This window comes from Lygodium microphyllum, chromosome 1, assembly GCF_053477565.2.
Source record: "Lygodium microphyllum isolate KBCC chromosome 1, Lygodium_microphyllum_v1.1.10, whole genome shotgun sequence".
Classification (NCBI taxonomy): domain Eukaryota; kingdom Viridiplantae; phylum Streptophyta; class Polypodiopsida; order Schizaeales; family Lygodiaceae; genus Lygodium; species Lygodium microphyllum.
In genome coordinates, this window is record NC_141135.1 from 175,678,489 (window position 1) to 175,750,577 (window position 72,089).

A 72,089-nucleotide genomic window follows, 5' to 3' on the forward strand; every position below is an offset into this window, starting at 1 on the left:
GAAATTTCAGGATGGGAGATACTTCAACATCCATTTCAGCCTCTTTTACAATTCCAGCTGCGTCCTCTACTTCAGCTCCATCAATAACTGCTGCATCAAGTACTTCAACAGATGATCTAAAGCAGATTTTACAGAATATGTCCATGTATATGCAGCTTCAAAATCAGCAGACACAATTGTATATGCAGCAGCAGCATCAATTGCATCAACAACAGTTGTCTCAGCAAAGGCAACTATATTCAGAGCAGGAGAATGCAATCAGTGCGACTAAGGCGATTGAAGCAGTTGAGAATGAGAAGAAGCTATTTGATGGCCGTAATGTTTCCGCATATTTGAAGACATATGAGAGCAAGATGGGGTTTTTTGGAGTTCCAGCTGGACTTATGAGTAAGTATTTCCTTCGTCTTGTCACACCCGCCTTGAGGGCAAAAGTGACTGATTTTTTTATTCAAAATTCGCATTGGCAAGATTTTAAGAAAGCCCTGAAAGAAGAGTATTTCCTTGAGGACTTTGGGATGGCTACATGGCCGTCATTCCGGGAGTGGGTCTACATGCCAAACAAAGGTTTAGCTGCTTCAGAGTTGATTCGAGAATTTGAAGAAAGGTATAGTCAGCTTGATGCCATTGAACAAAGAGCATTGCATGTTGAGAAAGTTGAGCTTTTCTTGCAAGATGCAGATCCTGCTCTTCAGGAAGAATTGGGAGAGCTTCTTGAGGATCGCACGAAGCCTATGGGACTTAAAACGGATTGGCAAGATGCCTAGGATGCAGTCTCGACTTTGACCAAGAGGAGGATATGGAAGACCCGCCTACAGAATGGCTCTATGACACCGACACCATCTTCTGCTCCTATGCCTGCTTCTATCCCTATTATTTCTTCTCCTCCTCAGCCAGTTTCTTGGCCTATGCCAGTGCCTAATGTTTCCACTCCTCCTATTCCTCCTGTTCCACGACCGATGCTTGCACCTTCTGCTCCAAAACCATCCAATCCGTCGGTGCCTACCTCTCTTGATGACATAATCAAAGGCATAACGGATTTGACACTGGAGTCAGTTAAAGCGGAGTTGGTGGGAAAATTGAAAGAGTAGTTTGCTTCGACTGCGCCTACTATTTCTTCTAGTGCTCCTACTACACCTAGGAGTGCTCCTAGTGCACCTAGGAGAGATCAGAGATGTATTTGGTGTGATAGTACAGACCATCAGCATTGCAGGGATTGTGAATCTTTTCAGGATGCAAGGAGGAAGAATTTGGTATTTTGGGGACAAGATGGTAAGATTTGGTTGACAGAAACAGGAGCTCCGCTTGCTACCAACTTTGGGAAAGGCGGAATGAAGAAGTTAGTGGATGACATGGCTGCGCGTACTTCTTATGTGACAGCTAGAGGAGATGCTTCTGCATATGGAGTCCAGATTGAGAAAGGATCAAAGAATCAGTCAGCATTATGGACTTATGCTATGGAGACGGCAAACAAGGGAAAAATTCAGCAAACTGTTTTGACTAGTGCAGGCTCTAGCATCAGATCTGAGACAGGTTGGGATTCGCCTGTTGACAGGTACTCTATTTATGCCTACTTGGCTAAGTCTCAGGGAGCAGATGTACTTGTTGAGGAGAAGCGTAAGAGGGATGAAGAAAATCCAAGTGCAGCTAAAAAGACTAGAGGGAGTGAGTTTGTTACTCCACCTACTGCAGGACCGTCTTTGAGACCAGGGTCAGAACGATAGATGGAAGATGCTCAAAAGAGAGAAAAGAGACAAGAGCTTAGAGAGAGAAAGCAGCCAAGGTTTAGATTGATGTCCGATATTGAGACATCTACAGACATGAAGAATATCTTTAATGATAAGATACTTTGCAGTGAGGTGACTTTTACTATTTCTGAGGTTTTGGGCATCTCGAAAAGAGAGTTTCAAGATCAGTTTCAAGAGGTCCTGAAGAGGAAAAGACATGCATTGCCTACTACTGATACACAGGGAGTTTTGATTGGGGAGTTGGATGAGGATGAGAATGAGGTTTTGGTTGAGAATGCTTCTGTTTTTCCACAGATAGAGAAGAGGGTTCAGCCTATGCATTATGCTGAAACTGATGAGCCTGTCTTGATACTGCGTAGTCACTTTTCACGGAGTCATTGTGCTAGGGCAACTACAGAGACGATGGTAAAAATTGGAGAGAAACAGGTGCCTTATGTTGCTTTGGTGGATCATGGTTCAGAGATTAATCTCATAGTCCGTGGAGTTTATGAAAGTAACAGATGGCCTATGGATGTAGAGCATGGGTGGCGTATGAGAGCCGCCAACAACACTACAGGTGATTTGTATGCTGCCTGTCCCAGTGTCAAGGTTTCTATTGGAGATGTAGAGGAGGATTTCCATTTCTTTGTGCAGGATTCATGCTCTTATCCCATAATTCTTGGACAGCCATTCATCACAGAGATGCATATGGAAACAAAGGTAATGGATGATGGATCTGCTTATGCACGGATTCGCAGTAAAGATTGCATGAGAGCAGTTCAGTTTATGACTGTGTGTGTGAATCATGTTAGAAACAGGGATACTCTCAGAGATGCACCTTTGCCCACTGTGACGGATTCGGGTTTTCATTAGGTACCGCCGTTTCACGAGACGACGGTGGTAGAGAAAAAAGGAGATTGGAGTTCTCGCCTCCTAGCAGCAGTGTTTTCTCCTCCAGTTTTGTTGGGATTTCAGCAAACAGTTCAATGAGTTATCAGAAGACTTCTAAGTTGCCTAGAGCTGCCAGGCAGTACATATGCAGGAAGGAGAAAATTTTGAAAAATGCAGGAATTTTAGAGGATGATGAGCATATAGATGGGATGTATGACAGTATGATTTGTGCATATACGATGATAGAGATGGAGAATATGCTGAAAACTGATATGCAGAGTTATCACAGTAATGTATTAGTGCAATCCCTAGACATGTTTCATGAAATTGCAGATTTTGTGTCACAGATAGAGTCAGAGGCTGAGGTGACTCAGCAAAAAGTGTTGAGTGCTGAAGAAATTCAGCAAACAGAGTTTCCGGCTGATTATGATCAGCTTACAGAGACACAGAGGGCTGAAAACTTTCAGCCAACAGAGTTTACTGCTGAAATATTTCAGCATCCAGAGTTTAGGGTTGTTCTTATGCAGTCCATAGAGCAGAGGGCTGAGGATATTTAGTCATTGGAGTACAGAATTGCTGATTTACAGCAAGATTTGAGTAATGCAGAGGATCATAATGAAGCCAGGGTTGACACGAAATACAAGACTGTTGATAAGAAGGTGGATGCTAAAGGCAAGATTATAGAGTATTGTTCTACCACTTCAGAGATACAGAGATTCATTGGAGCTTGTGTGTTTTACATGATTTGGATACCCCATTTTGCACACATAGCAGATTGTTTATATGAGCTGTTTCAAAAGGGGCAGAAATTATTTTGGGATGAGAGCCACACTAGAGCCATGCGGAAAATGAGGAAGTTATTGCAGATTTTTTGGAAGATGGTGAAAAGATAGTTTGGGCTGTATATAGTCAGACATGTCTTTGATAATGCAATATATGAGCTGACAGAATTGGATGGGACAGTGCTTAGAGTGCCTATTGCTAGGAAAAGAATCAAGATTTTCAAGAAAAGAGATGATGAAGATTATGCATTGGAATAATTTGCAAGAGAAGAGCAACGAGAAGAAACTCTAATGGAAAAGACAGATGATATGACAAATAATCTTGTTGATATACCGGAAATGTACAATGAAGAGATTGATCTGTTTGTGGATCTTGATGATAATGATCATGGGTAGTTGGCCCATCCGGAGGATGCGCAGGATTAGAGGGGGTGGATGTCGTACTGTTGCGCATCCGAGGTGTGGAATCCACCAAAATGTTGTGTGTGTGACATTTGTTACTTTGTACATACTTAGTCGTTGTGTTTACATTTTGTTTTCTCTGCGTGCGAGTATAGAGGAGAGAAGTTTGGAAGCATTGTGAAAGCAGAGATTGTGTTTGATGGCTTATCAAGACCGGATGTTGTCTCATGGACTACAATGCTCATCACTTATGTAGAGCTAAACCAGGGGAAGAAGACTCTTAAGTTTTACAGACAGATGCAAGAGGAAGGTGTCATCCCAGATCAATAGACATATGTGGTCGGGCTTCAAGCATGTGACATTCTAACACAAAAGGATTAAGCCATGGCTGAGACAAGACTATTGAACAAAGTGATAGCATTGAACATAGGGCAAGCATTGCATTCGGATGTACAAAGGGAAGGTTGAGCATAGAAGACCTCATACCATTGCTTGGGAGGGTGTGAAAGAGGTAGCATAATATCATCTTGGTGCTAATTTCATAGATATTCCAAAGTTCAAATGGGGGGAACTTGGAGGATGAAGATATCACAGAAAATGTTTTGCCTGGAGTTCAACTAGAAAAGCATGTGGAGAATTCCTTTGACAGCATGTTTGTCGGTAGTGAAGATTTTACAATACTTTTAGGAGGAGGTTATTATAGGCTGCGTGAAGAAAAAGCAGGGGAATGGGTAAAATAGAAAGAAAGCCGCTTTTCTGGTAAAAAAGGAGGAAGAGGAGCTTCTGTCCAGGAGGTGCCGTCCAATATCACATTGCAGAAAGTTGCGGCAGCCAAGCAGTACGTCGAAAACCATTATAAATCGCAGATGAAAAGCAGCTTATAGGAACGACGAGAAAGGCGGAATTTGCTAGAGCAGAAACTAACAGATGTTGATGTGCCTGTGGAGGAGCAAAACAATCTCTTAAAGGATTTGGAGCAGAAAGAGTCTGAGTACATCCGTTTGCAAAGGCATAAAATGGGTGTTGATGATTTTAACCTTCTAACTATCATTGGAAGATGAAGCATTAGTCACGAGGAAGCGACAATGACGAGAGGGAGAAAGTTCAAAAGACAAAGCGGAAGAAAGCAACGCAGATGCTCCTGCGACTGAAGGCCGAAGAAGAAAGTGATGAAGACCGCATTAAAGCTACTGTAAAGTCAAGAATTGGAGAAAGAAGCTACTGCTGAACGCAGGACAAAGGTGAAGGACATCTGGAGCTGCTGAAGGAGACGAAATTGACGAAGAGACGATCAACGAGCTCTTCAGAAGATGAAGAAGGAGGAGTGTTGTGAAAACAGTGGACGGAGCTGAAAAGGGACTTCGACGAGTGCGGGACAAGCCTTGAAGATGATCCTTAATAAGCTACAAAAATTCAACGATTGTTGTGGTGCAAAGGACCGACAAAATCAGAAGAAGGTGAAGGTGACGACTATACTGCAGATAACTCTCATCAGTGGTGTGTAGCGGAATGGAGTATGATACGGAGTTCGGATGAAGACAAAGATCTGCTGATCAAGAAGGAAGACCTAAGAACTGCAACGATGACGACGGCGTTACAGATATGCTCAGACGACGAGAAGACAACCAATGAGCTCTACATATGACTTATTTTCCATTGCCTCTTCATATTGGAGGACATCCCGGTGATTGACGTATCACCTTTTCCGATAGCACCTCCAGCATGTTTTCCTCTGATGTGTCTCGACTTGCACTCGATAAAAGGAAGGAGCTGCCTTTTACTTGCTTCCCACTATAGAGAAGCTATGAAATAAATTCTGAAAGATTGAGGATTCCCGAAAGATCTGGTGCTCATACCGAAACTCCACGTGATTGTAAGGTTAGCCTGCATAGTCGCTGTCGGTGTCATATTACGCTGCCTTGGACTTAATGTACTCTGTCATGAAGCTATGGAAGTTGAAAGATGTTGTTAATATCATGCTTTAACTTCATATGAGACAAAAATCATATCAATCAGCTTAATCATTCAGAAAATATCAACTATGGGAGTTGTCTACAATACAATACTTGATGAACTTTTACTGCTGAAAAAGGAAGAGCATTCGTAAAAAGAAGTCTTATTTCACATTCTTTGCAGAAGAAGCTTGGCAGATCTATTTTTGTTCACAAATCCACTCATTTTGTTTATTTGGATGATTGATCTTCTATCCTGAAATTAGTCAAGGTCCTCTGTGGTCGCGACTTTGCTTTCGAAAACCCTTCGACATCGTGTACACTGGAAGGTCTATACATAGGTCTCCACAGAATGAGAAGTCCACTTCATTCTTGAAAACTTCATGGCCTCCTGTCTCCTAGTCCACATTACCTGTGCATATCTCCTCTATACACCCCAAGCCCTTTTTACCCTCCACCACTTCCCACAACATCAACCCCTCTACCTGCATACTCTCCTCGTTCATGCTAGGGGAACATTGCTTTAATCATACACTCACACAATCCAAGGTGTTGTCACAGCACAACATATCACCATCAAGATTGTTAGGGATTTATATAGAAGATTACATGTTTAATATCACATATAAGTGTGTCCCAAAGAGTGAATCAATATTTGTGACTATTTCATATCGTGGAAAATTTAGCAAGAAAGATCATGCACTTGTTCACAGTGACCCAACAAGACAAACGTGTTGCAAAGATTGTTTCATACTTTCATTAAGAGAATTTAGCCTCATAGTGGTTATTTACAGTCATCAATGTGATGTGATCGCAGTGTTATGCAAAAACAATTCGGACTACTTTTTTCAAAATTAACCTCTCGAAATCCAGATGGACCTTGTTGAACGGTTGCCTCAGCTCCTTCCAATGCCACTTTAAACCAGTATACATATTATATGATCATGGAGAAGCTACATTAATCCATTGAGATAACACTTTGAAAGCTGCCAATATACTCCGTCTCATCTACTATAATATTTGAATCCGTTGCCCACTTTCGGCTCTCTTGCTCCAACTTTGTTATGACACTACATTGTGTTTTGAAGTGCATTTTTTCAATGAGCTCAACTAAAAAATGTCACCTGCATGACCAGGCCGCATTGTAGATTTTATATTGTACACCGAAACAATTAGGTTAGTTGTTGCACATAAAATCTAAATATGAAACCAAAGAAAGCATATAGTTACCTTCGGACTACATCCCCTCGAGAATGCCCACTCATCCGTAGAGACCTCTATCCCTTCATGCAAAGCTGCGATTAAAGTTTCATGCAACCACCCCATAGACATAAACCGCATCATCTCCTCCATGCCCTCAAGATATTGAACTAGTCGGTGGTGTATACTGCATCAAAATTTTGATCACGCTCTCCTCCCGCTCTCTTTTGGCCTACTTGTACCTATTGAGCCACTTCTCCATAGATTCATGATGCAACATAAAAAAACCATTCACTTTCTCCTCCATGGCACTATCCATCTTTTTTTCTATTCCATTTTCTACCATGACATCTCTGATCAGTCTATCATCGTCCTTTAGCATCTATAGCATACTTTCTTTGAAACCACCGTTGATAGCCACTCTAAAATATGCACTAATGCTTTTGAGACTAGCCAATCTTCATCCATGTTACCCTTTCTAGCCAAACTCATTATCACACAAATCCCTTCAGGGTTTTCATGAAGTGCTCTAAGAAGAATATCCATCACATATGGACAGGTCTCACAATATCCACTTCATCCCTGAGATCTACCGAGACGTGAGTTTGTATCATAAGCATGCTCGTTGTCGTGCTGCTACACACATACCATGTAAAAAAATCTAGAGTGTGTCTTTCTTATTGATTTAGAGAGCTAATGAGATTTTAGACATTAGTGTTAGTGTCCATGGTTCAAAAATATTAGATTTTTCGACAAGTTTTAGCCAATTTTTGATATTCTAGATATTATCTCTATTAAAAATCCATAAAACTATAGACAACTTCTAGATTAGGATGACATGTAAAAAAGAGCATGTAGCTTTCAGCCAATTTGAGAGGATTTTATGTAAAAAGAGAGATTGACAAAATTGTGCAATGTGCGATTGTTGTTCTTAGGCAGTGAATAACACTCCAAAGTGGGAGATGAATAAGAAGTGATGTGGCAGAATTCTGTCCAGACATCCTAGTATTTACCTCCCTCCCTTTTCGAGCCAATGGAAGAATCTGATTGGCGATCTGAGTAGCATAGAGAAAGTTGGAAGCTCTATCAACATCTTCAAGAACTTGTCTTGAAACCTTCAATCATTCTCTTATCTCTACCATCTCCGGAGTCTAAGCTCTTGAAACCCCATACATTCTTCTCTCTCAAACCCCTGCGATTGACCGTGAAGTACCTCTTAAACCCTTAAACATTCACTGTAATCTACTTATCTCTTGAAGACACATCTCTATCTATCTTGTCCAATTTTCTTGCCAAACCCTTGTAGTGACCTTCAACCCTACGCGCTGTGACATTGGTAAACCCAACGTGAAGGTCGGTGTAAGAGAACTCCAAGATGGGGGATTCTTCAGGAGATACTCTACAAAAATTGGTGCGCATACTGTAGTAGACTCAACAACAACAAATTCAAATGTTACAACAACAACAACAACAAAGACAAGACAAAGAGCAGATTGATTCCATAGCTATCACGGCCCTAGAGGAAGTTTGGCGGGAATTAAAACAATGTAATGGTCAAAATGTCTCTATTTTCATTCACTTGTATGTTGAGAAAATGCTCTTCTTTGGTGTACCACAACATGCATGGAATCTATACTTTGCGAGACTAGCCAAGCATGGTCTTCAAGAAAGAATCCATGGTCTTTTTCAGTAAGATGCGGATTGGGCTACATTCAAAAACCCCTACGCAAAGAATTCTTCTTAGAAGACTTTAGTCTAATGACGAATAAAAGTTTGACTGATTGGGTTGAGAAACCCAACAAAGATTCAGCTGCAATAGCTTTATACCATGATTTTGAAAGTAAATTTGGGCAACTTGATGCTGAAGACCAACAAAGTATGGAAGGTCAGAAGATTGAATTATTCCTTAAGGCTGCAGATCCCATTTTGCAAGAGAAGCTTGATGATCGCCTAGAAGATGCTATCTCCGAATCAGGAGTCAAAACTGCATGGACAGATGTTACTAATGCAGTTAACATGATTGCTCGAAGAGAACGGATGTGACTAAGATTGGGCTCTACTTCAACTTCAATAGCTCCATTGATGGAGCTTGTTCCACCTTCAAAATCCCCTATTCCTTTGACTAATCAACCAACTCTTTCTTCTTCTCTTCCTTCTAAAAATGATGTAATGGATGAAATCATTAAAAGCATGCGTGACCTTTATCTGAATCTTATAGAAATTAGTTCCAAGGTGGAGAAGCTAGATGTCAAAGTTGAAGAACGAGGGTGGTCATCAACTCAAAGACCCATGAGAGAAGGCTTTAAGAGGCGTTGTATTTGGTGTGACAGCCAACATGACAAGAGGGAGTGTTTTGCCTTCCGTGAGACTGAAGCACAAAACCTCATCTTTTGGAAAGACGGAAAATTCCATGCATCTGAAACTAGTCTTCCACTAGAGTCAAATTTTGGCAATGGTGGAATGAAGAAAAGATTAGAATATTTAGTTGTAAAGAATGCCTATGCAGCAATAGTTGATGCAGCTACCTATGGGCTCCAAATTGAGCTAACTAAATCAAGTTTGAAAGCATGTAAAGCTAATGTGCAATCTAAAGTATGGACACATACACTAGATCAAATGGAACGTGGTAAAGCAACTAAAGAAGATTTCGCTAACGCCAGTCAGTGCATTTGAGGAATAATTGGTTGGAAAGAACTTGTAGATTCTTTTTCCACATTTGCACATTTGACTGACATCAATCATAAAAAAGTCATGATTGAAAGAAAAGAGAAAAAGAGAAGATGAATCAGGGCCTTCCTCTTCTGGGCCCTCTGAAATAGGTAACTAGAAGAACGCTTGAACAACCAAAGCTTGCTAAAAATATAACCCCAGATCAAGAGTTGGAAGATGCACCACAAATAAAGAAGGCCAAAGGAAAGAAGAAAGGCAAGCAGCCAAGCTACAAATTGCAGTCTGACATAGAAACTGCAACCAATTTCAAACAAGTTCTAGAAGAACAAATTCTAGGAAGTAAAATTGAGTTCACCTTAGGTGAAATTCTTGGAATTGCCAAATGTAAATCCCATGATGTAATTATTAATGTAATAAAAAGAAAAAGACAAAATGTTGGTGACAATGATGAAGAAATAGTGCATGCTTTTTTGCAAGCTCTTCAAGTCTTTATGTAGGATGAAGAGAAGCTGATTGTACAAGGAATTCAACTTGAAGCAGCTAAAGAGTTAATTGCGGTAATTGAAGTTGAAGATAAAGAAAGTATGGATGCAAAAATTAATGAAGTGAAGGCTGAAAATGTAAGGGTCGACTGGTCCAAACTAGTTGGGCAAAGAAGGTCCTGTACAACATATGCATGAGGAGGAAGAGACTCGGTTCATTCCAAGTAGTCCTACTCATGTACGCATTGGGCAAGAGCAACAACGGAGACAATCGTCAAAATTAGAGAAAAAGAAATACCATGTATTGCACTCTTAGACCATGGCTCGGAGATAAACGTCATGACAAGGAATCTCTATGAAAGTGGCAAATGGCCCATAGATGTTGAGCCAGGTTGGCAAATGAGAGCTACAAACAACTCTTTTGGATAGTTATATGCTGCGTGTCCTAATGTGCAGGTAACTATTGAAGACATAAAAGACAATTTTCACTTTTTTGTTTAAGACTCTTGTAGTTACTCTATCATTCTTGGGCAACCTTACATTTCTGAAGCATGTTTGGAAACAAATGCTCTTGATGATGATTCTTCCTATGCTCGAATCTGAAGCAAGGATAATGAACGAGCTGTCCAATTTCTTACTATGTGTGTTAACCATCATCAAAATAGAGATCGACTGTGTGATTATCCTGTGCCTCTTAATCCCTAAGAATTCAAGGGTTTTTGAGATCCATTGCAGTAAAAGGAGACCACGGCAATGCGTCATGTAAAAAGATTGAACCTCCTTGTGCTACAAAAACTGTCTCTAGTAAATCTGTATGTATATACAACCAATAGTATGGGCTGTTATAAGTCTCTTCTAGCCATGACTAAAGCTGAAAGAAAATATTTATGTCATGTAAAAAGGGTGCCGAAAACTTATGACATGATGGCTGAAAAAGAAGATATTTTAGGTTTTTTTTTGGATTGATTGCTACTAACACATTGACTGAAATATATGCAGCTAATTATATAGAGAATCAGACTGAAAATCAGTCCATAGAAGTATGTACATTGGATTTTTATCAAACAATTCAAGAATTTGTTGAGCGGGAAGACATTGGTTCACTCAACAAGGCTGAAGCACAAGTGGAGTCAAAATACAAGACGGTGGATAAGAAAGTCAAGCCTGTGGCAATCCCACTACCTCCTGAAAGTGAAGGGCTCACTGATAGGGAAACAAATCAGCCAAGTCTTTGTGATCCTTCTAACATTGGTCACAAGTTTACATCTGAAAGTATAAAAGAGCTCAAAATAGGTGAAATTTCTTTCCTTTCGCAAACTGAAAAACACTTTTTTATGCAATTGCTAATGAAACATGGAAAAGCTTTTGCATTTTAGCCAAGTGAAATAGGCTATGTGGATCCAAATATTGTGGCTCCTATGGTCATTTTATGATCCCACATGTTCTTTGGAACCTCAAGCCTATTCCTCTTCCAAGGGAGAATTTGCCCAAATTACTGGAACTTCTAAATGAAAAGATCAGAATGAAGATTTTAAAACCTTCTTCAGCACCTTACTCAAATCAACGGTTTACCGTGCCCAAGAAAAATGGATCTTTACAATTCATTCAAGATCTACAGCCTGTTAACCGTGTCACAATCTGAAATGTTGGTTCGAGTCCAATTGTTGACGAGTTCGCTGAAGCTTTTGCAAGTAGGGCAATTTATTCTATGGGTGAACTATATTCAAGATATGACCAATTTCAACTTTCATTAGAAAGCGGAGACATTACCACAATGAAGACACCTCTTGGATTGGTCTGCATGTGCACTCTACCACAAGGTGCAACAAACTATGTAGCCCATATGATGAATGCCATGCACAAAGTCTTAAGGGACTTTATTCCACAACTTACTCTTCCATTTCTTGATGTTGTACCTATCAATGGATGTGAAGTCAATGAAAAGAATGAGGAGCTTGAGAAGATGGCTGCAGAACATTTGTAGTTAACCATATTCATGATTGTGATAGGATTTTGACAAGGCTAGAAGAGGTACATCTTACCCTTTCTAGAGCTAAGTTGATTTTTGAAGTAGAAGAAGTCCTAGTGGTCAGACATCTATGTGGCCCCTACAGACGTAAACCTTCACCAATCAAGATAAATGCCATCAGTAGAATGTAAGAAAAATGCTCAAATATCTCAGAGGTGGGAAGATTTCTTGGCGCATGTGTATTCTATCTCATATGGATACCACATTTTGCTCATGTCATTGTAAATCTTTATCAATTATTAAGAAAATGCCAAAGATTCTCTTGGGTGGAAGAGCATACTCTCACTATATGCAAACTAAAGAAGTTGTTAATTTCAGCCCCCACTCTCAAAATGGCTTATTATTCAAATGGTCAACCCATTATCCTTACTGTGAAATTGGCCAAGAAGACCTTGAAGGTAATAGGTATGCAATTAGTTTTGGAGCAAAGGTTCTCAATGAACATCAAAGAAGGGATGCACAAGTAAAAAGGAAATTGTGGGGAGTTATAACACTATTAAAGTGTGATCGTGAATACTTTATAGGTGCTTCCGTAGTGGTAGAAACTGATAGTCTTCCACTCTTGGGCATGATTGCCAACTGCTCTACACTCGACATTGCTATGCTAAGATGGATTGTATATATTAAATCTCTGAACCTCGAATTAAAGTTGTTGTACTAAAGGCGAATCCAGTTGCTAACATGTTTTCACATACCAGATATGACAATGAAGAAGAGCTTATGGAAGAAGATGAAGCTGAAGAATCTATACTTGCTGAATTTCATTCCGTGGTTGTTGAAAGTACCCTTTCACTTGCTGCATATACAAACCCAAAGCCGAATCTTGCAGGTGAAGGTGGTCTTTTTAATGGTATAGCATTAAGTACAGTAAGAACATGAAAAGGTACTATTATAAATCAGCATACATCAACAAAGATTAAATATTTATCTATGGAAGAAGGGTGGTCAACTAGAAACCCGCATGCTCATTGCATTGCTCAAGTTCTAGTTCATTTCCTTGAAGAAGATTATGAAGAAGAATGGTTGAAGATCTAGCCAATATTTGAGCACAATGAAGAAGAAATGGACTTGGACTAATGAAGAGTTCAAGCATATTAAGAGGAAAGCTTATGGCTTCTTTATTAAAAATGGGCATGCATCTATGGAAGCATGCAAAGAAGAAGAAAGGAGCGTTGTTCGAGTTTTAGGTAATAAAAGGTTGCAACTATAGGTAATGAAGGAATTTCATGAAAGCTTGTGGGCTGGTCATAGAGGTATATGGCGAATCTTTATTAAAGTCAAAGAGAAATACTGGTGGCAAAACATGTATCGAGATATAGAGCACTTTGTTGAAACCTATTATGTGTGTCAGATGTTTTCTATGGTCAAGCATCGAGATGGGTTACAATCGACTTATCCCTTGTCTATACATTATAGATGGTAACCATGCCTACAGGGATATGGAATATGCGGTATTTAGTGCTTGCAAGAGAAGATCTAACTAATCAAGTTAAAGGTAAAGCTTTAAAAACCAAGACCACTCAAGCTATTTGTCATTTTTTTCTTGAAGAAGTATTCTGCAGATATGGTTGTGTTGGCAAGGTAACTCCAAATAGAGGAGAGTTGGATGTTGATGAAGCACGCAACTTCTTTGCTCAATTGGGTAGTAAGTTGGCTTTAACATCGGCCTACAACCCTGAAGGCAATGGAAAAAGTGAGAGAGGGCACCAACCTATTGTCAAAGCTCTAGCAAAGTCTTGTAGAGGAAAGATCAAAGAATGGCCTAAAATGCTACCTTTTGCATTATGGGTTGACCAGACTACTCACAGTATAGTGACTGGCTATATGCCAGCTGAACTCATACATGGACAAAAACTAATTATGCCAATTGAAGGATCTATTCTCACATGGAGTTTTCTACCTTGGGAGGAAGGCATTAGTAGAGAATAGTTGTTGACTTTGCGCATATGGTAGCTAGAAAGAAGGCCTGAAGATGTTCAAGCAGCTATTAAGAAGTTAAAAACAGAAAGACTAAAAAACAAAAGAGGATTTGATAGGCAACATCGACTTCGGCCAAGAGCTATCCAAGAAAATGACTAGATGCTTGTCTATAACAGCAACCTAAATAATCAATACAGTGCTTCTAGGAAGATAGTAAAGCGTTGGTTTGGTCCGTATGTAGTAAAGGTCGTTCATGACAATGCCACATATTCATTGGTTGAATTGGATGGGACAAGCATGAAGATACTCATAACTGGAAAAAGAATCAAGCTCTTCAAATGAACAGAAAGTTCAATATATGAGTTAGAAGACTTTGATATAATTCAAGAGCATGAAGACATAGAGGAAGAAGAAGAGGCAGAAGATGAAGACATTGACATGGCAGAAGATACTTCTTCTAACACTGCAGATCCGTACGACTTTGGCACATGCCAGAGGATGTGCGGGCTAGGAGGTGATGGATGTTATGTCGCTACGCACACACCGTGTAAAAAAATCTAGAGTGTGGCTGTCTTATTGATTTAAAGAGCCAATGCGATTTTAGACATTAGTGATAGTGTCCATGGTTCAAAAATATTAGATTTTTGGACAAGTTTTAGCCAATTTTTGATATTCTAGATATTATCTCTTGTAAAAAAGACCACCTCCACTACTCCCCATGCCTTGCAAATTCAATAGAGGATATCTTGATCTCCTTCTCTGAGATCCATTGTAATAAATTCAATAACTTATGAATCACAAAAAGTATTTTTGGAGTGAGACACGTACAAATTGCCAAAATTTTAAAGCATTATGAATATCGAATTGACACAAAATAGCGAAATAATAAGGTTACAACTTTCTATTAAGGCCGGGACAAACATGGCATATCTTGTGCTAATCATGGATCTTCAATGCTAATAGTTGGTCATCTTTATAGAAAAAGAAAACTTGAGGGAACACATCATACCTGTTGGGGTATGGATAGACCTGATAATTTTCTTCGTCATGCACTCTTCTTTAGTGGACAAGACCTAATGAGAACAAGAGCTAGTTGCAAGTGACTGTCAGAGCTCGACTATGGCCAAAGTACCTCCATCTTCCTACCTCATTCAAATCCATTCGTGCCCCTACACTGTCTCTCTTTCTTGTGATATGGTCCCACAATAAGCTGCCCACATTCTTGAAAATATACATGGGATCCAGCAAATGATTAATCTGTAAGTGGGTCCAATATAGCACCTCATAGAAATGTAACAGCTCCATAGTAGAAATACGCATTCGCATAGGAAACCCTCTTAAGGGTAAGATAATTATGGTGATAATTCCTTTTAAAGAAAAAATGGAAAAAAAAAATTAATTCCCCTCCCCAGCCGACTATCGTGTTGGTAGAGGAGGGGAATAGAATGCATGATAAAGCTCCTTGGTGGAGCTCGATGCTTCTAGCTGCCATGGCGCATTGACACATTAGGAGAGGGAGGATCCCCCTCCCCTCCTCTATTTAAACCAAGGGGGGGCTGCTACCATGAGGACGGAAAAAAGAGGGAGGGAGTGCCGCCACAATGCCTTGCTGAACGCTAAGGGAGAGAGAGAAGGATAAAGCCAACGCCGCTGCCGCCCTGCAATATTGAAGGAGGGAGGGCCGCCTTCTCACCACTTTGCCCAGACGAGGCTGTGGAGCCGCTCGCTGCCGCCTTTAATCACCGTCGGATGGCTAGTTACCCCCCCTTGCCCACGTGTATGCAGAAGCTCTAAAGCTTCTAAGTGGCCCTAAGCCCCTTTCCCTTGGAACCACACCCCCCCCCCCCCCCCCATAAGTCCCCCTTTCTCTTGGGCCTTGGAACCCACCCCCTCCGTGTTTTATAAATCTTAAGCCCCTTTCAGCCCCTTCTTGTGCCCTTCCAAAACCCTTTCACACCCCCCCTCATGATTTAACCTTTAAGCCCCTTTCTTACGGACTTCCAAAACCTTTTCACCCCCCGTGTCTAAACCCCCCTTTTCCATGGGTGTTAGAACCCCCATGTTTTATCCATTAAGCCTTTCCCTCAGACTTTAAAAACCCTTTTTCTCCCCAGGTGTAACCCCCTATAAGCCCCTTTTCCTTGGGCTTCAAAACTACTCACCCCCCTGTGTTTAAAGCATTATATTCCCCTTCCCATAGTTGGAACCCAGCCCCCATGTTTTTAATTTTCCTTTAGCCCTTCCTCATTGGCCTCGGAATCATTTTCTTCCTCCGTGTGTAAACCCTCATAAGCCCCTTTTCTCCTAATTTGCCTAAGGGTCCTTAGACCCTTACTTATAACCATTACAGTTATTACTTTCCCTTGGAGCTCTCCCGCACCCTGTGTCTTTTCCACACCTTTCTATTCCCGTTCATACGAGTTTACAAAGGCCATTAAGCCTTCCCCATGGCTTCAATGGGTCTTAGTCGTAAGAAATTTTGAAGCACCCCCTTCCGAAATCCCTACTTCAAGGAGGGAGCCTTCTAAAACTACTTTCAACGGACAGTGCAAGGGAGCGACGGTGGAATTCCGAAGAGGAGTTGTAAAGCTACTTCCACGTTCGAAAGACTATAATTGCAATGCCTCTTAAAAACATCCAAGGCGCAGCCGTGGGAGGGTCAGCTCCTAGCATCCACGTGGATGTCTCACCCCAAGCCCAGGTTTTCATTCTTAATTTTTATTTGATATTGTTGTAATTCAAACATGCAAGATTAATTATTAGAAATAGGATATATTTTCGTCCTAGTTGTTCATGATGAAGGAACTTAGTCATCAATACTTTTAAATGAAACATGTAAATTAAGAAGGTATAAATGCATTTCTAGCAAATAGCTTATGCATTGAAATGAATTATAAGACTAGATTATTATCCATTAAAATAGTATACTTCGGTTAAGCTTAGAAGTATAAATTGCATCTCGCACTATTAACCCATATCGCAATGAATCATCATGGAAAGTGCAAAGCATGAAACGATTCTTACGATGCATAAACTCTATGAAATTATCGTTGTCAATTGCAAAAATTAGCAAGAAAAAGGTTGCTTATTTAGCATAAATTTTGTTCGTGAAGAAAAGGGAAGATTAGTTAAAATTAACCTAACCTATGCCTGACCTCAAACCGATAAGTTAGGGTTAAAAAAATCAATTTACGCATAGTCAACGAATCATGTGGAAGTAATCTCGAAATTATCTTCTAAGAGTTAACCAAATTGGCATAAACCTAAAACACCTAAGCCATGGAGTACTCGTTCAGAATAAGTTAAGTTCCAAGAAATGCCTATACCTTAAATACTTGCCCACATTCACTGAATGTAGGGACAGTGAAAATATAATTGGAAAGTAAGCTAGAATCTTACACGATGAAACTTGGAAACCCTAGGTCTAACGACGTCAGCCTAGTAACCTGAAAGAGATTGTTTCGTGACTCCGTTGTCTCATAGTTCGATGCGACTCTTGCGTAGCAAGTGCGGAGTCATATAATCTTGTGATTGGATCACAAGAGAATGGCCAAATTCTCGCAATGAGGCTGACAAATCCTTACGCAAGTTATCTTGCAAGAGGATGAATACTTTAGTATCCTTCTTGAGTAAGGAAGATTAATTGGACTAAAGACCTAAAGACCAGCCGATAAACTGAAATAAATGATGAACTTAAGGTTTGACCAAGTCGGGTTAATAGGGTATGCCCTAACCCAGGATATAGGGAATCTTGCCAAGTTGCAAGTCATCCCGGATCGAGTGCTAGATGCGTTCGAACGGAAGGATTCATTCCTTAGCAGTTTGCCAACAAAAAGGATTAATGGAAATATTTGTGCTTGCTATAGATTTTAGAGCACTATTTGGCTTTGTTTGATCAATGAACTAAAAGATAAATGAATATCTATACTTCAGGTTGAAGGCTTGAAGAGAGAGGCAGCTTCAATTACCCGCGCCGGGCAAGTGGATCGAACCCGCCGCGAGAGGTCTCTCCGTTGAGCGCTACTTGGAGTAGGAGGATGCTTGGGTGCCAGGCGGGCTCTGGCCGTAAATCCCTCACCTTCCGGGCCCTGCACAAGAGGCTAACGTGAGTCGGGATTGGATCTCGAGGCCCGTATACTAGTCTACGGGCGGAAACTTGGATTAGTGATCCTTGTGGATCCCTGGATAGCCTTCGGGTGGATTGTGGATAAGCCTATGGGCTCCACTCTTTGTATTTCAAAGATAAATATGATAATGTGTTAATAAGGAGCTTTTCGGATATTTTTTTTCTATGTCAAGTGATAAGATTACGTGAAAGAACCAGTGGCTAACGGGTTAATTAAAGAAGCTAGTTGTTACATATCGAACTAATGTGTTAGGTAATTAAATAACTAAAACAACCCGAGGAAAGTGCGGAGGATGGGCCATAGGTCCGTCCTACGGATGGGTGGTCCCGGTTGGCCGGGAACTTTTCTCAAATCAAAATGGACAGCAGGAAAATCGTCAAAGAAGACGAGCAACAAAAGCGTTGACCTAGAGTTATATTTGAACCCAATTTACGTTGTTTTAGGGGAACGGAATGGGACTATGCCTTATGGCAGAGAGGTTGAGCTTTATATCCCTCTTATTTTCCATTCTCCTTGAACCAAGTAGTTCGCTTCGGTCTGATGCTCGTTGCTGTTAGAAAATGACCAATCAGGAAAACCCTAATTCAGGTCGATCCTAAGTGGGAACAGCCGGAATACTTCCGCTACGTGGCAGATGCGGAAATCCCTAGATCGCAAACCTCGTAACATTCCATGGGAGTGCCACGCGGAGCTTTCTAGATATCCTTTCGGATGGACTGCTAAGACGTGTCCTGGATGATACTAGTGGACACGTTACAATTGGTATCAGAGCTGACCAACAACGGAATTGCTTCTATGAAATCTTAATAAGTTGAGGTAAAGCAAATGTTGTTGTTCCAAACATTTCCTTACCTTCAATGTTGTCTTGCAGAATTACGAAGCATGGAACAAGTTCTTGGTATTTCAAGTCATGTTCATGACCGCAATGCATTCTCCGCATTACCGACAAAGGGTTGAGATGATGAACATCCTAAAGCAAATCTATAATCCATCACCCTCGTACATGGAACGAAGATGGACGGGTGCTTCAAGAATCTACTATATAGCCGCCCACCGGTTTGCTTACCTACAAACCAACTTAAAAAGGATCAAGTGGTTGGAAGATCTGAAAGTGGTGAAGCTGTTCATTTTTGTAGAAGCTCACGTAAACTCAACTTTACATATTTGAGGTCGGAGGGTTGAAATGAACTCATATGTATATGAGGAAGTAACCCGTGTAATCCCCGCCGACAGGATTAAAGTGTTGGGCCGCCATGAGAAGAATGGATTCCAACAGAAAGGATATCCTGAACTTCCAATGATTTACCGATTCCTGAAGATCCATGACCCAAAACCATACTCTTATACAGTTTCTGTAGATAAATGTAATACAATGTTGTTCTCCCCAAACTAAATGTAACAATTGGCTTATCATCACAAGAAATGTTGTATTCGAAAGGGCTATGGCCATATAAATAAAAATAAAGACTTCTTTTTATCAATGTCTGATTGTGCATAAGAGTTGATAAAAAGTTAGGTAGCTACATTGCTTACGTGATAGCTGAATTAAAGATGTAATATGAGACAATCAACAGTCAAGAACAAGTACCCTATTCCTAGAATAGATGAGCTTCTTGATCATCTTCAAGGTGCAAAGATCTTCTCCAATATTGATCTCAGGTTAGGTTACTATGAGATAAGGATCAAGGAAGAAGATAACCCCAAGACGGCCTTCAATACAAAATATGGGCACTTTGAGTTCCTAGTTATGTCATTCGGACTTACGAATGCACTTGCCACCTTCAACAGGTTAATGCAGGATATCTTTAGGCCATATCTTGATGATTTTGTGCTTGTCTTCTTTGATGACACTTTAGTCTATTCCAAACAGCAAGAAGATCATGAACCCCAACTTCGGATTGCCCTTGAGACAATGAGGTCGCATAAGCTATATGCTAAGATGAAGAAGTGTGCATTCTTCAAACGTCAGATTGAATACCTGGGATTCATAGTATCAGCGGAAGGAATCTCAGTGGACCCAGCCAAGGTCAGAGATGTGCTTGAATGGCCAATACCAACATCTGTCAAAGAGATACGCAGCTTTCTTGGATTGACAGGATGGTATAGGGTCTTCATAAAAAACTATGCTTTGATTGCAGCACCTCCGACGGACTTACTAAAGAAGCAAATAGCCATTGCATGGTCAACTCGCGAACAAAATAGCTTCGACAGATTGAAGCAAAGTTTGGTATCAGCACCTATTCTAAAACTTCCAGACCTCAATAAAGAGTTTGAGGTAGTAACTGATGCTAGCATACTTGCCTTGGGGTGTGTACTCATGCATGAAGGTCATCCAATAGCATACTCCTCAAGGAAATTGAAGAGTCATGAAAAGAATTATGCTACGCATGATCTGGAATTGCTAGTTGTCATCCATGCTCTAAAGCTTTGGAGACACTACCTGTTGGGTAATAAGTTTACACTAGTAACTGACCATAAGAGTCTCAAATGGATCTTTACCCAGAACGAGCTCAACATGAGGCAACGTCGGTGGATTGAAGTACTGGAAGAGTATGACTTTGAAATCAAGTATCGACCAGGAAAAGAGAATGTAGTTGCCGATGCACTTAGTCGCAAGGCATTCCTTAATTCCCTAATCTTGCAGAATCCATCATCAGCCAGATCTCTAGCTACAAAAGTATCTATGCCAAACAACCCTATACTTGAGTTAGCTAGAGAGGATGCCTGCCATGATCCGGCCTATCAAAAGACGCTAAAGGAAATCTCCATCAAGGATCAGAATCAAATGTTGCATGCTAAGTATCATGAATTCTCCATTAATAATGGACTTGCCTACTACAGAATGAGGCTGTGTATACCAGCAAGCCAGCCACTTAAGCAGAAGATATTGTGGGAAGCTCATGATTCCCCTTTCACAGGACATTCTGGCTATTCCAAGACTCTTAATGTAGTTAGGAAGAGCTACCATTGGGAGAGGCTTAAAGGACATTCTCAAATATGTCACCGAGTGTTTGTCTTGTCAATGTATCAAAGCCAAACATGTCAAGATGCCAGGGAAACTGCAAGTGCTTGACATTCCCCAAATGAAATGGGAATTCATTAGTATTGATTTTGTTGTAGGCCTACCCCAAGTTGAGGGAGGATACAACTCCATCATGGTTGTGGTTGACATGCTTACTAAGGTTGCACACCTTATTCCAGTAAAGACAAATTGTAAAGCCTCAGACAGTGCAAGATTGTTTATCAAGGAGATATTCAAGATAGTTGGGTTACCCAGAAGAATCATTAGTGATCGTGATTGTCTCTTCACGTCACACTTCTGGAGAGCTATCTTTGAAGCTATTGGGACTCAACTCTATTTTAGCACCGCCTACCATCCCCAAACGGATGGCCAAATAGAGTGAGTAAATCAAGTCATCGAGGATATGCTAAGGGCATACTGCTGTTGAGAGCCGAAGAGGTGGATTCAATACTTACCTTTAGTTGAATTTGCCTACAATGCTTCTTACCAACAAAGCATTCAGATGACCCCTTTCCAGGCATTGTATGGTCATGACTGTCGAAGTCCCCTAAACTTCTCAGATCCAACCTTAAGGGTTGAAGCTTCAAGGCAGATGTTGGAAGAGATGGATGACCAAATAAAGTCAATAAGACAGGACATCCAAGCTGCCAAGGATAGACAGAATGCATACGCGGATCTGAAATGTCAACATAGAGTCTTCGAAGAAGGAGACATGGTCTTCATTCGTGTATGCTCTAAGAAGAGTTCCCTATCCTTAGGAGATTGCAAGAAGCTAAGTCCAAGGTATTGTGGACCATACAAGATCCTCAAATGCCTAGGACCTAATGCTTATAGATTGCAACTCCCTGAGAACCTAAAGGTTCACAATGTATTCCATATCAGCTTATTGAAAAAGTATGTACCTAATCCTAACCATGTACTTGATGGCCAATAAGTTGTAATGCCTAGTCAAGGAGTCCTTGAACTAAGGCCTGACAGGATCTTACATGTTAGGGAGAGACAACCGAGATCCAGAACCTTGAGAGAATGCCTCGTCCAGTGGAAAGATTATCCCGAAGAGGATGCCACTTGGATAGATGAAGGCACTCTCAACCATCAATATCCCCAGCTTATCTCGAGATGAGGACATCTCGATTCCTCCAAGGGGGAGAGAATGTAACAGCTCCATAGTAGAAATACGCATTTGCATAGGAAACCCTCTTAAGGGTAGGATAATTATGGGGATAATTCCTTTTAAAGAAATAATGGCAATTTTTTTTTAAATTCCCCTCCCCAGTCGACTGTCGTGCTGGTAGGGGAGGGGAATAGAACGCATGATAAAGCTCCTTGGTGGAGCTTGATGCTTCTAGCTGCCATGGCGCGTCAACATGTTAGGAGAGGGAGGATCCCCCTCCCCTCCCCTTTTTAAACGAAGGGGGGGACTGTTTCCGTGAGGATGGAAAAAAGAGGGAGGGAGTGCCGCCATAACGCCGTGCTGAACGCTGAGAGAGAGAGAGAAGGGTAAAGCCAACGCCGCTGCGGCCCTGCAAGATTGAAGGAGGGAGGGCCGCCTCATCACCACTCTGCCTGGGCAAGGCTGTCGAGCCGCCGCTGCCGCCTTTAGTCACCGTCGGATGGCTGGTTACCCCCCCTTGCCCATGTGTATACAGAAGCTGTAAAGCTTCTAAGTGGCCCTAAGCCCCTTTCCCTTGGAACCACACCCCCCCCCCATAAGTCTCGTTTCCCTAGGAACCACCCCCCCCCCCCCCATAAGCCCCCTTTCTCTTGGGCCTTGGAACCCACCCCCTCCGTGTTTTATAAATCTTAAGCCCCTTTCACCCCCTTCTTGTGCCCTTCCAAAACCCTTTCACACCCCCCCCGGCCCCCCCGTGATTTAACCTTTAAGCCCCTTTCTTATGGGCTTCAAAAACCTTTTCACCCCCCGTGTCTAAACCCCCCTTTCCCATGGGTGTTAGAACCCCCGTGTTTTATCCATTAAGCCTTTCCCTTAGGCTTTAAAAACCCTTTTTCTCCCCGGTTGTAACCCCCTATAAGCCCCTTTTCCTTCGGCTTCAAAACTACTCACCCCCCTGTGTTTAAAGCATTATATGCCCCTTCCCATAGTTGGAACCTAGCCCCCATGTTTTTAATTTTCCTTTAGCCCTTCCTCATTGGCCTCGGAATCATTTTCTTCCTCCGTGTGTAAACCCTCATAAGCCCCTTTTCTCCTAATTTGCCTAAGGGTCCTTAGACGCTTACTTATAACCATTACAGTTATTACTTTCCCTTGGAGCTCTCCCGCACCCTGTGTCTTTTCCACACCTTTCTATTCCCGTTCATACGAGTTTACAAAGGCCATTAAGCCTTCCCCATGGCTTCAATGGGTCTTAGTCGTGAGAAATTTTGAAGCACCCCCTTCCGAAATCCCTACTTCAAGGAGGGAGCCTTCTAAAACTACTTTCAACGGACAGTGCAAGGGAGCGACGATGGAATTCCGAAGAGGAGTTGTAAAGCTACTTCCACGTTCGAAAGACTATAACTGCAATGCCTCTTAAAAACATCCAAGGCGCAGCCGCGGGAGGGTCAGCTCCTAGCATCCACGTGGATGTCTCACCCCAAGCCTAGGTTTTCATTCTTAATTTTTATTTGATATTGTTGTAATTCAAACATGCAAGATTAATTCTTAGAAATAGGATATATTTTCGTCCTAGTTGTTCATGACGAAGGAACTTAGTCATCAATACTTTTAAATGAAACATGTAAATTAAGAAGGTATAAACGCATTTCTAGCAAATAGCTTATGCATTGAAATGAATTATAAGACTAGATTATTATCCATTAAAATAGTATACTTCGGTTAAGCTTAGAAGTATAAATTGCATCTCGCACTATTAACCCATATCGCAATGAATCATCATGGAAAGTGCAAAGCATGAAACGATTCTTACGATGCATAAACTCTATGAAATTATCGTTGTCAACTGCACAAATTAGCAAGAAAAAGGTTGCTTATTTAGCATAAATTTTGTTCGCGAAGAAAAGGGAAGATTAGTTGAAATTAACCTAACCTATGCCTGACCTCAAACCGATAAGTTAGGGTTAAAAAAATCAATTTACGCATAGTCAACGAATCATGTGGAAGTAATCTCGAAATTATCTTCTAAGAGTTAACCAAATTGGCATAAACCTAAAACACCTAAGCCATGGAGTACTCGTTCGGAATAAGTTAAGTTCCAAGAAATGCCTATACCTTAAATACTTGCCCACATTCACTGAATGTAGGGACAGTGAAAATATAATTGGAAAGTAAGCTAGAATCTTACACGATGAAACTTGGAAACCCTAGGTCTAACGACGTCAGCCTAGTAACCTGAAAGAGATTGTTTCGTGACTCCATTGTCTCATAGTTCGATGCGACTCTTGCGTAGCAAGTGCGGAGTCATATAATCTTGTGATTGGATCACAAGAGAATGGCCAAATTCTCGCAATGAGGTTGACAAATCCTTACGCAAGTTATCTTGCAAGAGGATGAATACTTTAGTATCCTTCTTGAGTAAGGAAGATTAATTGGACTAAAGACCTAAAGACCAGCCGATAAACTGAAATAACTGATGAACTTAAGGTTTGACCAAGTCAGGTTAATAAGGTACGCCCTAACCCAGGATATAGGAAATCTTGCCAAGTTGCAAGTCATCCCGGATCGAGTGCTAGATGCATTCGAAAGGAAGGATTTATTCCTTAGCAATTTGCCAACAAAAACCATCAATGGAAATGTTTGTGCTTGCTACATATTTTAGAGCACTGTTTAGCTTTGTTTGATCAATGAATTAAAAGATAAATGAATATCTATACTTCAAGTTGAAGGTCTGAAGGGAGAGGCAGGTTCAGTTACCCCCGACTGCCTGCCTAACCCTAACCAAGGGGGTTGTTAACCGCGCCAGGCAAGTGGACCGAACCCCTGCGAGAGATCTTTCCTTTGAGCGCTACTTGGAGCAAGAGGATGCTTGGGTGCCAGGGGGGGCTGTGGCCGTAAATCCCTCACCTTTTGGGCCCTGCACAAGAGGCTAATGTTACTCGGGATAGGATCTCGAGGCTCGCATACTAGTATACGGGCGAAAACTTGGATTAGTGATCCCTGTGGATCGCTAGATAGCCTTCGGGCGGATTGTGGATAAGCCTACGGGCTGGACTCTTTGTATTTCAAAGATAAATATGATAACTTGTTAATAAGGAACTTGTCTGATATTATTTTTCTATGTCAAGTGATAAGATTACGTGAAAGAACCAGTGCCTAACGGGTTAATTAAATAAGCTGGTTGTTACATGTCCAACTAATGTGTTAGGTAATTAAATAACTAAAACAACCCGAGGAAAGTGCGAAGGATGGGCCATAGGTCCATCCTACGGATGGGTGGTCCCAGTTGGTCGAGATCTTTTCTCAAATCACAATGGACAGCATGAAAATCGTCAAAGAAAACGAACAACAAAAGCGTTGACCTAGAGTTATATTTGAACCCGATTTACATTGTTTTAGGGGAACGGAATGGGACTATGCCTTATGGCAGAGAGGTTGAGCTTTGCATCCCTCTCGTTTCCCATTCTCCTTGAACCAAGTGCAGCGTGAATCAGCTTCGGACCTGGTGTTTCTGCGTAAAGTAGTTTGCTTGGGTCTGATGCTAGTTGCTGTTAGGAAATGACTAATCAGGAAAACCCTAATTCAGGTCAATCCTAAGTGGGAACGGCCGGAATACTTCCACTACGTGGCAGACGCGAAAAGCCCTAGATCGCAAACCCCGTAACATTCCATGGGAGTGCCGGGCGGAGCTTTCTAGACATCCTTTCCGATGGACTGCTAAGACGTGTCCTGGATGATACTAGTGGACACCTTACAAGAAAAGTAAGAACCGTTGTATTCCACTTGGATATGACTCCTCATGGACTATTTTCAACTCATACCAGCTTTGGGCATTCATTTGTGCTGGAGATTATCAAAGAAAATATTTCATCAGTTCATGACCCTCCGGTGACCTTCGAGTGTCTAAATATTTCCCACAAAATGGACATATATGATAACTTGAGGTAACAAAACCTGTCACAATATCCTTATCTAATCAACACAAACTTGAATGAGCCATATTAGATATCAACAATGAGAATGGAAGTCCACTTTCTTAAGCACTTCTCGAATCCTGAAAAGTCATACATGGTCCACATGAGAATTCTCTCCCCACCCTTCTTTCTCTCTCTCTTTCCATTTCTTTGTTTTCCTCCCTTTATCTCTTTGTTTCTCTCCCTCCCTCTCTCTCTCTCTCTCATTGTTTCTCTCTCTCCCCCATCTTTCTACTTCTCTCCATTTCTTTTCTCTCTCTTTCATTTTATCTTTATCTATTTTTATCTATTTCCCTCTCTATTTTTCTACCCACCCCTCTTTTCCTTCTTTGTTTGCCTCTCTCTATCTCTCTTTCTCCATTCCTTCTGTCTCCCCCTCTCTTTATCTTTATCTACCCCATCTCTATTTCTCTCCTCACCCCTCTTTCTCTTTCTCTTTCCCTTTCTTTCTTTCTTTCTCTATGCCTCTCTTTATCTTTATCTATACCCCTCTCTTGCTCTCTCCATTTTTCTACTTTTTATGAAGTCTCTCTCTCTCCCTTTTTGTTATTTCTCTTCCTCTCTCTTCCTCCCCCTCCCTTCTTCTCTCTACTTCTCTCTGTCCTTTCCTCCCCACTGTTGCTCAAACACATCTTGTTACAAAAAAAATCAAAGATAGAAAAGAAAAAACTTAAAAAACAAAGATATTGAAAGTAATCTCTCCCTACATCTCTTTATATCTCTCTCCCTTTACTTTTCTCTCTTTTTCGTCACTCTCATTATTTTCCTATTTCTCTTTCCCTCTCTCTTGCTCTCTATTTTTTTCTCTCTATCTCTCTTTTTCTCTCTATTTTCATCTCTCTTTCTCCCCTCTCTTTCTCTTCTTTTCACTGTGGTTGCCACTCCCATGATGATGGACCATTCATGCCTCCAATCGTGCCCTCGTTGCCTCACACTATTGTCTCCAACATCCTAGAGAATGTTTAGCCTCCTTCCCTAAGTCTGCGTCAGCCATTTGCATCTAGCCACTCGGGCTTTGAGGCCCCACTCTTAAGTGCCTTGCGTGCATTCAATTGTTTGTGTGGCATGTATGCATGCATGTACTCCATCATCCAAACCATGGACAACCTATATACTACTATGGGTATTGGAAACTCTTCATGCAAGGATGCTACTATGTAGTCCTTGCTCCCCTCTAGTATGTTCTTCCAATGATCCAAGATGTTGTGCCAAAAAACTTTTTGGCATAACTCTCTCATACGAGCCATCACCCTCCTCCCCTCATCATTCATGATGATGGCTCCTATCCTAGCATCTACAAGGTATCCATACCCCTCTAGGATATGTCTAAGATGTTTCCTCTCCCACCTGCGACTATGCTCTTGGGTAAGTCTAGGAGACCCCTGTACATGTGGTGTACCTATAGGGGTGGTATTTTTTGGAGTAGCAAGTATAGGGGTGCCACCTTGCAGACAACTGAGCAAAAGTTGGAGTCACTAGAGTAGGCATCCCCACAGGTGTGATAAGTCCACAGGTGATGCAACTCTAGCAGAACAACAAAACAGAGACACTTTGTCAGCACCCCCACAACAACCACCTAAGCCACCATGCTCTCTTGAACTTACACATGAGAGCGAGGAGTAGCACCTGTATCTCGAGCCGACTACGGGCTCACTTCATCCACGTCTCTGCAGCATCCCCCAAAATCACTCCCTCTGTCGGGCCCAAGTCTGAAGCGTTGACCTCGTCTACTAGAAACCAAAGTATCAGAGTGCACCAAAGTAGATCTAATAGAATAGCCTGATGGTGTTTGAAACAACTCCTGGTTTACCATATCTCTGAATTAAGCCATCTGATCTGGAGACATACGTGTGAAGATCTCTTATAGCTCTTCGTTGCTCATTCCTCGACTCATCATGTGGATCTAAATATCCACAAAGATCACCTACATAGACAAAAATTGATGTTATCATAATCAATATAAATCAAGAAAATCACGTAATATAAATTTTTTTAAAATGATCTTACTTAAAATACATAACTTATGTACCCTTATAAGTGATTCATCAACGAATTGAGTATATGGATGCTCCAAGTATGACGGACCCTATGGTGCCATGTCAATCTCTTGACACAACTCTACATACACTAGAAGGTCCATAGAAAGGTCACCACAAAAGGATGAGTCCACCTCGCTCTCAAAGAATTATTGGTCTCCTATCTTTCCATCATTGTTACCCAATTCTAGCTCCTCTACATGCTCCAAGATTTCGACGGCCTCAACCCCTTGCAATATTGACCCCTCTATTTGCATACCGTTCTCATCTACGCTGGGAACATTCCTTTCATCATATACTCTCGCACTTTGAGGAGCTGAAGGTACAACATACCACCATCAAGGTTGTCGAGGGTTTGGGTAGAAATTACCTATTCAAAATCACATACAAGAGAGATTTAACTTTTGTGACATGTACCATGTCGTAATAAAATTAAAAAAAACATGAGTTCATGCACCTGTTCACAATGGGCGGGCAATACAAATGTGTCGCGAAAATCTGTAGGAATCTATTTCGATAAATCCAGATGGACCTCCTCGAACTATTGCTCCAGCTTCTTCAAGTACCACTTTGAACCACTACATATTGAATAGAATCATGGAGAAGCTATAGTAATCCACCGTGATAATACTTTGCAAGTTCCCAAAATATTTCATCTCATCTATAACAGTGTTTGGATTCATTGCTCATCGTCGGCTCTCTTGCTCAAACTTTGCCATGATACAATAATCCATTGTGATGTGCATTTTGTCAATACACTCCACACCAAAATGTTGTCCGTGTGACCACACCATGCTACCTTCTCATTGATCTCATTGTCGCACAAAGCGTTTCAGGGTTTTCATGAAGTTCTCCAAGAAGAACATCCATTGCATATGGACATGTCCCACAATCTCCACTTCCTCTACAAGATGCATCAGGAGGTGGGTTTGTATCATGAGCATACTGGTGGGCAGGTACTTCTCAAAGAGACAGATAGTCTCCACTACTCCCTGCCTTGTGAATTCAATAGAGTATGTCTTGATCTCCTTCTGTGAGATCCATTGCACTAAATTTGACAACTTATAGATCGCCCCATGTATTTCTAGAGTAAGGCATTTCACGATCACGATTGCTAGTACAAACTACCACAAATGAAGAAGCATTACGAACAATGACTTGACTCCAAATAACAAAATACGCAGGTCACTTACGATCCATTTGTAGTACAAACCTGACATATCTTATGCCAATCATGGAATTTTAGCCCTGATAAAATTGGTTGTCTTTAGAAAATGCGGATCTGAGAGAACGCATCATACCCATCCGAATGCAGATAGACTTGATAATTTTCTTCATAATGCGCTCTTCTTTAGTGGACAAAACCTGGAGTAGGAGGTAGTTGCAAGCAACCATTAGCACTCAAATGCGGCCAAAGCACCTCCATCTTGCCTACCTCCTTCAAATCCATTCGTGCCCCTACAGTGTCTCTCTTTCCTGTGATGTGATCCCACAATAAGCTACCCACATTCTTGAAAATATGCATGGAATCGAACAAGAGGTTGATCTATAAGTGGGTCCAATATGGCAACTTGTAGAAAGCTGACAACCTTCGCATTCCATTTGGATGCGACTCCGTGTGGACTATTTTTAGCTTGTTCCAGCTTTGGGCATTCATTCATGTTGAAGGTCATTCAAGAAAACTTTCCCTTAGTTCATGACTCTCTGACAAGAAAGCGGTGTGTCCTTGATATACCATCTTCTTCATGGTTCATGATCTTCGGGAGTCTAATTGTGGCCCACACAATGGACATGCATGATAACTTGAGGTAACTAGACTTTTCCCAACACCTCTATCCAGTGAATACAAACTTGAATGAGCTATGATATATATTACCAACAAGAAAGGAAGACTACTTACCTAAGCACTCCCCAAATCCCAGAAAGTCATGCATGGTCCACATGACAATGGCTTGTATATTGGTGCACCTTCGACCTTCGTGCTTGCTCATATCTTCCATGGGGACTCCCTCCTCTCCCACAAAATCTTAAGCTCATCGACTAATGAATGAAGTTACACGTCCATATTCTTGACTTTGTAGCGGCCAGGAATGAGCAAGCTAGGGATGAGGTGTCCTTTCTTCCTAGAAAGCCATGGAGGATGTTGTAGTTAACAAGGACTATAGGCCACATAGTATAAGAAGTTGAGTGCAGACCAAATGGATTCACACCATCCATAGCAAGACCGAGTCAAAGATTCCTTGACTCTCAAGCAAAGCTCGGAAAGGTAGAGTTAATGTGGCTACATGCATGTGAATCCTCTGATATTCTTTGAACTCCATCTGTGGATCTATTCTGTGCATGCCACGTTGTCAAGCTCGCCATGCGCCAGAGGTACGAAATATGTGATGTATACTAGGGATAAGCAAAAAGTGTCTAAGAACTTTTTGAGGAATGGTTTTCCCTTGCAATTCCTATCGATACCTGTGAGTATCACACTTTGGACTGTTGAGAAATGTACAATCACATCCACCATAGCCTCTTTGTTTGGAACAAACAAGGCAAAGAAATAGACTGCAATTAAAGCTTTAGACTAGGTTATATATGCACGGTTTATTAAAACCACAGTTGTTGAATACCATGGTCCCTTTCCACCTATCCCCACTTACCAATACCACCTAATGTTAGCTTATAAAAGGCACTCATCCCCACACTCATTCCATTAGTCACAATCAGTTATACTTGCATTATGCTTGGATAATATTAGTTGTTCTTCTTTATCAATGCTTTTGCCTCATTATGATTGCCTATTTACTCATCAGTGATTCTCCATAGCATGCATTCTCAATATTTTAACATATTATCAGAGTGGGTTTTAAGTTGATGAGTCATCAGGCCACTAATTGAGTCATTCGAGTTTGAATTCTAGCTCCCTTCACTTTTCCATGAATCTCTCACCTACCTCCATAGCTACCCACCTTTAGTGGAGGACTTGAATCTCTCAAATCGGGCCATTTCAGCTCATGCTTTCCTCTGGAGAAATCTTCCCTTGCTCTAGGCTCTCCTCCCTATCACTTCAAATCCCAACATTATTGCCTCTCTCCTCCAACATTGTGCATGCAACAATTGGATTTCCAGATTGCACCTTCTATTGTTCATATACTTGATTCTGCCTACACACGTCGCAATGTTGACAAGCATCATAAGGCTTTGATAGCCTAACTCTTAAGCTTCATTTCTATCAAGAAAGCTTTGAAATGATCAAGTATTTAGTTCACAAGAGGTGAAAAACCAAGCTGCCCCCAGAAACCCTAATGCAGACTCCATAGCCATCAACCTCAACGCTCAATTTTTTCTTCATTTTTCAACTTTCTTTTGCTCAATAATGTCACTGACCCTTTGATCTACTACAACACTGATTTCCTAGCTAAGTTACCACTTCGAATTAGCAAAAATAAGATTCAACATCAAGTGCCAACTACATTGTATCTCTTAATACTAGTGTTGATTAATATTAATCCTCTTGTGTCCTTTCACACACTCAAATTCAACACTTTTGCTAGACTATTCTCAAAAAAAATTTGCAACTCCAGCATAAAATCAAGGAGGGGAAAGCTCCGATTTGCAAGATCTTGAAGATTCCAAGGGTATCATAGTCACAAAATCACCTAGTATCACTTGATACTAATCATTTAGTGCTTCTTGTTAAAATACGCGAGATCTAGAGCATGGCAAATACGGAAGCTATGGAGGTTGAAAGAGGAAAAAGGAACTCATGAAGACATTGAACTTGACAAGGACAAATTGTTACACTAGTAAAGTAGGTTCCAAGATTGAGACTTCGACTCATAAACACAATCTTGTGTATTGACAATGACATGACACTTTACTGAAAGAAAAGAGTACTATCATTGCATTTGAAAAAGAGTGTAAGTAAAATGCTTTATAAGAATTGAGTGGTGGTACTTTCTCCTACTATGCATACGGGATTCTGGTCCTGAGCCCTCACTATTTCTCACAAAGGGACTGAAGTAGGTGTGATTGCAAATATCTCAACACCACTCCTCAATCACAACCAGAAGTACAAAGCATATAGAGGCTTTAGTGAAAGCAACACTTGAAAAGTGTGGGCACACCATAAACATGGAAAAACACCAGAGGCTGTCGCAGAAAAAGGCTACGTGTGGATACCACAAACATGATGGACATCCAGAGCTTGTAGCAAGGGCCTCACAAAGTGTACAAAGACTGTAGTACAAGGATAACTGAGGAGTTTACACGTTTATATTTGAGGCATTAGGGCTAGGAAATACAAAACTAAAAAAGTCTCTCTCAATAGAAGGACTGATGAGGTTTGTCCTTCTCCTGGTGGTTTTCTTCTTCTTCTTCTTCCTTCACTCCGTTTTCTTCTTCTTCTTTGACTGCAACTAGATAGGCCTTTTGGGACCTCTTTCTGGCATTGCAGAACTTCTCAATGTGTTTGGTCCTTTTGTAGAAGTCACAGAAGAGCTGATCCTTCTTGCCTTTGTACTTTTTGCCAATATATAATGCATGTTTATCTCTAGAGGTGATGGGTTCTTCCTTATTTTTTAGCTTCTTTTCCTCCTTTAATAGTGATGCCTAGATATCAACAAGTTTAGGGTTTGGCATATTAATTAGAGTTTTTGATACATTATTATATTCAATAGCCAAACTCTTAAGTAGAACACCGATGCAAACATCTTCTTCCATTTTAATGTTGATTCCTGCAAGTTGGGTTAGAAGTCCTTCCATGTAATTTAGATGTGTGGAAGGTGATGTGCTAGACTTCATTTCAAGCCTTACAAACTCTATCAAGAGACCATACTTTGATGATTTAGACTGTGCACTGAACAAAGTGTCAAGTCTCTTCCATGTATCTTGTGAGATATCACAATTATCAATATGGTGGATATATCTATCATCTAGCTCCAGTTTGATAATGGCTGAGCCTTATCATCATTCTTTTTCCAAGTGACAGCAAGATCTGCATCACGAGGCTTCTTTTCTTTTCTAGTGGTAATGGCCCAAAGGCCCTTCTTCATCAAGATGAGTTTGATGCGAGTCTACTAGGTATGAAACCCGACTCCTGTGAAATGGGTAGTTGGAGAACCTTTGCCCACGTTAAACTTGCGGGAACAACACCAAATCAGCTTCAGAGTTATTAGATTTAAGCAGTAGAAGAGTTGGTTGGGATGTGTCAAAAAACACAAGTGCTTAGAGCACTAAAATGAGTGTCAAAGACATTATGTTTCTTCCTTAAATCTTTCCAAATCTACAAAATCCTTCAAGATCTTTCATATCCAATTCTTCCCCTTCTTAATTTGATACTGGGACCTTCAAATCTGAGTGACAATGGGTTGTTCCAGGTGGCAGGAGAGAGAAAGTGATGAGATTTTTGAACTTGATGTAGTTTGGGTATGGCTTCCTGGATTAGGGTTTTGACCTAGCCCTAGTTTTTTTATGATTGTGGGAGCTATATTTGATCATTTTCTAAAAAAACTATATGAGGATGAAGCTTACTTCAAGAGCTATCATTGCCCTATGATGGTGATTGACATCGCACTATAAAGAGATGGATTAGAGCCTTCCATCAGCACGGGTGCAGATTTTGACAATGTGACGAATCTTAAGCAATGTTGAAGCATATATGGACCAATGTCATAGCGTTATGTGCCACAGAGGAGTGCTTGATGTTGAAAAAGATTTTTCTAGAAGAGAGTTCATGAAGATATGCTATATATTTAGAGATCCAGCTCCTCCAAGGTGGGTATGTCCTGTAGACCACAGACTGAGGTTATGGCAGCAACTGATAGAAGTGACAATGCTGAGCTCCAGCTAGGGCAATGTCAGGATCATATGTGATACAAAGAACCATTATTAGCAAGGGAAGATTTGGTCAATAGAGGAAGTTATGAGAGCTTCGCGCAGGGAGGGTACTACTGGCTATGGCTACCACAAGGTCTCCTACTATGCATATGGGATTTTGGTCATGATCCCTCACTGCTTCTCACAAAAGGATTGAAGTAGGTGTGATTGTAAATATCTCAACACTTCTTAGTACTTGTGCTGAACCAAAATTTGAATTGTTTGGAGTTGATTTTTTGCTCATCTTGCACTCTCAAAATGGGCAAGGACTCACCAACATCTTGATTCAATGGTGTTGGATACCATATATGGCAAACTAGGATCAAACTCATCCTAATGAAGAAAGGCTTGTGGTCAATCACAAGTGGTCAAGAGAAGAAACCAAGGGAAGCTGCACATTCAATCGTATGGGATGAAAATGATGATAAGGCTAAATCTATTATCAAGCTCAAACTTGATGATAGCTACATTCATCATGTTGATGATTGTGAAACCTCTTACACGACATGGAATCAATTAGAAACCCTATTTGGAGATCATTACAAATCCTCAAAATATGGTTTACTAATTGAATTTTTTAGGCTCAACATGTAAAGTAATACCTCACTTGCAACTCATTTGAATTATATTCTAAGCTTGTTGACACAATTTGTAGGAATCAACTTGCAAATGGATAAAGACATTTGCATTGGAGTGCTTCTTAAAAGCCTTCCACCTGAGTTTGATAATGTGTCTACAACATTAATCAACATGCCAAAGTCGAAACTTGTGGATATCAAAGCATCTCTCCGGGAAGAGGAAAAGAAGATCAAGAACAAGGGAGAAACAAGCATCCCAAGAGGAGACCAACAACTCCTCTATGTAAAAAAGAAGAAGAGCGTAGTCTATAACTTTTGTAAGAAATCTGGGCATATTGAGAAATTTTGCTATGCTAAGAAAAAGTTTCAAAGAGCATATCTTGCTACAATCAAATAAGATGAAGACAACATTGAAGAAGAAGAAGAAGAACCCCAAGAACAAAAGGATAGGCCTCACCAATCCCTCTTTTGTAGCTCATTTTTCATATACTTTTTTAAAGTTTAACATGTGGACTTGCTTAATGTTCCCACCATAAGCTTCTAAACTCCTCATGTAACCTTTGCACACTACAACCTCTACACAGTTAGTTAGGCCTTGTAACATCCTCTCACTTTATATGGTTGTTTTTTTTTTGTTTCTTCCATGTCTACACTTAGCAAGGTTCTACTCACGACAACCTTTGTATACTCGGTGTCTTTTCGGTTGTGATTGAGGCGGGATGTTGAGAAATGTGCAATCACATCCACCATAGTCTCTTTGTTTGATGCCAGGAGGCATATTCCACGGTGGATTCCGTGAGGTTTTACGGTGGATTCCGTAAACTTACTTAGATGACCGGGGCTCATACGCAAAGAGGATTCTTTGTGCGAGAAGTTGATGGGGACGCCTGTCCTTTTCGGGCGTTTCATTAATTTAGTGTGTACATGGGTGATTCCATAGCGGGTGATTCCGCAAAATACATATTAAATTAATAAACGTTTATGAGTTTAGAGTGCGCACTCGTAATAAATTAAGGTTAGGATTTATTTCTAACCAGTTGATTTATTTATGTAGCTGAAGACTGCTAGGTATTCACTTTTGTCGGTTTAATTGTGTTATTTTACTAACGATTGTGAATGCTTCAGTTGATGTGTAGAGATAGCAGCAGTGGCGGAGGAAAGCATTGGAGTCTAGCGGGTTTTCGACCTTTGGACTATATTTTGATAGGCGCCACGCCTATATTTTGTTATGTCTATAGAGACATCGATTATTTATTATTATTTTGTATGCGCTTATGCGCCTGGATATGTTATTTCTATTTGGACATTGAGATTGGGCGTGCCAGACTCTATGGGCACCGTCCATTAGCTTTATTTTCCTATTTTTGGTAGAAAGCAAACTCAAAAGCTTAAAGCTTGTCATATTTTTGTAATTGGGCTATTTTTGAGCATGAAGATTGGAAATATACATTAAATACATGCTTTGTGAAGCGCTCACACAAGGCATGGGGGAGATTGAACCCAATTTGTCTCTTGTCTCATGTCGTGCTTGCTTTTACATGGGTTTTTGTGCTAAAAAGTAGAGTACTTTGTTCTTGGGGACCTTCCGGGATTCACCACGTGAGCTATCTGCGTCCGATCTGCGCACCAGTGGTATCAGAGCGGAGCAGAGATCAAGGGCTTCCAATCGCTACCAATCTCGGGCGAAGGCGGAGCTCCAGGAACAAACGGCCTCTACAGTCAATCTCGTCGCGAACCGTCGATACAGGCAGACTTCTGGCGATCAAGAACCTCTGTTTCCACTGTCAGATCGCGAAGGACCAGTCTCTGCAGGCGGAGGACCACTCCCTCATCTCCATGAACAAGTCGTGATAAAACAGTAAGAAGCCATATCTATTTCTTCAAAAAAGCTTAGTTTAAAAGCTTAAAAGAAAGCTTATGAAGCTTGACAACCAATAAAAAAAAACAAATCGATGCATCCTGGAGAGGCCCGAAAATTCCGCGTGGGAAAAACGGCCCCCCCCCCCTCACGATCAAAAACGGCGGCCTCTGCTAGTCCTCCTAAAGCCTTAAGCACTTAAGCTTAAGCTTAACTACTTAAGCTTAAGGCTTCTTACAAGTCACACAGAGCAACAAAGTCGATATACTCCGGGTCCTGCGCATCAGAAGTCAAGTTTCGCAAGTCGACTCTAATCAAGTACTGCAAGTTCTGCAAGTCGGCCTAAGTCCAGCAAGTCAACAACCCTGCAAGTCTGCTAAGTCTGCAACTCTGCAAGTCAGACTAAATCAGAACTGACTAGTGCTTAAAACTCATAGAAGACTTGTTCGTATGCAAAAACTCTGAACTGGAAAGTTGTTCGCAGCAAGCTGTTCTACCTATCTACAAGTTTGTTGAAGTACTTTCAGCAAACAGAGACAGAAATATTGCAGAATTTCTGAAAATTGAAGAAGAAATACCCAAGAATACATAGCCTTGTAACCCCAAATTTGAGCTACGCTCATCCCGCTAATTGATTTTGAGTGAGAAAGGTTTGTTGAGTTTTACAGGATGACTACCCCACATATGGATGATCCTATGGCTGAAGAAGATCTACCCGAGCCTACCATGGAGCAAAAGCTGGATCTTATCATGTTGCAATTGGAAGAAGAGCGAAGAGCTAGGCAAGCCTTGCAAGCGCAATTGACAAAGCTACAAGGAGCGTCCACTGATAAAGAAGAACCTCAAGCTGAAGATTTGATTCGCCGTACCATCGACGCCACTCTTGAAGCACAAACCATTCGCAAGGAATCCAAGATAAGTAAACGAAGTTTCAAGTTTCGCACTTTCAATGGCATAAGAGAAGGAAAGACTGTTTTATCATTCATTAGCCAGTTTGATGACTATTTCCATGAGGAAACTTATCCCGAGAAAGATAAAATCAAGTGTGTTACTAATCATCTGATAGACAGAGCATCACTTTGGTGGACTGTCGTCCGCAAGAGCATAGAATGTCCTGCTACATGGGAAGATTTCAAGAGGAAGTTCATGCAAAATTTTCTACCACCGCAATTTCATGAGAAGGCTATCAAGCAATGGGATTTACTTCAACAGCGCGATCGTGAGCCTATTCCACAATATACAGAGCGTTTTTGGAATGCACTCCTACAGTTACGCATGCTTGAAGACGTACCAGAGACGACACATAAGCGGAAGTATATGTCTGGACTTCTTGGACATTACTACGCTGAAGTGAACATGTTCAAGCCTGCTACCCTTGAAGATGCCATCTCCTTAGCTCACGACACTGAAGATAAGTTACGCGGAAGAGAACGACGACCACAGCCATTCCAAGCAAACGGTAATTATGGATCTAAACAATTCAATTCCAATTTCAGAAGGTTTAACCCAGGTCGTTTTTCATCACCATCTTTCCGCAAGAATTGGCCTAAACCACCTGCATTACCATCCACTGTCAATCCAAATTCTAAACCTATTCCACAAGCAAATCCAAATATACCCAGACTCCCAGCCATTGCAAATAATGTGACCAAAGCCAAGCCCATCGTATGCTACAAGTGTCACCAGCCAGGGCATCTCGCAGCAAATTGTCATTCAAAGAAGCCATCAGCACATATCAACTACCTTGGAGCTATGGACGAAGACGAGCATGAGGATATGCCAGATTTCACTGAAGATGAAGATGATCCTATTACTACTTCCGACACTTTACCAGGTATGCCTACCTCACATTCATTATTGACTATGAAATGTATGGTGCATGGAAAAGAAAGAACTATATTGCATGATGATGGTAGTACCCATGACTTTATTTCAGCAAAATTGGTAAAGGAATTGAAACTGCATACTGTACCTACGCACTATCGCATAAAAGCTGCATTTTTAGGCACTAGGTACAATGGCACACAAGAAGTTCAAGATTTAGAAATTCAAATTGGTCCATATATTAAAAGAAGAAATTTCTTAGTTGTCCCATTACAGTCAAGCGACATTATTCTAGGAATGCCATGGAGACACCAACATAATCCCAATATAGATTATTCCACACACACAATGAATATTAATTTTCAAGGAAAATCTATTACACTATTTGGTATGCATGCATCTCATATTTTTCCACTGCTTTCGCATACTCAAGCAAAACGTGCACTACGCAAGAATACTAAATCATATCTCTTTTGGGTGAATGAATTGCACGCAAAGGAAAATTATATGCACCCTAGGCATAAGGAATTTCTCGCATATTTTAAGCATTGTTTTGCAGAAGACCTACCACCAGGTTTACCTCCATTACGTCCAGAAGACCATAAGATTGACCTAATACCTGGCACACAACCACCTTGCAAAGCCCCATATAGGCACAATCAAATAGAGCAAAAAGAAATCCAGACTCAAGTTGAAGAATTACTCAATAGAGGTTTAATTCGACCTAGCAGTTCCCCATTCGGTGCACCTGTGCTCTTAGTCAAGAAAAAGAATAATACTTATCGGATGTGTATTGACTACCGAGCATTAAACAAGATCACTGTAAAGAATAGGTATCCTATACCTAGAGTTGATGACCTTATGGACAAACTGCAAGGATCTTCTATATTTAGTAAAATTGACCTTAAATCTGGATATCATCAGGTGAGGTTAGATAGATCCGATATATTTAAGACTGCATTCAGGACACAGTTTGGCCATTACGAATTCTTAGTCATGCCATTCGGATTAACTAATGCACCTGCTACTTTCAGTAGAATGATGAACCGTATTTTTCTAAAATATCAATATTGTGTGATTGTTTTCTTTGATGATATTTTAGTGTTCAGTCAAAGTGAAAAAGAGCATTATGAGCATTTATCATTAGTTTTTCAATTACTGAAAGAAAATCAATTGTTTGCAAATCCTGACAAGAGTGAATTCTTTAAGACCGAAATAGAATATCTACATCATATTGTATCAAAGGAAAGAAATAAAAGTTGATCCTAAGAAAATTGATGCAATATTGCATTGGCCTGTTCCTAAAAATGTACATGAATTACGCTCATTTCTTGGTCTTGCTAGTTTCTATAGGAAGTTTGTACGTAATTTCTCATTACTTGCTTTACCATTGACCAAACTTCTTAAGAAAGGCATTGTTTATCAATGGACTGAAAATCAGCAGAAATCTTTTGATTTACTCAAACGTGCATTAACCAATGCCCCTGTTCTACAATTGCCTGACTTTAACAGACCATTCTTTTTAGTTGTAACCGATGCTAGCGGATCAGGAATAGGAGCCGTGTTAATGCAAGACAACCATCCAATAGCATATTCTAGTTCTAAGCTGAAACCCTCTGAGCTTAAATATTCCACTTATGACAAGGAACTCTTAGCAGTTGTCCAAGCATTAAAACAATGGAAGCATTATTTAATGGGTTCAGAATTCATGATAAAGACCGACCAGCAAAGCATTAGACATCTACTTAGCCAACCCCAAATTTCTGACCGCCATATCAAATGGGCTTCATTCATTCAAAGTTTCCATCCTATCATTCAATACCAACCTGGAAAAGAAAATGTAGTTGCTGATGCATTGAGTAGAAGACCTGCAATTCATAATATTTCTATCATATCTTTTGATTCTTTGATTGCAATGAAAGATACATATCACCAGGATATTACTTTTCATTCTGATTGGCAAAAATTAGTTCAAAATAATTTCATTCCTGTTGATTCATTGTCATATAATGATGGATTCATGTTCTTTGAAAAGAGACTGTGTGTTACTATTCCATTCCGATCTTTTGTTTTGAATGAAATTCATTGTCCCCCATATCAAGGTCATAGAGGTATCATTTCTACATTACGCATGTTAACTGAAGATTTTTATTGGCCGCATATGGATGCAGATGTATCTAATTTTGTTTCTGAATGTCTGATTTGTCAAAGAATAAAGAGACATCATGGTAAACAGTATGGGTTATTAATGCCTTTGTCTATTCCATCTAAACCTTGGGAACATATATCTATGGATTTCATTACTGGTTTACCAAATACTAAATCTAACCATGACATGATTTGGACAATTGTAGATAGATTTAGTAAGCAAGCATATTTCATTGCATGTAAGAAAACTTTAACAGCATCACAAGCAGCACAGTTATTTTTGAAAACTGTTTTTACTAACCATGGATTGCCGATAGTGATTATTTCAGATAGAGATTCTAGATTTTGTAATAATTTTTGGATTACACTGTTTGCAAATCTAGGCACAAAGATTGATTTCTCATCTGCATTTCATCCAGAAACGAATGGACAAACAGAAGCCACAAATAGCACCATCCTAGATCTTTTACGTGCATACACTATCTCAAAACCTCAGACATGGGATACTCATTTACATTTATTACAGTTTGCTTACAATAATACACCGCACACATCTACAAAGAAAGCACCTTTTGAAGTTATTTATGACATAGATTATCTACCCCTGTTGCATCCTTGTCTAATAGAATTCAGAGTGCCGATGATATTGCTGTTATGCATAACACTATTTTTGATGAGGCAAAGGATATGATTGCTAAAGCCCAACAATCATATACCAAACAAGCCAACAAGAAAAGACAAGCCATGAATTTCAAAGTTGATGATTATGTTTGGCTTAGAATAGAAAAGCGTAGACTGCAAAGTGTAGATAGACATCCAGTTTTCAAATTAGCTCCTAGATTCTACGGACCATTTAGAATCATTCATAAGATTAATGACAATGCATTCAAATTAGAATTGCCATCTCATTGGAAAATTCATAATACATTTCATATTAGTTTATTGAGACCATTTAGAGGCCAATTACCTATCCACCCTGTCTATGAAAATCCACCTTTACTAGAAGAAGAGACTGAAATACTTGAACCAGAAGCCATCATAGACACTGATTACATGACCACTAGAACTGGTCGAAGGTACTCTAGATATCTAGTGAAATTTAAGAACCATCCTGTAGAGGAAGCACAATGGATGCACGCTAGAGACTTAAATGTTTTCCCCACTCTGTTAGTTCCACATTGAGCTAATAGCAATTGAGGTCAATTGCTATCCCACCCCGGGGGTATGATGCCAGGAGGCATATTCCACGGTGGATTCCGTGAGGTTTTACGGTGGATTCCGTAAACTTACTTAGATGACCGGGGCTCATACGCAAAGAGGATTCTTTGTGCGAGAAGTTGATGGGGACGCCTGTCCTTTTCGGGCGTTTCATTAATTTAGTGTGTACATGGGTGATTCCATAGCGGGTGATTCCGCAAAATGCATATTAAATTAATAAACGTTTATGAGTTTAGAGTGCGCACTCGTAATAAATTAAGGTTAGGATTTATTTCTAACCAGTTGATTTATTTATGTAGCTGAAGACTGCTAGGTATTCACTTTTGTCGGTTTAATTGTGTTATTTTACTAACGATTGTGAATGCTTCAGTTGATGTGTAGAGATAGCAGCAGTGGCGGAGGAAAGCATTGGAGTCTAGCGGGTTTTCGACCTTTGGACTATATTTTGATAGGCGCCACGCCTATATTTTGTTATGTCTATAGAGACATCGATTATTTATTATTATTTTGTATGCGCTTATGCGCCTGGATATGTTATTTCTATTTGGACATTGAGATTGGGCGTGCCAGACTCTATGGGCACCGTCCATTAGCTTTATTTTCCTATTTTTGGTAGAAAGCAAACTCAAAAGCTTAAAGCTTGTCATATTTTTGTAATTGGGCTATTTTTGAGCATGAAGATTGGAAATATACATTAAATACATGCTTTGTGAAGCGCTCACACAAGGCATGGGGGAGATTGAACCCAATTTGTCTCTTGTCTCATGTCGTGCTTGCTTTTACATGGGTTTTTGTGCTAAAAAGTAGAGTACTTCGTTCTTGGGGACCTTCCGGGATTCACCACGTGAGCTATCTGCGTCCGATCTGCGCACCATTGTTTGGAACAAACAAGGCAAAGAAACAAAGTGCAAATAAAGCTTTAGACTAGGTCATGTATGCAAGATTTATTAAAATCACAGTTGTTGAATACCATGGTCCCTTTCCACCTATCTCCACCTACCAATACCACCTACAATAAGCCTATAAAAGGCACTCATCCCCACACTCATTCCATAAGTAATTATCAACCAGTTGTACTTGCATTATGCTTGGATAATATTAGTTGTTCTTCTTTGTCAATGATTTTGCCTCATTATGATTGTCTATTTCCTTATCCATAGCATGCATTCTCAATATTTTAACATGGACATGTCTCCATAGTCTCATATTCTCCTCGAAACAGTACACAATCATTGGCACATGCATGGATGATGTTGTAGTCCATACTAAGCTTTCGTAAAACATGTCGCGTGTCATCACGAGACTTAGGCATGGTATTTGTAAGTGGCAATACATGACACTTTAGCAACTTGAAAAGAAATCATAAAACGCCTTGAAAAAGCACAATTTTTTTTAATGATGGTGCTGAAAAGAAATCAACGAAGCATACATAGAAGGTACCTGAATAACTCGGTCACACTCGCATCGCTCCACTCGTATTTTGCTTACACATTTAGGAGTGCAATTAGTGTCTTTAGGTGAGACACTCATTACCCATCATATCATGATATGGATCCTTCCTCTCTAAGAGGATCAGATGTCTCGACATCCATGGGTATCAATGCATCGATCATTGCCTCCATCTAAGGCTCCAAGATTGTAGGAAAGTCTGAAAGGTTTCCTGTCTCCTCTGGTATTGACGGTATAGATTGGGTGGTGCCTTCCAGGTGGTGGATTGGCTCAAGCACTCCATCCATTGCACGCCTATGAACTCTTCTAACTAGCCGCAAAAGGTGCACTCCTCCTTGGGATGAGACATCACCTCCTTGTAATAAATTTTATGGCCACATCCAATGTTTTTGTATATGTGATATTCAATTAGTTTGCGAATACAATGCATGATTGATATACACTTTTCTTACCGCTTGCTCAAAATTTGAGATTGCATGATCAATTATCTCTGATTGAAACTCACAGAAGCGTCATATGTATTCTATAGATAATCGATGTTTTTGGCTAATTGCCAGCTTATATTGCGAGCAAGGATATGGGACACGCTAATTAAGATATGCCTCCCAATCTTGAACATCACGGTTTTCATCATTTTCCATTTGGTCTATGTTATGACAAACAATTTGTTTTTGTTATCATTCTTTTTTTCTTTCTTAAATTTTTTGAGAAGGGATTTCTTCTCTTGTAACTCAACAAAATTAATGTATGTAAAGTCTCTCCACCCAGTAATCCTATAGTATGTAAAGTCTAATATGCTATGCATGGAGGCAAGGACTAGCTACCCTATGTCAGAGTGTTCCTGGTCTCGTGGTATTACACCGGACCTCACTACGTTTTTCCCTTTGTGTATGACTCAATATGCAGAGCATAGGAGGAGGTAGCACAAAGCATGTCAATAAAACCATCCATTCACCTCCAATTTCAATCTCTCTTTCGCTTTACCAAGCCTAGAGACATAGGCTTTCCGTGCCTTCCCGAAGTGTCGAACACATCTAAGGTACATCCTTAACAATATATATATATATATATATATATATCTACTATTGCTACTACTAGTACTAGTATTCACTTTTTTGAAGAGTCGAACACACCCAAGGTGCATCTTTAAGAAAACCTCTCCCTCTCTCTCTATACTACTACCATTACTACTACTAGCACTCGCCTTCCCGAAGCGTCGAACACACCCAAGATGCACCTTCAACAAAACCTCTCTCTCTCTCTCTCTCTCTCTCTCTCTCTCTCTCTCTCTCTCTCTCTCTCTCTCTCTCTCTCTCTCTCTCTCTCTCTCTCTCTCCTACTACTACTACTACTACTACTACTACTCATCTTCCCAAAGCGTCGAACACAAAGTACTACTACTAGTACTCACCTTCCCGAAGCATTGAACACACCCAAGGTGCACCTTTAACAAAACCTTTCTCTCTCTCTCTCTACTACTACTACTACCACCACCACCACCACCACCACCACCACCACCACCACCACCACCACTACTGCTACTGCTACTGCTATTGCTACTGCTACTGCTACTGCTACTGCTACTGCTACTGCTACTGCTGCTGCTGCTGCTGCTGCTGCTGCTGCTGCTACTGCTGTTGCTGCTGCTGCTACTGCTGCTGCTGCTGCTGCTGCTGCTACTGCTACTGCTACTGCTACTTGCCTTCCCAAAGTGCTACTTGTCTTCCCAAAGTGTTGAACTCTTCTATTGCTACTGCTACTGCTACTGCTACTTATCTTCCCAAAGTGTTGAACTCTTCTATTGCTACTGCTACTGCTACTGCTACTTATCTTCCCAAAGTGTTGAACTCTTCTATTGCTACTGCTACTGCTACTGCTACTACTACTACTACTACTACTACTACTACTACTACTACTACTACTACTACTACTACTACTACTTGCCTTCCCAAAGCGTTGAACATACCCAACGTGCACCTTTAACAAAACATCTCTTTCTCTCTCTCTCTACTACTACTACTACTACTACTACTACTACTACTACTACTACTACTACTACTACTACTACTACTACTACTACTACTACTACTACTACTACTACTACTACTACTACTACTACCAACAAGAAAGAAGAAATTGAAGAAGATCTTACCCCCTCTTTATTTTTCATCCATTCCTTCAACTCTCTCCCTTCCTCTCTCTCTCTTTCTCTCTTCCTCTTCCTTTCTCATTTCCTCTCTTTCTCATTCAATACACATAATTCTTAACAAAAAAAACCAAAGAAAAGGAGAAAAAACAAGAACAAGCCAAGAGGGAGCAATACACTCACTGCAAAGGTCCAAGGATGGATTCGGCGGCTCCTCTTCGCTCTTCGTATACTTCCTCCTCTTCTTCGCGAATGGCGACGTCGACGATGAGAAGCTCTCATTCTCCCTCTTTTTCTCTTTCTCTACCTCTCCCTCCCAAACGCACGATGTAGCTCACTCTCTCTTTCGCTCTTTTGTGCAAAATGCAGTGCTCGGGTTTTGGCCCTTTTTTTTGTCTAAGTACCATGGCTATTTGTGTTGCATTTGACGCAAATAGCCACACCGCTAATCTACATTGCAAACGGACGTCACTATCCCCCTATATCCTTGTAGTGTATACCAAAACTCTTCTAAAGCTCTCATAGGCTTCATGGATACTAAAACATTTATAATTAATTATAGTATGGATATCATAGTACAATTCATTATACCAAAACATTTTTCTTCTTATCAAATACAAGCAAGTCATCACTTCATGTTGAAATGCTTTGTTCCTAACCTTCAATGATGCAGGATTCAATGGCTCTTGTGATCTTCTCATATGATAAATTTTCAATTTACATTGAATCGTTTATGCTAGTGTAGGGTCAACATATCCCAAGGGGAAGGGGGTTCTCAATAGTTTCAAGATCCCCTCACATTTTGCTCATCCATAGCCAATACAATATAAGAGAGGAAGCAATGATAGTGCTCGGACAGACTTTACACTATTGTATTGGTCACCATGCTAGATACTTTTCTAACTCCTTTATAATTTGATCTACTATTGTCCATTTTACATAATTTTTGACACCTAATAAAAGAAATAAGAAAGGTACCCATGACAAAAATAAATAAACATAGATATAAAGGATTAAGACAGTTACCAAAGACAAACAACACAACGTGAGGAGGGCCTCGAGCTACTATGTAAGAAGGGGCCCCTCGATACTATCAAGTGCCCCTCTCGTGTTGTGCTAGCCCAAGGCCCCTTCACATTTTGCTAGCCTAGGAAGCATAATGGAATGGGAGGGGGGAAAAGGGAGGAGGGAGGTGGGAGGTGGGAGGTGGGAGGTGGGGAGGGAAGACAAAGAAAGAGGGGGGAGGGGAGCAAGGGGTACTCCTAGAACCACACAATTGGGGGGGAGGGGAGGGGGAACTCTAGATTTTCAAGTCATCCCTCCTCACATTTTTCAAGTTTAAAATCTATACAAACACAAGCATGAACCCACGCAATGTGAGAGGGACCCTCAAGATTTTGGAATGTCCCTCTCCTTGCATTATATGGATCTAGGACTACTAGAACATGAGAGAGAGTCCCAAATTGTATTTGAAAATGCCTTATTTTGCTAGTCATCACTACGCAACTCCTTTATAGATTGATCTCCTAGTGTTCATTTTGAGCATTTTCAAATACCCAATGGGACTCTTGGGCCATTAAACATATACAAATCACTTAATGATATAGAAATTGATATTTTGGATGCATAACTAAGAAAATATAGTTGCATTGTTGCATCTTTAATAGTATAAAATGTGCATTTGGGATTGAAAAATGCTCAAAATAGACATAGGAGACTAAGGTATGAGGATATGGGAAAGGTACTTGGGTCCTCTTGGATTGATATTTTAGCTCAGGTAAGTTACTCATAAATATGTGTGTATCATATGGATTCAAAGTAAGGTATTTTTAAAATACCATTTTTATATATTTTTTTACATACAGAAGGGTGTAATTGTTACGAAGTGGAACATGTGGCTAATCTAGCAAATCAAATCATAATTATAAACAAATAACTTAGTGGAAAAATCTAACAAATCAAACATCTCAACTATTCAATACAAACAACATTATAATACATCAAAGGATTTGAATAACTCAATAAATTGAGAAAGACAAGAGAAAAACGCATGATTGGACCCAACAACCTCCCCTATGGCAAAATCCATGGTTTGTCATCCTTAATTATATATTATAGTTTTTACATGGATATTTGCATTCATATCTTATATATAATTACAAAGAAAGTACAAATATCAATTGAAATACAGGGTTTTAAAAGTCAAGAGGTATCATGTAACATGCTCTGCAGTTACTACAGAAAATTCTCTGCTCTAAATGTTAACGTTTTGACATCGCCATCGCATTCGAAGTGTGTCAAAACCCCCAAAATGACTATTAAAGCTCCAAATTCCGATTTCGGATGAGGGATAAACAAAAAAACTCAATTTTCACCCTGTTCTCCTATTTTGCGTACTATCCTATTGTTTTTATAAGGAAATTTAGAAAAGCCTTCTAAAATTTAACCACATTAAGAAAATAGCAAGGTATTCTATAAAGAAATATTATTTTAATAAAAGCATATCTTAAATCTCATATTCTAAAATAATATATATTAAAAATAAATAAATTAATAGTACTAAAGACAATAATCTAATTATTATTAAAGAAGTTAAACTTATAACTTTAAAATAGAGTAATAATTTTAATAATACATAATATTATATATGATAATTAAGATAACTAGTCATAATTATGAAATTTATGCTTGGACTTATGCTAACGGCCAGTGCTACCCAAAGCCACCGTTACCTACTCTACACATCAATTGAAGCATTCACAATTATTTATAAATAAAATAAACAAACAATAGTGGATACCTAGGAGTCTTCAACTACAAATCAACTTCTCACACAAAGAATCCACCTTGTGTATGATCCTGCTACCCAAAGCCACCGTTACCTGCTCTACACATCAATTGAAGCATTCACAATTGCTTATAAATAAAATAAACAAACAATAGTGGATACCTAGGAGTCTTCAACTACAAATCAACTTCTCGCACAAAGAATCCACCTTGTATACGATCCTTGAAAAATACATATAGTTTTACGAAATCCACTGTGGAATGTGCCTCCTAGCATCATACCCCCGGGATGGGATAGCAATTGTCCATAATTGCTATTAGCTACTCAATGTGGAGCTAGAAGTGTAGAGAAAGCACTAAGAGTGCGGGTGGTTATTCGTTGCATGTTTTCAACTGAATGAGTTTTTTTAAAAAAATTAACCAAGTATCTAGTATAGGACAATGAATCAATCGCAGTCTAATTATTAGCAAATAATTTATTCTAATAAGATTAAAAACAACTAGTGTTAGTGCCATAGATGTCTTTCATGGGAGTAAGAGAGTCACAAGATGATATAGAAATATTATGAATGCTAGGTCTCATACTCAAAGCATCAGCAATACCAAATCAAATTGTTATTCTAGTTTAGTAGTAAGAAAAAATTTAGCTAAGAATTCTAGAAAAAAATCATAAAAGACTTACCTATCTTACCTTGATTGGAGATCTCTATCTTTACTAGAAAGTGTGAATTCACAACAGAATTTGGAATTTGAAGAATTTTTCAAAGTACTTTTAAGAAAAACTAGTTAGTCTCAATGTTTATCAAATCAAAAGATAACAACATTAAAGGCATACTATAATCATCAAAAATTAGAGTGAGAATCATATTGAAGGCCTACTTTGAATAAAAACAACTTATATCTTCTTGTGAATCAATTTAGTCTATAACTAGAAAGGTGGAGCTTATAAGGAATTTTACAAAACATTTACTTATGACTAATACTAAAATTTAAAAAGAAACTTATTAAAGATAAGGCTAAAGTTGGATAAAGTACTAGTCTCTTGGTAAAAAATAGTAATATTCAAGTTTTATGGTATATTTAGATATGATTATCTTTTAATATATGCATATTTAGACAAAATCATGTCTAATATAAGTTTTAGATCTTTGTGCAACCTTTTATTTTTTAGAGTATACTCAAATTCCAAATGGATTAGAAGCTATCCTAATAGGAAATTAGATGTCTGTATAGGTTGAAATTTATAAGTTTTTGGGTTAACTACGAGACCTACTTTCAAGATAAATAACTTTCTTTGTAGATAGAATCACATCATGATGATAACTAGAGAGTTGTAGAAAACAAAAAGGTATACAATTCATGTTCCTATATGATGGATTACCAAATCTGAAGGTAAGGTTATAAAAAATAGGGCTCAAAGTTGACTACTACACAAATTTCTACATACTGCTACGAAATTTGCATTTAGGTTCACTTTAGAACTCAAATAACTCGCTAAATATTCAGAATTTGTAAAATATATGTCTAATAATAATTGTAGATCTTTTTGAGGGCTAAAACTTTTGTTTCTACACCATCCACAAAATAAGAACCAATAAAAAGTTACATTACACTACAAGGAAACACAAGTATAGCGAAGGCGACGGCGGGTAGCAACCCAAGAATAGCGGCGTCGCTATTTGCGTCACATTTGCGACACAAATAGCAACGCCCCACAGGGAAAAAAAGAGGGCCAAAACCCAAGCGCGTTTTATTTCGCGCATTCGTGAGACATTTCGAGAGGGAGAGAGAGAGAGAGAGAGAGAGAGAGAGAGAGAGAGAGAGAGAGAGAGAGAGAGAGAGAGCGACCATTTTGCATAGAGGGTGAGAGAGGGAGAGGAATAAGGCTTGCCGCCGCCACCGTTTGCGAAGGAGAGGATGATCCGCCATCGTGAAGAGGAGTCACCAAACCCTCGTCAAATCTTTACGGTGAGTCCATTCTCTCTCTCTTTTGCTTGTTTAGGGTTTAATTTGCGTATATTGAGAGAGGGAGAGGAAATGAGAGAGAAAGAGAGGGAGAGGGAGAGGGAGAGGGAGGGAGAGAAAGAGAAAGAGAGGGGGAGAGAAAGAGAAAGAGAAAGAGAAAGAGAAAGAGAAAGAGGGAGGGAGAGAGGGAGAGGGATGGGGAGGAAATGAGAGAGGGAGAGGGAGGGAGAGTGCATTCTCTCTCTCTTTTACTTTTTCTTATATGATTTGTGTATATATATTGTGAGAGGGAGAGGAAATGAGAGAGAAAGAGAGGGAGAGAGAGAGGGAGGAAATGGGAGAGGGAGGGGGAGGGAGGGAGAGAGAGAGAAAGAGAGGGAGAGGGAGAGGGAGAGAGAGGGAGGAGAGAGAGAGAGAAAGAGAGGGAGAGAGAGAGGGAGGAAATGGAAGAGGGAGGGGGATGAAATGAGAGAACGAGAGGGAGGGAGAGTGTATTCTCTCTCCTTTTATTTATTTTTGTATAATTTGTGTATAATGAGAGAGGGAGAAGAAATGACGGAGAGGGAGAGGGAGAGGGAGAGATAGAAAGAGAGGGAAATTAAAGAGAGGGAGAGGGAGGAAATGGGAGAGGGAGGGGGAGGAAATGAGAGAGGGAGGGGGAGGAAGAGAAAGAGAAAGAGAGGGAGAGGGAGAGGGGGAGGAAATGGGAAAGGAAGAGGGAGGGAGAGAGAGAAAGAGAGGGGGAGGAAATGAGAGAGGGAGAGGAAATGAGAGAGGAAGAGGGAGAGGGAGAGGGAGAGGGGGAGGAGACGAAAACATAATAGGGAAATTAGAGAGGGAGAGAGAGGGAGAAGAAATGAGAGAAGGAGAGGAAGAGAGCAAAAGGAAATGAGAGAGAGAGAGAAGAGAGAAAAAAAAGACAATGGACATGTCCATACGTGATGGATATTCTTCTTCGAGTGCTTCATGAAAACCCTGAAAGGCTTTGTGCGACAACGAGCTCGGCTAGAAGGTAGCATGGCTGAAGGTTGGTTGGTGTCTGAGGCGCTAGTGCATATTTCACAATGGCTATCAACGGTGGATCCAGACAACGAAATGCTATGGTCTCGCTCAAGGACAATGATAGACTGACTGGATATATGGTGGTTGGAAATGGGGTAGAAAAAAGAATAAATGCCTCAATGGAGGAGAAGGTGAATCGCTTTTGTATATTGTACCATGCCTCTATGGAGACGTGGCTCGCCAAGTACCAGATCGCTAGGCAAGATCGAGAGGAAGTGTGAGCTAAATTCCGACGTAGTACGCGTCATCGACCAATTTGATATCTCGAAGGCATGGAGGAGATGCCGCAGTTCATGTCAACGCGATGGTTGCATGGAGCTTTGGCCGCACCGTCTCGCAAAGAGATAGAGGTCTCAATGGAGGAGTGGGAATTCTCGAGGAGATGTAGTCCAAAGGTATGAGGGGTTTAGAATTTATTGTATCTAAATTTTATATGCGACATCTAATTTGAGTGTTTCAATGTACAGTACAAAATATATAGTGCAACGTGGTCACACAGACGGCATTTTCGAGTGGAGCGTATTGACAAAATGCTCTCCACAATGGACTGTGGTATCATGGCAAGGTTTGAACAAGAGAGCCAGCGATGAGCAACGGATCCAAATACGGTTGTAGATGAGACGGAGTATTTTGGGAACTTGCAAAGTATTGTTACGGTAGATTACCGTAGCTTCTCCATGATACTATTCGATGTGCAGTGGTTCAAAGTGGTACTTGGAGGAGCTAGAGCAACAGTTCGACAAGGTCCATCTGGATTTCTCGAAATAGATTCCGAAAAAAAATGGATGGATTTGCGCAACACCTTTGTGTTGCCGGCCCATTGTGAACAGGTGCATGGACTCATTTGTTTGCTAATTGTATTACGACATGGTTTATGTCACAATGGTTTGAACTCTCTTTTACGTACTTGTGAACAGGTAATCTTCTATCCAAACCCCCGATAACCTCGATGGTGGTATGTTATACATTCAACTCCTCGAAGTGCGAGAGTATATGATCAAAGTGATGTTCCGAGCATAGATGAAGATAATATGTAAATAGAGGGGTCGATATTGCAAGGGGTAGAGGCCGTCAAAAGCTTGGAGCCAGCATTGGCTAACAATGATGAAAATACAGGAGTCCAAGAATTCTTTGAGAACGAGGTTGACTCATCCTTTTGTGGCGACATGTCTATCGACCTTCTAGTGTATGCGGAGTTGTGTCAAGACATTGACATGGGACCATAGGATACTTCATACTTGGAGCATCCACTTACTCAATTCGTTGACCAATCGCTTATAAGGGTACATAAGATATGCATTTTAAGTGAGATTTTTTTTAAAGGATTTATATTATTGTGCTTTGTATGATTTAATTTGATTATTCTAACATCATTTTTTGTATGTGTAAGTGACATTTTCAGGATGAGTCGAGGGATGAGTGATGAGGAGTTACAGGATATATTCACACCCATGTCTCCATACCAGATCGCGACATTCAGAGATATGGCAGACCAGGAGCTGTCTCGATCTTTGTCACGGTGCTTTGCTAGATCTACTTCAGCGCGATCGGATGCTTCGGCTTCGAGCAGACGATCTCAACGCTCCAGACTTGGGCCAGAGGGAGGGAGTGCTTCGGGGTCAAGGGGATGTTGCAGAGAGCAGTGAGCCTGCGGTCGATACGGGATACATGTGCGACTCCTCGCTCTTGTGGCCCTTCCAAGGAGTGTGGCTCAGGCTCAGGTGGATGCTGTGGAGGATGGACGCGGTATCTCCGTCTCATCGTTCAGCTAGAGTTGCATCACCTTAGGGATTTGTCACACTTGTGGAGACGTCTACTCCAGTTACTCTAGCTTTTGCTCAGCTATCAGCAGGTGGCACCCCTATGGGTGCCACTCCGAGAGATATTACCCCGGTCGGTACACCAAATGCATAGGGGTCTCCTGGATATGCCCAGGAGCGTGGACGCAGATGGAAGAGGACCCATCTTAGGCAGACTCCAGGGGGATATAGATATCTAGTCGATGGTAGGTCAGGAGCCATCATCATGAATGATGAGGGGAGGAGGGTGATGGCTCGCATGAGAGAGTTGTGCCAACAAGTTTTTCAGCACAACGTCTTAGATCATTGGAAGAACATACCGGAGGGGAGCAAGGATTACATAGTAGCATCCTTGCATGAGGAGTTTCCGGTTCCAACCTCAATAGATAGATTCTCTACGGGTTGGAAGATGGATTGCATGCGTGCATATATGCCACATAGACAATCTGATGCACGCAAGGCAACCAAGAGTGGGGCTGCAAAGCCTGAGTGGTTAGATGCAGACGATTGGCGCCGACTGAGGGAGAAGGCTACAGATTCTCCAGGACGTTGGAGTCAGCAGCGTGAGGCGGCGAGGGTATGACTCGAGGCCGGAGTGGTCCATCATCTTGGGAGTGGCGGGCACATGACATATTTGGAGGACTTTGTAAGTTTTTATTTTGTTTTGCTTGTTTATTTTTTTGCAATATCCTTTATATTGACAATCATGTTTCTAACATTTAGCATTTTGTTTTCTTTGCAGCACTCCATTACAAATCGCGATCCGACTGGCCTTGAGACTCGATATGCAAAGAGGCACAATCTCACTTCATTGATCGACCGATTGTATAGACGCGGCAGCCCTGTAAGTCACTCATCTTTCTTGTCCGTAGTTACCATGTTTAATTAGAATACATTATTGTATGGTGGACTGATGTGTTGTTTCTTTTTTTACAGAGTCCGTTAGATGCTCCTTTGCGGCGGGACGAGCTTTCGGAGGGCGAGGATATGTAGCTCGCCCTTGGATCCTTGGAGCTTACACAACTTTATTTTTGGGTCGCCTGATCTATGTAGGCATTTTCTATGTATTAGTTATATCTTGTCATGATTGTACCAATTATGCGATCATGTATTTATTTCATGTATCAGTATTATGATTTCAGTATACATTATTTTTGTTTGCAAGTGCATTGTACACAGTGCAGAAACTATTCTGTATGGCTCTAATAAAGCACACAGTGCTATATGTGGCAGGGCAGCTTACTGCCCTGCCACAAAAAAAAAACCCTGTTATCGTCACTATTAGCGTCGCAAATTTTACTACTCGCATCGTTATTGGCGTGGTTATTTATGTCTTAAACCATCGCTATCAGCATCGGTATTTGGGACGTTGATACCGATGCCAATACCGATGCTGATAGTGACGGTGATACCGACTGTTCTATGGCGTCACCAATAATGACGCTTTTTGCGACGACGGGGGCAAATTTTGTTATTTGCATTTTCATCGCTTTTAACGTCGGTATAAGGCCTATATCTTGAAGTGTTACCTAAGAAATAGTTGTTCAAGAGGATTTTAATGATGAAGCATATGCAATAGCTAGACTGCTTTCAAGTACCTCTTCTATATAGCTGCAATATTCATCTATAGCGATTTGTCTTGTAGATTGCGATTGTTTCACGGTGTTCGCATTTATACACTAATATCATATAGATGAAAACTCGAAATGTAGTCGAGCTCTAATACTAATGTTATGAAGTGGAACGCATGGCAAATCTAGAAAATCAAATCATAATCATTAACAAAGAACTTAGTGGAAAAATCTAACAAATCAAACATCTCAACTATTTAATACAAACAACATTATAATATATATGAGGATTTGAATAACTCAATAGATTCAAAAAGACAAGAGAAAGACACACAATTCGGTCCAACCTCCCTCATGGTAAAAGACATGGTCTGCCATCCTTAATTATATATTATAGTTTTTACATGGATATTTTCATTCATATCTTATATATAATTACAAAAAAAGTAAAAATATCAATTGAAATACAGAGTTTTAAGAGTTAAGAGGTATCCTCTAACATGCTGCAATTGCTGTGGAAAATTTTGTGCTTTGAATCTTGACATTTTGACATCACCATTGAGTCTGGAAAATGCCAAAACCCCCAAAAAGACTCTTGAAGCTCTAAATTCCGATTCCGGATGAGGGACAAACGAAAAAACTCAGTTTTCACCCTTTCTCCTGTTTTGCGCCCGATTCTTTTGCTTTTATAAAGAAAGCTAGAAAAGCCTTCTAAAACTTAACCACATTAAGAAAATATCAAGGTATTCCATAAAGAAAGCTTATTTCAATAAAAGTGTATCTTAAATCTTATATTCTAAAATAATTTATATTAAAAATAAATAAATTAATAGTACTAAAGACAATGACCTAATTATTATTAAAGAAGTTTAAACTTATAACTTACAAATAAAGTAATAATTTTAATAATGCATAATATTATATATTATATTTAAGATAACTAATCATAATTATAAATTTATGCTTGGACTTACGCTAACTCCCAGTGCTACCCAAAGCCACCGCTACCTGCTCTACACATCAACTAAAGCATTCACAATTGTTTATAAATAAAATAAACAATCAATTGTGAATACCTAGCAGTCTTTAGCTACAAATCAACTTCTCGCACAAGGAATCCACCTTGTGTATATGAGCCTCAGAAAATACATATAGTTTTTACGGAATCCACCATGGAATATGCCTTCTGGCATCAGTAATATAAAAGGGTTATTTACAGATTGAATAAAAAAATGGTATGTTTTATTTTAAAAAAACTCACAAATAAGGATGTTTATAAATAGACCTTAAACGCACGCGATATAGAGGATATATACATAGTAACTTCCTCGAGTATTTTAGCCAGAGAATTGGGTAAATTTGATGGTGTCATTGTGTTTGAGTCAATATAAAATCTTCATCTAGGATTAAAAAATGCCCAAAATGAACACTAGGAGACAAAGATGTGAAGAAATGAAAATGAAGACATAGGTTCTTTGATCTATGATAATAACTCTGCAACTCAACTTACAACTCAAAATATATATTTTTATAATTCATTGTATAAAAAAGCCGAGGATTGCAACATGTCCCATTGCCGCTACTATCTACTGGTAAATGGTGCATTGGTAGCTTGGAGTTGTTAAGAGCACATAAGTCCAATATAAAATTTGTCATCAATAGTGCTATGAAACCCGCCACAAGCTCCAAAGATGTGCATCTTAGTTAGTTTATTCCATTCTCATTGTTTGCACATTTGTTTGGTTCATGTGATGTTTTTGAAGAAAACAAAGATTACTCAATAATGCAAGTGTCCATGCAAGATAGAACTCTAGCCTCCAATTTAATTATGACTTTAATCAGCACGATTGACTAATTATAGTGTGTATTATCGCATGCTTAGATCACAGTAAACTAAGATTATCAAAATTGAAAAAAAGTTTATATTTATTCTTTATTAAAATAATTTACAAGGATTTCACTATCTCAAGGATATGTGGAAAAGCACATTGTTTACATGTCATGGATTGCTCACTATGAATCATGACTTTTCTATTATCTAACTTGAAATAGATGTTTCAGACATAGATCAATTTTTTACCTTAGGTATTGATTTTTACATCATATTACAATTGTAATATTATATTTGACATATACTATCTAAAAGTAATTATTCACACCTTTGTGAAGAGATGATGTAAGCATCTTTGAATAAAATCTGAGAATATATAAAAGTGACGAAAGAAATCTAAAGAGCTAAGTAATGATGGAAAAACTTCAAAGCCTTCTATGATGAGCCTTCTCTTACTCCAAAACTTCCTTTCCTTAAGGAAATCTCCATCATGCCAAGTCTTGCTCTATGTTTGTGACAACTCTTTGCCTATAGCTTTAGTAAAGATGTGAGTCGCATTTCTTTTTATAGTGCAATGATGTAACATTATATCACCTTTATGGACTTTTTCCTTGATAAAGTGCTATCTCACTTCAATATGCTTGGTCCTTTGATGTGACTAGATTCTTTGCTAAAGTTTCAGTTGGGATCTTATCACAAAGGATACGAGTGGGATCAAAGGATCAATAGGACCCACGTTCCTGCAAGCATATCTTTAGCCATATAGCTTCAAAAAATATAGTAGTTAAGGCCTTGTATTTAGCCTCTCTAGATAAGAGACTGACTATATTTTTCTTCTTGGAGCACCAAGAGATTGATTCATTTCCAAGAAAGAAAGCATTGCCACTAAGGCTTTTCCTATTAGGAAACTGTAGTTGCATAATCAACATCACTAACTCCATCTAGATTTGGCTTATCACCTATATATAAAACATCCCAATGTTAAGTACCTTTCAAGTATATAAATACTCTTTTATTTGCCACCCAATGAGACATCCTTGTATTTTTCATGAATTGAGTAGGTGAACTGACTGCATAATAGATGTTAAGCCTTGTAATAGTCAAATAGATGAGGGAACCAATGAGTTGCCTATATACAATAGCATAATAAGAATTTGTATTTACATCCTTAGTTAGCTTGAGGGTTGATTCCATAGGTGTGGAGATAGCTTTCAACAGATTTCAGTACCAATAATATAATATAAGTATCCAAGTTCTTTAATTTCAATTTCATAGGAGAGTTTAGACTTTACATCCTCCACCAAGTACCATTTCTTCTTATCAAAATTAGATCATCTACATAAAGTAAGACAAGTACAATATCAGTCTCATTAATCTTATAATAAAGAGTATGGGCAACATTTCTCTTTTGAAATCCTTGATATTACGATGATCATCTATTCTTCCATACCAAACTCTTGGAGCTTTCATCAATTGATATTAGCTCTCTTTCACTTTACATATAAATGCTCTTTAGTTGTTATAACATGGCCTTCTAATTATTTCATGTACACCTCTTCCTCAAGTTTTCTATTGAGAAAGGTATTGTTTATATCCATATACTATAGCTTTCATTTACGAAGAGTAGTCAAAGAAAGCAATAACTTCATGAAGTTCATCTTGGCTATGGGTGCATAAGTCTCGTCATAATCAGTACCTTATTCTTGAGCAAATGCTTTAGCAAAAAAACTATCTTTGTGTGCATCAATCTCTCCTTGTAAATTTCAACTTGCAAATCCATTTACATCCTATGGATTTCTTATTGGATGGGAGTTGACACAAATCCCAAGTAGCATTCCTATGCAATGTGGACATTTTATTATCCATAGTTGAAAGGATGGGGTAGAGAGAGGGAGCTTGAGCTCTTACAAGTTACAAAACACACAGAGAAAATTCACACAAGATAGGAAGTTGAAACCCTAATATTTTTTATTTTTTTCTTTACTATATGGGTCTACAACAAATAAGAGAGAATACAATATATATAATATACAAGTAGGCCATAGATACGAATACGCTAAGTAGAAAGATGACTAGATAGATATCCTCTAACTCAAGTAGAGTAACTAGCTGATGTCTAGATGTAAAATATCACTGGAATGATATATCGATGCTAGTACCAACCACATAAGTGATATGAATGCAGAAACAATCATCCACGTATAGTGATAGCTTGACGTATTGAGCTTGGTATCTCAAGACTCGCCCTCAAGCTCAACTCCATGATCTATACTCCAAGTAACCTTCAAAAATACCAAATATTTCAACTCCCATGTAATATCCCCCCCTCCCCCGTGTCTACCCCATGAGAACCCCCCCCTTTTTTCAAAATTTTTATATTTTTTTATTTTTTAAAACCTCTATCTCTCTCTCCCCCTGCTAACAGCATGTTGGGGAGAGAGAGAGAGAGAGAAAGTGAGTGAGAGAGAGAGAGAGAGAGAGGGGGGAGTATGAGTGGAGAGGGGGCCATGCACCCCCCCAGGTGGAGGGGTGGCGACTGTTGAACGGTCATCAACCCCCCATAAACCAATCCCTCCCCCACTATAAAAGGGAGCCCCCCTTCCTCATGGCTCAGGCAGTGCTCCCTCTCGTCATCAAGAAACGCCACTCCCCCTCCCCGTGATTTGCAACGCCCACCCCCCGCCTGACAGCACCCCCCTCCCATGCCTGAAATCGCCACCTCCCTCATCATCATCATCATCACGTCTTCATCAGCACGACGCCCCCTGTTAGAAACCAAAAAAAAAAACTTCCAAGAAGCTTCTAGAAGCTCCCATAAAGAACCTTCTTAAGGGTGCTTCACCCGCGAAATCACGTAAGGGATGCAATTTGTCTGCGAAGGGAGTTCCCTTGCAGGAGCGAATGACTGCTAGTTGTAGGGAATTTCAACACACCCTCTACCTTTCCTAGCCCTAATTGCGATGGCCCCAAAGCGCCACACGAGAGGAGCACACGCGGGAGTAAGAGGGGCACATGTAGGAGTCCCCACCCGAAACACGAAAGCCGATAATACCCCTCTTGCGGAAGTTCAAGTTCCATCAAATTCACCTTCTTCATTTCTGCATGATATGGGTACAATAAGTATAAACTCGCATAGGGTAGTCTTAATCGTATTGAAAATTTACTATGATTGAACGCTTTGTTTTAAAAAGATCATATGAATGTTCAGGAAAGTTTTAAATCGCATCACATGGTACTTATAATTGCCGCACCCTCTATGTGAAAGGTTGTGTATTTAGAAATAGTTTGATGGCACGAGTATTGATGGTTGTAGGAGAGGGTTTGAAAATGATAAAACCCTCCCTATTTGGCTAAATCACATAGAGTACATCTACATTGGTTGCTCTCACTTTTTTAAAAAAAATATTTTTAAAATTGAAAGGGACTTTATACCTTCCCCTTCCATGTGGTAGATATGAAATCAATCCCCCATATAAACTTGATTACTAGGCTTGAGATAAGCCTTTGATTTTATGAATGTAAAGGATGTTTGTTTGTCTTGGCAAGAGGAGTGAAATCCCGAGTTAAATATCAGAGAGAAGTTAGAACCACAAAGTGAGGGATAAAGACTTGAATTAGTAGATAAAAGAAGGAATTTTTGATGATGATAATTCTTATGCATGTATGGAACCCATGGACTAATAATGATGACTCCACCAATTAAACCTCTACTCTAATATCAATGTTGTTGAATAGATCCTTAAACCACAAATTGATGACCCAATTGCACAAATTAAAATTGCACACAAGAGGAGAATAGAGAGGAGAGAGAGAAGAGGAGAAGGCTGAAGTAGTAGGCTAGTTGTTGTTCACACCGAAGGGGGGAAAAGAAGACCTAGGAGGAGTCAATATCTAATTGAAGGGAGTTCATCTCTTTTGGGTACACAACCAACATATATGCTCTCATATGATCTCTATTCTTCCTTACCCATATTTTTTGGGACTATCTTGAAGTCACACTTTTCTTTTTTGTGGTTCTTCTCACCATGTAGGCCTCTCGACTTGAAAGAGACTCCTCAATCAAGTAGGACACTATGGATTGTTTGCCCTTAGCTTAGACTACTTGAGATCTTGAACTACCTACAAGCCCTAACCCAAAGAAAAAGGGAAAACAAGCAACCTAGCTTGCCAAGCCTTTGGAATCTCTCCAAGTCATGAACGATCTAGGATCGAATGCTGGGAGTATTCGGGAAAAAGGAATTACACCTTAGCAGTTGGTCGTACAATGTCGTACTACTGCACATCCGAGGTGTGGAATCCACCAAAAAGTTCGTGTGTGTGACATTTGTTATTTTGTGCATACTTAGACGTTGTGCTTTGCTCTACCTGAATGTTTTGCCTTCAGTTGGTTCATGTTCAATTTCATAGAAGAGACGCTGTTTGGGACTGAATCTAGTATTTGTTACAAACAATTTAGGAGTATGGGCTCTAGATCTACAGCGAGTATGGTTTTTCGAGCTTCTCAAGTTGTTTGCTTATGCTGAAGATACAATAGGTGACAGGGGAAATGAGCTTGGATTGCATAGTGATGCTAAGAAGATGGAAATAAAATCTGGTCCTTTGACTGAAGGAAACAGCAAGAAACGGAAAGTGTTAAGTACAATTAAGAATGCAAGAGGACCTGGAGCATGTTTGGATTCTTTCAGGGAGGAATCCCTTAAGAAAAAGAGAAGAGAACTTGTTCCCCATGTGTCTGATATATGTTTCGAGTCCAATATTCAAGGGCTATCATCATGTTCTTGTCTTTGGAGTTCAGTCCCTGTCTATTAGGATCTTGAAGATAGTGGGAAAGAGTTTAACCTTATGCAATCAAATGCTTCCTCTGGTTCTGATCTTCCAAAGGTTGAAGGCATAAACAATCTGGCCGAAAGTCATGTCGATAACTGTGGGTTGGATGCTGAAATGTGGCATGATTTTGATGCTAAGGTGTCTTTAGTTGTTGCTCATGCAACAATACCATTGGAAAGTACTGCAGAAAGAAACAAAGATGAGACAAGCTAGGACAAGAACAGGACAATGGGAAATTGGAATAGGACTCCAAGAGATGCAAGTGGGTTATTCATGTGGAGCGTATCACTAGGGAGAAAGTAAATGGGGCAACTATCAATGTTGGTATTGACCCATCTAAATGTTAGAAATGCGGGATCTAGAGCATGGCAAAACCGGAAGCTATGGAGGATGGAGAAATAAGTGTAGACTCATGATGGAAAGGACACTGTTTGTTACACAAGTGAATTAGGTTCCAAGATTGAGACTTGGACTCATAAACACAATCTTGTGTATTTGGACAATGACATTGACACTTTACTGAAATGAAAAGAGTACTATCATTGCATTAACAAAAGGAAGCAAGTACAATGCTTTATAGGAAAGTAGGAAACTGCAGTAGGCACCATTGTGCATATGGGATAAGTTAGCCTGCATATCCTTGACCCTGAGACTCCATACAAAGAGGCTGTTTGAGTGTGATTGCTGATTCTCAACACCCCTCCTCAATCACAACTAGTAAAGGCACAAAGTGTGTAGAGGCTGTAATGAGAACCACCTGCAAAGTGTGGGCATACCACAGACATGGCAAAACACCAGAGGCTGTCGCAACAAAAGCTAAGTGTGGGTACCATAAACATGGTGGACATCCAGAGGCTGTAACAGGGGCCTCACAAAGTGTACAGGGACTGTAATGCCAAGTTACATAAGGAGTTTACAAAGCTTATGGCAGGAAGCATTAGGGCAAGGAAAATACAAGGCTATTAAAACAGTCTATCAGAATTATGAGAGTACAAGGACTGATGAGTCTTGTCCTTCCGATCCTGGTGGTCTTCATCTTCATCTTCTTCTTCCTTTGCTCCATTTTCTTCTTCTTCTTTGACTGCGACTAGATAGGCCTTTTGGGATCTCTTTCTTGCGTGGCAGAACTTCTCGGTATGTCCGGTCCTTTTGCAGAAGTCACAAAAGAGCTGATCTTTCTTGCCTTTGTACCTGTTGCCAACATATAATGCATGCTCATCTCTAGAGGTACTTGGTTCTTCTTTAGTTTTTAGCTTCTTTTCTTCTTCTAACAGTGATGCCTGGATATCAACAAGTTCAGGATTTGGCATGTTGATTAAAGTTGTTGATACATTATTATATTCAGGAGGCAAGCTCTTAAGTAGAACACTGATGCAAACATCTTCATCCATTTTAATGTTTATTCCTGCAAGTTGGGTTAGGAGTCCTTCCATGTAATTAAGATGTGTGGCAAGTGATGTATTGGACTTCATTTCAAGCCTGAAGAACTCAATTAGGAGACCATACTTTGATGATTTAGATTGTGCACCGAACAGGGTGTCAAGTCTTTTCCATGTATCCTGTGAGGTCTCACAGTTATCCACATGGTGGATATAACTGTCGTCTAGCTCCAATTTGATAATGGCATGGGCTCTGTCATCATTCTTTTGCCAAGTAGTTGCAAGGTCCGCGTCCCGAGGTTTCTTCTCTTTGCCATTTGTGATGGCCCAGAGACCCTTTTTCATCAAGATGAGCTTGATGCGGGTTTGCCAGGTGTGAAACCCGACTCCTTTGAATCGAGCATTTGGAGAGTCTTTTCCCATGTTGAGGTTGCAAGATCAGCAGCAAATCAACACCAAAATTCTGAGATTTTATCAGTAGAAGAGCAGAATGCAGTGTGTCAAGAGACACAGTTAATGACAGTGTGAAAACACACTATGTCAGTGTTGATGTTGAGCTTGATTTTTTTTTTTATTCTTCTTGTTTGGGATCGTTCGGTCGTTCTTCAATCTTCTTAGGTCCTTCCCCTCCTTGATTTGATGCTGGGTCAATGGATTAGAGTGACAGAGACTTGGGTTGAGTGTCAGGAGAAAGAAAAACTGAGAAAAAAAAAAGCTTGAGAAATTTTGGCTATGGTGGAATTAGGGTTTCTGAGACAGGGGCCTGGTTTTTTCAACATTGCTGAGCTCAAACTGAGCTAGATGAGAGTGAGCTGGAGTTGGAGGAGCAGTGCCATGACCGTCTGTGCTCTGATACCATGTTAGAAATGCGGGATCTAGAGCATGGAAAAACTGGAAGCTATGGAGGATGGAGAAATAAGTGTAGACTCATGATGGAAAGGACACTGTTTGTTACACAAGTGAATTAGGTTCCAAGATTGAGACTTGGACTCATAAACACAATCTTGTGTATTTGGACAATGACATTGACACTTTATTGAAATGAAAAGAGTACTATCATTGCATTAACAAAAGGAAGCAAGTACAATGCTTTATAGGAAAGTAGGAAACTGCAGTAGGCACCATTGTGCATATGGGATAAGTTAGCCTGCATATCCTTGACCCTGAGACTCCATACAAAGAGGCTGTTTGAGTGTGATTGCTGATTCTCAATACTAAAGTATTGCTACTCCCCTTCAAGAAGTTGATTGAAGTGAAAACAGAGAGATGCTTGAAGTTAGTGACTGTGTCTTAGCTCAGATATCACAGTTATCCGATGCTACATGAAGACCTTATGAGTCCCAATGTTGTTTATATGGGTTTTGGCAACCTGGGGTTGTGGTATTGTCTTCATGAGTTGTACTACCTCTTTTTGCAAATTACATTGAGATGTTACTTAGAAAGAGAGCAAGATGACTCGCACAAAACCAAGATTTGATGCTCCTAATGTCCAAACTTGGTTCTGCAAGAAGACATTCAGGCTTGAACGGCACAGATTTAGCAAGGATTGAAGTGACCGTAACAAGGGAAGCTGGAAGGGGTTGAAACAGAGGCGAATGTACAATTCCTTGTTATAGGTAGGCTGAAACGAATTAAGGATTGAAGCTGGAAGGCTGAGGACCAGAAATGTTGGAAAACTGGTTAAAGTTGACGAGGATGATGAGTTGAAAAGTGATGGACCTACTTTTATAACAATGAGGACTCTAAAGAAAAAGGGGGAAAAAAAGCCATACCAGAAAGAAAAACTCAGCCTCGGGAGAAGAAGCTGGAAGGAAGGCATTGGGACGCTTCTCTCTGAATGTGGAATTTGATGCATCCCACAGTGTGAAATTGGCACCATCGATTGGATGGAGGACATACTCTCGACCTCTTCGCAATTTGTGTTGATGAATATGAGGAGTGTGGAGACAGATTTCTGAGACTGAGCAATTGCGAATCAAGAGGATAAAGATTGGAGAACTTGAGCATTCTCAGGAAGTCATCCGATGGGAGCTTCCATGAATACATTCTTGGCCTCCAACGTCGTTGTGTCTTGTCTTTGCTTCTCATCTTTCGTCTTCCACCTTCTCGTATTGTGATCTCGGAAAGGACTCGTGTGATCGTGGTATTTACATGCTTTTTCTGTGCAACTATTATTTGATGTGGATAGGTGTCCAGTTCTATTCAGCCTTACATAAAGCCAGAGATGATGCTCTTGATGCTCCAGACCTTGTATCTATATATAGGCATTTGCAGCTGTTACCAGAATTTTTATAAGCTCCTTGTTACACATATTTGTCTCTGATTTCGACAAGCATGGATTCTGTTATACTAGCAGGTACCCTGCACTCGTGAAAAGATCACCGGCAGCAAATAATGCAGTATCAACTTCTGGAATCAAGCAGTGGACTTTGCATCTGTGTAAAGGTACCCCCTTGTGAATGGCTCTTGTTTTACAATGGGCTGAATCAGCAATCTCTTTGACCGACTCTCTAGATCTATGGTTAGAGACTGTACAGACTAAGCAGGACAACTGCAATAAGCATCTTGCCTTCCACAAGATGGATTCAAGTCATTTGTACTTCCTCCCATTGCAAACATTTTCACATGAAGCCAAGATGCCAAATATGAAAGAGAAAGTGCAGCTTGAGTGTGCAACCTAGGAGGGATGGATTTTGGATCCTACTGATGTTACATGAGCTCTGTTTTGAGCTCTTTTGGAGTGGAAGAGCTTGAGTTGCTTTTTCAGAAAGTTCAGAATGTTGTTGTTGCAATGTTGCTGTTGCCAAAGAAGAGGAAGGAACTAATTTTCAAATGCAGAAAAGAGAACCTCACAAGAGCTTTCATCTTTGTCTAATCGCATGCATCAGCTTCAGGCAACACTTGACAATATTCACGAGTGAAAGGAGGATGTTAACTCTTGGAAATATATTGTTACTTGGCATCATTTTCTTATCTTGTGCATTTGCTTGATTGATCTTCTATCTTGGAATTTCTCAAGGACCTCTGTGGTTGCGACTTTGCTTTCGAAAAACCTTCGACATCTTTGGTGAACCCGACGTGAAAGCGTCGCATTAAAAAAAATTCAGGATGGGAGATACTTCAGCATCAATTTCAGCCTCTTCTACAATTCAGGATGGGAGATACTTCAACATCAATTTGAGCCTCTTCTACGATTCTTGCTTTGTCCTCTACTTTAGCTTCATCATCAACTTCTGCTTCAAGTACTTCTACAGATGATTTAAAGCAGATTTTGCAGAATATGTCTATGTATATGCAACTTCAAAATCAGCAAACACAATTGTATATGCAACAGCAGCAACAGTTACATCAACAACAGTTGTCCCAACAAAGGCAACTATATTTGGAGCAAGAGAATGCAATCAGCGCGACTAAGGCAATTGAAGCCATTGAAAATGAAAAGAAGCTATTTGATGGCTGTAATGTATCAGCTTATTTGAAGAACTGTGAATCTTTTTAAGATGCAAGGAGGAAGAATTTGGTATTTTGGGGACAAGATGGAAAGATCTCGTTGACTGAAATAGGAGCTCCGCTTGCTACCAATTTTGGGAAAGGCGGAATGAAGAAATTAGTAGATGATATGGCTATGCGTACTTCTTATGTGGCAGCAAGAGGAGATGCTTTTGCATATGGAGTCCAGATTGAGAAAGGTTCAGAGAGTCAGTCAGCATTATGGACCTATGCTATGGAGACAGCAAACAAGGGGAAAATTCAGCAGACTGTTTTGACTAGTGCAGGTTCTAGCATCAAGTGTTGGGATTCGCCTATTGACAGGTACACTATTTATGCCTACTTGGCTAAGTCTCAGGGAGTAGACGCACTTGTTGAGGAGAAGCGTAAGAGAGATGAAGAGAATCCAAATGCAGCTAAAAAGACTAGAGGGGGTGAGTTTGTTACTTCACCTACTGCAGGGCCGTCTTTGAGACCAGGGCCAGAACGACAAATGGAAGATGCTCAAAAGAAAGAAAAGTGGCAGGAGCCTAGACAGAGAAAGCAGCCAGGATTTAGATTAATGTTCAATATTGAGACATCTATGGACATGAAGAAAATCTTTAATGACAAGATACTTAGCAGTGAGGTGACTTTTACTATTTCTGAGGTTTTGGGCATCTCGAAAAGAGAGTTTCAAGATCAGTTCCAAGAAGTCCTGAAGAGAAAAAGACATACATTGCCTACTACTAATACACAGGGAGTTTTGATTGGGGAGTTGGATGAGGATGAGGATGAGGTTATGGTTGAGAATGCTTCTATTTTTCCGCAGACAGAGAAGAGAGTTCAGCCTATGCATTATGTTGAAACTGATGAGCCTATCTTGGTAGTCATTGGGCTAGCGCCACTATAGAAACAATGGTAAAAATTGGACGGTAGGAGAGGTTTTTTCCCCCAGACTTATAGTCTTATTTTTGTATGTTCTTATGTGCTTATATCACACACTTATGGGCACTTACCGTGTGTCGGATGTGAACACCCCCTACAACCCTAAGGTTTAAGGGTTGTACTTTGTACTTTCATGTTACACTCTTTCAGACTATTGGATTGGGTGTCCTGCTTCACTCTGTCTCTCTCACTTATGTTTCTTTGGTGGATCATGGTTCAGAGATTAATCTCATAGTTCGTGGAGTTTATGAAAGTAATAGATGGCCTATGGATGCAGAGCATGGGTGGCGTATGAGAGCCGCCAACAACACTACAGGTGATTTTTATGCTGCCTGTCCCAGTGTCAGGATTTCTATTGGAGATGTAGAGGAGGATTTCCATTTCTTTGTGCAGGATTCATGCTCTTACCCCATAATCCTAGGACAACCATTCATCACAGAGATGCGCATGGAGACGAAAGTAATGGATGATGGATCTGCTTATGCACGGATTCGCAGTAAAGATGGTATGAAAGCAGTCTAGTTTATGACTATGTGTGTAAATCATGCTAGAAACAGGGATACTCTTCGAGATGTGCCTTTACCCACTGTGAGAGATTCGGGTTTTCATTAGGTACCGCTGTTCCGCGAGACGACGGTGGTACAGAGTAGAGGAGATTGGAGTTCTCACCTCCTAGCAGCAGTGTTTTCTCCTCCAATTTTGTTGGAATTTCAGCAAACAGTTCGATGAGTTATCAAAAGATTTCTAAGTTGCCTAGAGTTGCCAGGCACTATATATGCAGGATGGAGAAAGGTTTGAAAAATGTAGGTATTTTAGAGGATGATGAGCATATAGATGGGATGTATGATAGTATGGTTGTTGTAGATACGATGACAGAGATGGAAAATATGCTGAAAGCTAATATGCAAAGTTGTCACAGTAATGTATCAGTGCAGTCCCTAGACATGTTTCATGAAATTTCAGATTTTGTGTCACAAATAGAGTCAGAGGCTGAGGTGACTCAACAAAAAGTGTTAAGTGCTGAAGAAATTCAGCAAACAGAGTTTCTGGCTGATTATGATCAGCCTACTGAGACATAGAGGGCTGAAAACTTTCAACCAACTTTACTACTGAAATATTTCAGCATCCAGAGTTTAGGGCTATTCCTATGCAGTCCATAGAGCAGAGGGCTGAGGATATTCAGCCCCACCAGAGGGTAGAATTGCTAATTTACAGCAAGATTTGAGTAATGCAGAGAATCATAATGAAGCTAGGGTTGACACAAAATACAAGACTGTGGATAAGAAGGTGAAGCCGGTAGCTGGACCGCTTCCACCTGACAGTGATCAGCAAATAGAGAAGGCTGCTAAGCAGCCAATTTCGAGGAATCCAAAGCATATAGGCCATAAATTTTCAGTAGAGACTCTTGCTGAATTAAAAATTGGAAATGGTGATTTCTTGCTACCCTCAGAGAAGCAATGCTTTTAGGATATGCTTGAGCGACATGGAAGGGGATTTGCTTTTTTCTCGCATGAGATTGGATGTGTGAATCCGGATATTGTTGCCCCTATGGTTATCTTTACTATCCCTCATATTCAATGGAACCTCTGACCTATTCCAGTGCCTAGGGTACACCTACCAAAGCTAGTTGACTTGTTGAATGCGAAAATCAAGATGGGCATCCTAGAGCCGTCATCTGCAGCATACTAAAATAGGTGGTTTACGGTTCCAAAGAAGAATGGTACTCTCCGATTTATACAGGATATGCAGCCAGTAAACAGAGTTACTATCAAGAATGTTGGTATAGGTCCAGTTGTGGATGAGTTTGCAGAAGCATTTGCTAGATGTGCCATCTATTCTTTAGGTGACTTGTATTCAGGATATGATCACTTTCAGCTGGCCTTGGAAAGCAGGGACATAACCACTATGAGAACTCCTATTGGGCTTGTCGAGATGTGTACCTTGTCTCAAGGTGCCACAAAGATGTCGAAGGGTTTTCGAAAGCAAAAGTTACGTCCACAGAGGACCTTGATGAATTTCAAGATAGAAGATCAATCATGTGAATAAGCAAGACGAGAAATGATTGTATGGATCTTTGAAGCTCCTTCTTGCATGTCGGCATGAGAAGAAAAACGCAAGCGAGCTTTTCTTGGGGAAATAAAGACAAGTATTCATTCCAGCATGAGAGGAAGATGCAGATTTACTGACACAAGTTGGTTTGTTTTGTCGTTTTGTGTTTCTTTAATGGCTGAGAACTCCAGGATTCAGTCAGAGCTACCCAATACTAATTGCCATAACTATAGCAATTCAGAGAAAACATGCTGCACTGTGTTTTATATATAAACTTGATGAGCAGGGCAGGCTGCAGCACCAGTATATCTATAAATTACAAATGGAGAAATCCACTATAAAGAAAACATAAGGACTGTTGAAATAGCTAGTCATGAGTGCAAGCTATAGAGATCATCAATTCCTTTTGCACCACGATACTTAAAGGCTGCCCAAATGCCAACTATAGCTAGCACAAAATCCAATGCTTGGATAGTAAGATGAACTGCGTTCTTATAACTCTTTGTATCCGAACCATCCTTGAATACCAGAATTTCTTCACTTGTGAGGACAATGAATCCCATTAGCATGAAAACTGCATGCACGTTGAAGACAAGATCATTAATGTCTGCTAGCTGTCAGTTGTATGCGATTAGCGGGAGGCCACCTCAAGCTTGGCTTTGGCCTTCTGCCACAACCGATCTAGCGCACTATCTGCATCACCCTGTGCTCTAACAAAGCCACTGAGGGCAAAAGTTGTGAATTACCCTGTGTAAACACCATTCTCATCGAGGTGACCAACATTCAGCTGCACTGACGCATCTTCAACAGCTTGCTCATGCTCTACTTTAACTTTGATGTTATTTGCATTAGGTTCAAAGCATTAAAAAAATGATGTTTTCATGTAGAAATCTACAAAAGGGTTGAACAGATTCTTCAATAGAAAATCACGGTCTGACACAACATCAATATTGTTTCGCAAGGGAGCATCAAAGCCCAAAGCTTTTGATGTTGCAAAGCGATCAATGGGAAGATCAGTACCAGCTAAAGCACAAGCCCCAAGAGGACAAAAGTTCATGTGGTCCTTGCAATTACGTAGGCGCCCAATGTCACGCTCAAGCTGTTCCACATATGCCAGCAGAAGGTGAGAAACAGGTATCAGTTGAGCCCATTGAAGGTGTGTATAGCCAGGTACAATTAGATCTTGGTACTTTGTAGCCAGCTTGACTAAAGCAACCTGCAGTCCAACAATGTGAGCTAAAATAAGATCGATGGCATCACATCACCATAGTCGAACATATGTGACAACTTGATCATTTCGACTCCTTGCAGTATGCAACTTCTTTGCATGCTCATCAACCAAGTGCATGGGCTAGAACAAACTCATCTACTGTCTCATAAAGATTTATGAACCTGCTTGGAGACCTCTCAGTTGTTCATCTTCCTTCCTGTAATATGGTATTGGCGCCTTTTCCCTCTGCGTAGTTTTTCTGGTCTGGTTCTTTTTTTAGCATACAACACACAGTTTTAGCATACAGAAAAGCGGCCTCTTCCTCCGAGCAACCATAATCAGTAGTCCAGGCATGCCCAATAGTAAACTTATGAAACCGCAACATATCCATCACTCCAACATGAGCAAGGGCACATCCGAAAAGGTCCGGTCTCTGATTGATGCAAGCAGCTACCAGAAAGCCTCCGTTGCTATCTCCCTCAATAGCTAGTTTCTTTGATTGAGTGTACCCTTCTTTAAGTAAGAATTCACCACATGATATAAAATCATCAAAACAATACTGCTTGTTGGCTAGAGAACCTGCTTTTTTCCATTCTTCACCATACTCCCCACCTCCACGAATGTTTGCAAAAGCAAGTACCTCCCCACAATGTCTAGCAAAAACTATACGTGATACATTAAATGATAGTGTTATACTAATATTGAAGCCTCCATAACAATATAATAGTGCAGGATTCTCCCACTAATGAAAGAGCACAATGTTTAGGATTTAATTCTTCCGTCAATCAATCTTCTTTGACTCCTGGTACTCCTTTCATTTGTTTTATCATCTTGATGTGTTGATCTAGTGCAGCCTCAACAATTTCACTTGGATCGTCCATTTTCCTTCTAAATTGTTTGTAAAAAATATCATATTCACTCCCAAACAGCACTTGTCTCTTCTGTGAAATTGAACATGAACCAACTGAAGGCAAAATGTTCAGGCAGAGCAAAGCACAACGTCTAAGTATGTACAAAGTAACAAATGTCACACACACAACTTTTTGGTGGATTTCACAACTCGGATGCGCAGTAGTACGACATCCACCCCCTCTGATCCTGCGCATCCAGTAAACAGAGTTACTATCAGGAATATTGGTATAGGTCCAGTTTTGAATGAGTTTGCAGAAGCATTTGCTAGACGTGCCATCTATTCTTTAGGTGACTTGTATTTGGGATATGATCAGTTTCAGCTGGCCTTGGAAAGCAGGGACATAACCACTATGAGAACTCCTATTGAGCTTGTCAGGATGTGTACCTTGCCTCAAGGTGCCACTAATTTTGTTGCGCATATGATGAATGCCATGCATAAGGTCCTTCGTGAGTACATACCTTAGCTTACTATGCCTTTCTTGGATGATGTGCCCATTAAGGGGTGTGCAGAAGAAGAGAAGAGTGAGAGTCTAAATGAGCAGGGATGCAGATACTTTGTGGCTGATCATATTGCAGCTTGTGAAAAGATTTTGGCCAGGTTAGAAGAAGTGAACTTGACACTATCAGGGTAGAAATCTGTTTTTGGAGTAAATGAGGTCGTCATTGTTGGACATATGTGTGGGTATTATGGCAAGAAACCTACACCTGAGAAGGTTGATGCTATAGGAAAGATTACGAAGTATTTTTCTACCACTTCAAAGGTACGGAGATTCATTGGAGCTTGTGTGTTTTATATGATTTGGATACCCCATTTTGCATACATACCACATTGTTTATATCAGCTGCTTCGAAAGGGGCAGAAATTTTTTT